Source organism: Trachypithecus francoisi, unplaced genomic scaffold (genome assembly GCF_009764315.1).
Source record: "Trachypithecus francoisi isolate TF-2019V2 unplaced genomic scaffold, Tfra_2.0 Lachesis_group3, whole genome shotgun sequence".
Classification (NCBI taxonomy): Eukaryota; Metazoa; Chordata; class Mammalia; order Primates; family Cercopithecidae; genus Trachypithecus; species Trachypithecus francoisi.
This window is the reverse complement of record NW_022681468.1, coordinates 1,669,450-1,739,449: the sequence shown is the minus strand read 5'-3', so window position 1 is coordinate 1,739,449 and position 70,000 is coordinate 1,669,450. Positions and strand designations below refer to the sequence as shown.

The following is a 70,000-nucleotide window of genomic DNA, read 5'->3' as shown; positions in this document are numbered from 1 at the left end:
GGAGGTCGCTTTGTCTCCTGAGTGGAGAATAAGGAGGTGGCAAGAGCAGGGGAGTCAGCGGGAGGCTGCCTGGGTCCAGCTCAAAACGCCAGGCCTGACCCGCCCCGCAGGGTCCGCGGGAAGGAAGGAAAAGGCGTTGGGGATGCGTAGGAGGCAGAGGCCTTGGTGGTCGATCTGGTGTGGAGTGGGGCAGGGGCTGCGAGGAGGGCGCCCAGGACTGGTCTCAGTGAACAGTGACAGTGGCAGGGCGGTGACCTCAGCACCAGCGCTGCGGCTGGGGTGCAGGGAGCACCTGAGCCGCGGAGAAAGGCCTGCGTGGGGCGGGCACAGGCTGGCGTTGAAGCCCTGGGGTGGACTCACGTCCAGGGGAGGGCGGTGCTTCTCACGCCCCAGGCACTGTCTTGTGTGGCCCCAAGTGCTGTCTGAACCCCTCCTGGGTCTTGGGCCCCAGCACCAACAGCCGCCGCCCTGATCACGCCCAGCCTCCGTTTAATTCTTTTGTCATTTCTTTTACTATATATGTTTTCGAATTTATTTTTTATTGAGGTAAAATTTACATACCATAAAATCTGGCCAGGCGCGGTGGCTCGCGCCTGTAATCCCAGCACTTTGGGAGGCCAAGGTGGGCTGATCACCTGAGGTCAGGAGTTCAAGACCAGCCTGGTCAACATGGCGAAACCCTATCCTTACTTAAAAATACAAAAAAAAAAAAAAAATTAGCCGGGCGTGGTGGCCAGCGCCTGTAATCCCAGCTACTTGGGAGATTGAGGCAGGGGGAACTGCTTGAACCCAGGAGGTGGAGGCTGCAGTGAGCCGAGATTGTGCCATTGCACTCCGGCCTGGGCCACAGAGGGAGACTCCGTCTCAAAACAAAACAAAAATTTCCCACTATAACCATTTTAAGTGTACAATTTAGTGGCATTAAGTACATAATCATCACCACTATTTCCAGAACATTTTCATCATCCCAAACTCTGTGCCCATTAAGCAATAACTCCCTCTCCCTCTCTCCCCCTAGGCCTGGTAATCTCTATTCTAGTTTCTGTCTCTATAAACTTGCCTGTTCCAGATGTGTCATATAAGTGGAATCATATAATATTGGAACTTTTATGTGTGACTTATTTCACTTAGAATGTTTTCCAGCTTCTTCCATATTGTAGCATGCATCAGAACGTCATTCCTTCTTATGGCTGAAGCATATTCCATTTATGTGTTTAGGCCACATTTTGTTTATTTGTTTATCTGTTGATGGACACTTGGCTTGTTTCCACATTTGGCTACTGTAAATAATGTTGTTATGAACATTGGTGCACAAGTGTCTGTGATTCCTCGTTTCCAGCTCTTTTCAGAATGTACGTAGAAGTGGAATTGCTGACTCACGTTGGTAATTCCATGTTTAACTTTTTGAGGGACTGCCAAACTGTTTTCTATGGTGGTTGTACAATTGTATATTCCCACCTGCAATGTGCAAGGGTTCTCATTTCTTAATATCCTTACCATTTGTTATTTTACTTCTTTTGAAAAAATTATAGCCATCCCAATGGGTGTGACATGGTAGCTCATTGTAGTTGTATTTTGCATCTCCCTAGTGATTGATGAGGTTGAACATCTTTTCTCGTGTGCTTATTGACCATTTATCTATCTTCTTCGGGGAAAGGTCCATTCAAGTCCTTTATTTGGAAATTGGGTTGTTTAGGGAGTTTTTGTTTCTGAGTTATAGCAGTTCTAATATGCTGCATATTAATACTCTATCAGATATAGGACTCACAAATATCTCATTTTGTGAGTTGCCATTCTACTTTTTTTTAAATTATTTTTATTGTTTTAAATTTTTTTATTTTTGTATTATACCTTAAGTTCTAGGGTACATGAACACAACGTGCAGGTTTGATACATAGGTATACATGTGCCATGTTGGTTTGCTGCACCCATCAACTTATCATTTACATCAGGTATTTCTCCTTTTTTTTTTTTTTTTGTATTTTTTTTTTTTGAGACAGAGTCTCGCTCTGTCACCCAGGCTGGAGTGCAGTGGCCGGATCTCAGCTCACTGCAAGCTCCGCCTCCCGAGTTTACGCCATTCTCCCGCCTCAGCCTCCCGAGTAGCTGGGACTACAGGCGCCCGCCACCTCGCCCGGCTAGTTTTTTGTATTTTTTAGTAGAGACGAGGTTTCACCGTGTTCGCCAGGATGGTCTCCATCTCCTGACCTCGTGATCCGCCCGTCTCGGCCTCCCAAAGTGCTGGGATTACAGGCTTGAGCCACCGCGCCTGGCCTACATCAGGTATTTCTCCTAATGCTATCCCTTCCCCAGCCCCCCAACCCCCGACAGTCCCGGTATGTGATGTTCCTCACCCTGTGTCCAAGTGATCTCATTGTTCAGTTACCACCTATGAGTCAGAACATGCGGTGTTTGGTGCTCTGTCCTTGTGATAGTTTACTGAGAGTGATGGTTTCCAGCATCATCCATATCCCTACAAGGACATGAACTCATCCTCTTTTATGGCTGCATAGTATTCCATGGTGTATATGTGCCACATTTTCTTTTCTTTTTTTTTTTTTTTTTGAGACGGAGTCTCGCTCTGTTGCCCAGGCTGGAGTGCAATGGCCGATCTCAGCTCACTGCAAGCTCCGCCTCCCGGGTTCACGCCATTCTCCTGCCTCAGCCTCCTGGGTAGCTGGGACTACAGGCGCCCGCCACCTCGCCCGGCTAGTTTTTTGTATTTTTTAGTAGAGACGAGGTTTCACCGTGTTCGCCAGGATGGTCTCCATCTCCTGACCTCGTGATCCGCCCGTCTCGGCCTCCCAAAGTGCTGGGATTACAGGCTTGAGCCACCGCGCCTGGCCTACATCAGGTATTTCTCCTAATGCTATCCCTTCCCCAGCCCCCCAACCCCCGACAGTCCCGGTATGTGATGTTCCTCACCCTGTGTCCAAGTGATCTCATTGTTCAGTTACCACCTATGAGTCAGAACATGCGGTGTTTGGTGCTCTGTCCTTGTGATAGTTTACTGAGAGTGATGGTTTCCAGCATCATCCATATCCCTACAAAGGACATGAACTCATCCTCTTTTATGGCTGCATAGTATTCCATGGTGTATATGTGCCACATTTTCTTTTTTTTTTTTTTTTTGAGACGGAGTCTCGCTCTGTTGCCCAGGCTGGAGTGCAATGGCCGGATCTCAGCTCACTGCAAGCTCCGCCTCCCGGGTTCACACCATTCTCCTGCCTCAGCCTCCTGGGTAGCTGGGACTACAGGCGCCCGCCACCTCGCCCGGCTAGTTTTTTGTATTTTTTAGTAGAGACGGGGTTTCACTGTGTTAGCCAGGATGGTCTCGATCTCCTGACCTTGTGATCCACCCGTCTCGGCCTCCCAAAGTGCTGGGATTACAGGCTTGAGCCACCGCGCCCGGCCGCCACATTTTCTTAATCCAGTCTATCATTGATAGACATTTGGGTTGGTTCCAAGTCTTTGCTATTGTAAATAGTGCCACAATAAACATACGTGTGTATGTGTCTTTATAGCAGCATGATTTATAATCCTTTGGGTATATACCCAGTAATGGGATGACTGGGTCAAATGGTATTTCTAGTTCTAGATCCTTGAGGAATCGCCACACTGTCTTCCACAATGGTTGAACTAATTTACACTCCCACCAAGAGTGTGAAAGCATTCCTATTTCTCCACATCCTCTCCAGCATCTGTTGTTTCCTGACTTTTTAATGATTGCCATTCTAACCAGCATGAGATAGTATCTCATTGTGGTTTTGATTTGCATTTCTCTGATGACCGGTGATGATGAGCATTTTTTCATGTGTCTGTTGGTGACATAGATGTCTTCTTTTGAGAAGTGTCTGTTCATATCCTTTGCCCACTTTTTGGTGGGGTTGTTTTTTTCTTGTAAATTTGTTTGAGTTCTTTGTAGATTCTGGATATTAGCACTTTGTCAGATGGGTAGCAAAAATTTTCTCCCATTCTGTAGGTTGCCTGTTTACTCTGATGGTAGTTTCTTTTGCTGTGCAGAAGCTCTTTAGTTTAATTAAATCCCATTTGTCAATTTTGGCTTTTGTTGCCATTGCTTTTGGTGTTTTAGTCGTGAAGTCCTTGCCCATGCCTATGTCCTGAATGGTATTGCCTAGGTTTTCTTCTAGGGTTTTTATGGTTTCAGGTCTAACATTTAAGTCTTTAATCCATTTTGAATTTATTTTTGTATAAGGTGTAAGGAAGGGATCCAGTTTCAGTTTTCTACATATGGCTAGTCAGTTTTCCCAGCACCATTTATTAAATAGGGAATCCTTTCCCCATTTCTTGTTTTTGTCAGGTTTGTCAAAGATCAGATGGTTGCAGATGTGTGGTGTTATTTCTGAGGCCTCTGTTCTGTTCCATTGGTCTATATATCTGTTTTGGTACCAGTACCATGCTGTTTTGGTTACTGTAGCCTTGTAGTATAGTTTGAAGTCAGGTAGCGTGATGCCTCCAGCTTTGTTCTTTTTGCTTAGGATTGTCTTGGCAATGCAGGCTCTTTTTTGGTCCCATATGAACTTTAAAGTAGTTTTTTCCAATTCTGTGAAGAAAGTCATTGGTAGCTTGATGGGGATGGCATTGAATCTATAAATTACTTTGGGCAATATGGCCATTTTCACGATATTGATTCTTCCTATTCATGAACATGGAATATCCTTCCATTTGTTTGTGTCCTCTTTTCATTTCATTGAGCAGTGGTTTGTAGTTCTCCTTGAAGAGGTCCTTCACATCCCTTTTAAGTTGGATTCCTAGGTATTTTATTCTCTTTTTACCAAATGTGAATGGGAGTTCACTCATGATTTGGCTCTCTGTTTGTCTGCTAATGGTGTATAGGAATGCTTGTGATTTTTGCACATTGATTTTGTATCCTGAGACTTTGCTGAATTTGCTTATCAGCTTAAGGAGATTTGGGGCTGAGACGATGGGGTTTTCTAAATACACAATCATGTCATCTGCAAACAGGGACAATTTGACTTCTTATTTTCCTAACTGAATACCCTTTATTTCTTTCTCTTGCCTGATTGCTCTGGCCAGAACTTCCAACATTATCTTGAATAGGAGTGGTGAGAGAGGGCATCCTTGTCTTGTGCCGGTTTTCAAAAGGAACACTTCCAGTTTTTGCTCATTCAGTATGATATTGGTTGTGGGTTTGTCATAAATAGCTCTTATTATTTTGAGATATGTTCCACCAATACCTAGTTTATTGAGAATTTTTAGAATGAAGGGCTGTTGAATTTTGTTGAAGGTCTTTTCTGCATCTATTGAGATAATCATGTGGTTTTTGTCATTGGTTCTATTTATTTGATGGATTACGTTTTTTTTTGTTGTTGTTTTTTGTTTTTTGTTTTTTTTTTTTTGAGACGGAGTCTCGCTCTGTCGCCCAGGCTGGAGTGCTGTGGCCGGATCTCAGCTCACTGCAAGCTCCGCCTCCCGGGTTTAGGCCATTCTCCTGCCTCAGCCTCCCAAGTAGCTGGGACTACAGGCGCCCGCCACCTCACCCGGCTAATTTTTTGTATTTTTAGTAGAGACGGGGTTTCACCGTGTTAGCCAGGATGGTCTCAATCTCCTGACCTCGTGATCTGCCCGTCTCGGCCTCCCAAAGTGCTGGGATTACAGGCTTGAGCCACCATGCCCGGCCGGATTACATTTGTTGATTTGCATGTGTTGAACCAGCCTTGCATCCCAGGGATGAAGCCCACTTGATCATGGTGGATAAGCTTTTTGATGTGCTGCTGGATTCGGGTATTTTATTGAGGATTTTTGCATCAATGTTCATCAGGGATATTGGTCTAAAATTCTCTTTTTTTGTTGTGTCTCTGCCAGGCTTTGGTATCAGGATGATGCTGGCCTCATAAAATAAGTTAAGGAGGATTCCCTCATTTTCTATTAATCGGAATAGTTTCAGAAGGAATGGTACCAGCTCCTCTGTGTACCTCTGGTAGAATTTGGCTGTGAATCTGTCTGGTCCTGGACTTTTTTTGGTTGTTAGACTATTAATTATTGCCTCAATTTCAGAGTCTGTTACTGGTCTATTCAGAGATTCAACTTCTTCCTGGTTTAGTCTTGGGAGGGTTTATGTGTCCAGATGGAGTCTCATTTTGTCGCCCAGGCTGGAGTGTAGTGGTGTGATCTCGGCTCACTGCAACCTCCACCTCCTGTGTTCAAGCCATTCTCCTGCCTCAGCCTCCCGTGTAGCTGGGATTACAGGCGCGTGCCACCACGCCAAGCTAATTTTTGTATTTTTAGTAGAGACAGAGTTTCACCATGTTGGTCAGGCTGGTCCCAAACTCCTGATCTCATGATCTGCCCGCCTCGGACTCCCAAAGTGCTAGGATTACAGGTGTGAGCCACTGCACTCGGCCGTATTCTACTCTAAAAAAAATATTTTTAGAGACAGGGTCTCATTCCATTGCCCAGGGTGGAATGCAGTGGTGCAATCTTGGCTCACTGCAACCTCTGCCTCCCGGGTTCAAGCCAATTCTCCTGCCTCAGCCTCCTGAGTAGCTGGGATTACAGGCACGTGCCACCACACCTGGCTAATTTTTGTATTTTTAGTAGAGACAGAGTTTCACAATGTTGGCCAGGCTGGTCTCGAACTCCTGACCTCAGGTGATCCACCTGCCCCAGCCTCCCAAAGTGCTGGGATTATGGGATTATAGGCGTGAGCCACTGTGCCCGGCCAAGTTTTATAGTTTTAGTTCTTAAGTTTAGGTTTTTTTTTTTTATCCATTTTTGAGTACATTTTTGTATATAGCATAAGGTTAGGATCCAACATCATTCTTCTGCATATGGATGTCCAGTTTTCCTAGCACCATTTGTTGGACAGACTGTCTTCTCTTATTTTTTTTTTTGAGGTGGAGTCTCGCTCTGTCGCCCGGACTGGAGTGCAGTGGCCGGATCTCAGCTCACTGCAAGCTCCGTCTCCCAGGTTTACGCCATTCTCCTGCCTCAGCCTCCTGAGTAGCTGGGACTACCGGCGCCCGCCACCTCGCCGGGCTAGTTTTTGTATTTTTAGTAGAGACGGGGTTTCACTGTGTTAGCCAGGATGGTCTCGATCTCCTGACCTCGTGATCCGCCCGTCTCGGCCTCCCAAAGTGCTGGGATTACAGGCTTGAGCCACCGCGCCCGGCCCTTCTCTTATTAAATGGTCTTGGCAACTTTGCCAAAAATCATTTAACCAAATATGTGAGGGCTTATTTCTAGATTCTCTAGTCTACTCAATTGGTCTGTATGTCATTCCTTATGCCAATACCACACTGTTTGAATTATTGTAGCTTTGTAGTAAGTTTTGAAGTGAAGACATGAGAGTCCTCCAACTTTATCTTTCTTTTTTACAAATGATTTTGACTGTTTGTGGTCTCTTGCAATTCCATATGAATTTGAGGAAAATTTCTATTTTTGAAAAAGTAAAAAAGGCTGTTCAAATTATTTTTTATTTTTTTGGAGATGGAGTTTCACTCTTGTACCCCAGGCTGGAGTGCAGTGGTGCCATCTCAGCTCACTGTAACCTCTGCCTCCCGGGTTCAAGCAATTCTCCTGCCTCAGCCTCCTGAGTAGCTGGAATTACAGGCACCTGCCACCGTGCCCAGCTAATTTTTGTATTTTTAGTAGAGATGGGGTTTCACGTTGGCCAGGCTGGTCTCGAACTTGTGACCTCAAGCGATCCGCCTGCCTTGGCCTCCCAAAGTGTTAGGATTAAAGGCATGAACCACCACATCCAGCCCAGGCTGTTGGAATTTTTATAGAGACTGAGGTGAATCTGTAGATCACTTTGGGTAGTAGTGACATCTTAACAATGTTTAGTCTCCCTACCCATGAATATGAAATATCTTTCCATTTACTTCTCTCTTCTTTAATTGTTTTCAGCAATGCTTTATAGTTTTCAGCATCTAAGTCTTTCACCTGCTTAGTTAGATTTATTCCTAAGTACTTAATTATCTTAGATGCTATTGCATGCAGATGGAGTTGTTTTCTTAATTTTCTTTTCTTTCCTAGATTTTTTTTTATGTTAGTACCTGCTACTACCTAACATTTTAAATATATTTATTTGTTTATTTCTGTCTCATTTACTGAATAAATCTTCCATAAGGGCTAAAGGTATTTTATTTGCTTATTGCCTTAGTCTGGGATCTTAAAACAGTGTCAGGCACATGGTCTAGTATGTATTTGTTGAGTGCACTAATGATGAAGGTACCATTAACTAATATTGGCATTTTCTTTATTTATGATTTTTTTTTTCTTTTGCCACTACAAAAAAATGCCTTAGGGATTGCTGGGTCAGTGTCCATTTGTCTTCTTAATTGTGTTTGCAGTTGAGAGACTGCTTCCCAAGGTGATTATTGTAATGATTCTCATTTCTGCCGTCAGCAAATGAGGGTCCCTGGGCCCTCACACCTCTGGGAGCACTAGGTGCTAGGCTGTCTTCTATGTCCGGCACCTGGGGGTAGATCCCTGTGTCAGCAGTGCTTTAGCTGACACTTCCCGGATGACTAGTGAATTAGAACCTCTTCAAATGTTTGTCAACCATTTCATTTTGCTCTTCTATGAGTTGCTTATTTATACCCTTTGCTCATTTTTCTATTTCCCTCCCTCCCTCCCTCCCTCCCTCCCTCCTTCCTTCTCTCTCTCTCTTTCTTTCTGACAGGGTCTTGCTCTGTCACCCAGGTTGGAGTGCAGTGGCACGATCATGGCTCACTGCAGCCTCAACCACCCAGGCTCTAGCAATCCTCCCATCTCAGACCCCCAAATAGCTGGGACTAAGGGTGTGCACCATCGCACATGACTCATTTTGGTATTTTTTGTAGAGACAGAGTTTTGCCATGTTGCCTAGGCTAGAACTAGTCTCAAACTCCTAGACTCAAGCGATCTGCCCACCTCAGCTTTCCAGAATGCTAGGATTACAGGCGTGAGCCACCACGCCTGGCCACACTTTGCTTTTTTGTTCTTTCCTTGGCTGTTCTTCAGCATTTATTCTTCTATATACACTTTAAGATAGTTTTAGTCATTGAAAAGATCTGGGGTTCTCCCTGGTATTGCTTTTCTTTTGTCCGGATATTGTTTCATATCATTTCATGTTTTCTTCCTGTAGGTTCTGTGCCTTCCTTAGTGATTTTCTTAAGCTTTTAATGTTTCTTTGTCACTCTTCTGGATGGAACAGATTTCCCATTGCCTTTGCCAGAAGCTCATTATTGGAATGGAAAGAAAGATTGATCATTGAACATACTTCTCTTGCCAGTTTACCGGATTATTTTATTAAGGCTAGTAGTTTCTACTTGAGTCTCTTCGATCGTTCAGGTATTCAAGCATATCATCATCAAGAAGGAGAGCTTGGCCGGGTGCCATGGCTCACGCATATAATCCCAGCAGTTTGGGCTGCGGATAGAGAAGGATCACTTGAGCCTAGGAGTTTGAGACCTGTCTGGGCAACATAGTGAAACCCCCATCTCTATAACAAAAAAAAAAAAAAAAAAAGTAAAAGTAAAAAAAGAAGGGAAAGCTCTGAAATCCTTCTTTTCCAATGTTTGTGCCAATTATTTCACCTTAATTATGTGCACAAGTGGGTGACCACGTTCTCCTTTTCTGTACCATCTATTATTGGGGGTTGGGGGCTCCTGCCTTTCCCTATGTTGTGGAATAAGTGCATTGGGTCAGACCTGTCTGTTGTCTGCAGGTAAGCAGAGCCCTGCTCCTCCTCCTCCTCACTGCCTTTGCTCATCGCCTGGCCGGGCCCTGCTGGAAACACCAGGTGCTTGCTCCAAGCAGAGGTTTGAACCTCTGTTCCTGCAACCTTGGGGGTTGGGGTCCTGGGAGATGAGGTACCAGGAGGCCCTTTGGGGGCGGCCCAGGCTCTTTGACTGATGGTCTGTGGGTGTGAGCCCCCAAGTTCTAGGCCTGGGGGGCGAGAGGAAGAATCTTTGAGAAAGAGTCAAGAGGACCACCTTGGGCACACGTGCTGTTACCCCGGGATGCCCGCCCAGCGCACCAAGCCCCCCACACTCACCTGTAAGTGCAGGCGGTGCTGGAGGCCAGGCCCGGGCCCTGCAGGGGCGGGCACACAGGTCGCCGCAGCGCCCCGGCAGCCTCCTCCTGGCCGCTGGCCCTCCCCTGCGGCTTCCTCATCCTAAAAAGCAAGTGAAGCCAAACGAAAACCCTGTCGCTCCCGCTGTCCCCTCCCTCCTGGCCTCCGTCCCCCGGGCTCGCCTGCCCTGCCGCCCAGCGGACCGGTCCCTTCCTGCTTTCCCTGGCGGGTGCTTTCGGCTGCTCTGCTACCAGGAGCCGGGACGCGCACGTATTCCCAGAATCCGCGCTCAGTGCGTTCCGTCCCCCGGGACACCTGTTCTCTGCACAGGCGCGTCTGGGCCCAGCGGGGGCAGGCACGCGTTCCCGGGCAGCCACTCCGGAACGCCCGAGGGAGTAAATCTGGCCCTCCCGGTTCAGCACAAAGCTCCCCTGGCCTCCTTTTAAAAACGACCGCCTCCCAACTCCCCGAGGGCACGAGTGGCGACTGCCTCCCCTCCCCTGGGGCCGCGCTCGCCTCCCGCAGGGTCTCAGTGCCTCCTGGGTGGGCGACAATTCCTGTCTCCACCGGTGCCCTGCACCCGCCGGGTCCCAGGAATAAGTTCTGGGTCCCGGGCTGGCTCCTTGGTGAGCAAAGGCGCATCGCTCCAATTCCAGAAACCCTTCTCGCCGAGCGCCTGCCTGGCTGCTGAAAGCCTGGAGACCGCGCTCTCGGTGGTGGATTCCGGAACTCAGGAGAGAAGAATGCGCCGCTGGTCCCCTGGGCTTCCTAGTCCCCCAGGGATGGGAGGGGGCTGTGTCTCAAAATAAGATTCTGCAACTCGACTCTTATAGGGGAAACCAGGCACGCATTTCAAAATCTTCTCATCCGTCCCCACCTCCTTGTGCCACTTTTCCGCGCCTCCTGTGCCACGGAAGCTGCTCTCTGCTCCTGCTGTTTCCAGCCCGGCAGCCCCCAGACAGGAACTGGCTTGGCCCAGCCGGGCCCCGCTTCCTCTCCCTGGGGTCCTCAGGCCACGCACGTGAGGAAACCCAGGCTCAGAGGGGCCACGTAACTCTCCCCAAATCACCAACAAGCCTGGTGCAGCCACGGTGGCGCGCATTCGCCCACTCGGAGACCGAGAGGCAGGATTTCTGCCTGCACAGCCTCCCACCCAACGGCCAGACCTGCTGGAGGCCCAGGCCCTGGAGATGGCTGTCTTCAGGGAGACTCTTTTTTTTTTTTTTTTTTTTTTTTTTTGAGACGGAGTCACGCACTGTCGCCCAGGCTGGAGTGCAGTGGCGCGATCTCACCTCACTGCAAGCTCTGCCTCCCGGGTTTACGCCATTCTCCTGCCTCAGCCTCCCGAGTAGCTGGGACTACAGGCGCCCGCCAACTCGCCTGGCTAGTTTTTTTTTTTTTTTTTTTGTATTTTTAGTAGAGACGGGGTTTCACCGTGTTAGCCAGGATGGTCTCGATCTCCTGACCTCCTGATCCACTCGCCTCGGCCTCCTAAAGTGCTAGGATTACAGGCGTGAGCCACCGCGCCCGGTGAGACTCCTTATTGCCAAACTCATTCACTCCCGAGCGCCTCTTTCTGGCAACGGATGTGTCGGGCGTTCAGGTCTCCTAACTTAAGGTCTCTGTTTTTCCAAGTTTGGAAATCAGCTCAGAGCAGAGCGCGCAAAGAGGGAGTTTCACTGGTGCTCAGAGCTCCCTGGCTGCCTACTGCTGGCTGGCTGACCCCTCCCCTGCAGATTCCCCCTCACCCAGCCCTACACAGGCAGAGGGCCTCACTAACCCGAACCATACGGTGTGACAAATGCACACTGAGGGGTTATGAAGGAAGAGCAGAGTTGGGGTCAGAAGGCATTTAGGCTGAGAAAAAAGGGCACATGGCACGCAACCCATGAAGGGACGGGAGAGGCACAGCATGTGCAAAAGCTCAGAGTCAAGAGTGGTGGCCTGGAGCTTAGTTAGAGTCAAAGGCGATGGCGGGAGTTGAGGGTCTGGTGCAGGTGGTTCTCCCAAGCTGGGCTGAGCTGTATGACTTGACCGAGGGGCATGCGGGCCAGGCTGTGTTTTGGGGGGAGGCAGGAGCCAGGACACAGATTGGGGGAAAGGGGTAAAGGAGCCTGGTCCCTGCTGCCACCTGCTTACCTAGGACCCCAGGACTTGGGGAATAAGTGGCCATCCTTTGGAATATTCTCAAGGGATCTCAGATAAGTGGAAGCAGTAAGAGCATTCTGGAGAAAGCAGGGCCCATCCTCCACCCCACAGCCCTCTCCCCATGTCCCTGGAGCTGCCTTCTCTCCCACAAGCCAGGCCTGTCCAGCCTCTTGTATGTCACCCTGCCAAAGAGCTGAGCAGTGGTAGGTCCACACCCTGTGCCCATCCCCCACCCCACCCCTCCCACAGTGAGGACCCCCCGGTGTTGGGGACACTCCAGGTCTGTGAGATTTCTCCAGAAGCAGACTCAGACAAGGATTGGAGCCCACACGGAGAAGTTAACAGTCTAAATGTGTGTGTCCCTCCCCAAGTTCACCTGTGATAGTGGTATTAGGGGGTAGGGCCTTTGGGAGGTGATTTGGTCATGGGAGCAGAGCCCTCAGGAATGGCAGTAGTACCTTTATAAAAATGGCCCAAGAGAGATCGCTCATCCCTCCCACCATTTGAGGACACTGTGAGAAGCCCCATCTATGGACCAGGAAGCAGCCCTCGCCAGATACTGCTGGGGCCTTGATCTTGGGCCGGTCTCCAGAACAATGAGAATAAATTTCTGTTGTTTATAAGTTGTGCAGTCTGTGGTTTTTTTGTCATAGCAATGCCAGAAGGTGGTGGATGAGTAAGATGGGGATGGAGAGGTAGCTATGGTAGACAACTGGAGTATAACCTCCAGGGGAATTTTGGGAAAAATGTAAAACATGCAGAGCTAGGAAGAAGGGAGCTGGGGTATTTATACACCAACTCCTTCCAGCCTGTGGTTGAGAACTCTCCAAGGTGCCAAATCCCCACCTCCAGTCCTGAGCAGATCCAGAGGGGCCTTTCCTTCCCAGGATTTAGCCTCTAGGTGATGAGATGTTGCTGCTGGTGGGTGACAGGCAGGACAGCTAAGGGAAGGGCCCCAGGAATCTGGCCACCAGCCAAGTCTGCTGTAGCGCATTTGTGCTCCGAAGTCCAACGCAGTCAACAGATGACTAATAACAGCCAAGTGAGAGATTTGCCCTTTATGGCCCAAAAATGTGATTGAGTTCTTTGTTATTCAGGGTTCTCCAGAAAGACAGGATATAAGGAAGGGGGTTTATTAGGGGAGCTGGCTCACAGGCTTACAGAGGTGAGGTCCTGTGACAGGTGGTCTGCAAGCCGGAGAACCAGAGCATGGATCAGTCCAACTTCCAGAGCCTCAGAACCAGTGAAGCCAGCCAGGTTCAGGGAAGCCAGCTTAGGTCCAAGAGCTCCCAAAAGGCCGCTAGCACATGTCCCAGAGTTCAAAAACAGAAGAGCCTGGAGTCCAATGTACAAAAGCAGGAGGAGAAAAAGCACTCCTCTCCGAAACGTAGAGAGGAAGAGCAGAGAGAGAGAATCCCCCTTCTTCTGCCCATTTGTTCCAGCTGGGCCTCCAGCTGATGGAATGGTATTCTGTCCACACTGAGGATGGGTCTTCCTCTCTCAGGCCACTGACTCACAAGTCCTCCCAGACACACCCAGATACAATGTTTCACCAGCCATCTAGGCATCCCTCAATCCAGCTCAGTTGACCCCTAAAATTAACCATCATAAGCTCCCTAGAGGGACAGGTTGGGGAAGGAGGACATTTCAGGGTCTAGGTCTATGCAGAAGTTTCCCAGACCATTTGAGAACACAACAGTTGGAAACCAAACATGAAAATCAGGGCTCTACTCCAGCCTGAGAAACAGAGCGAGGTTCTGTCTCTTAAGAAAAAAAGAAAAAGAAAAACCAGGGCCAGGAGCAGGGGCTCACACCTGTAATCTTAGCACTTTGGGAGGCCAAGGTGGGAGGATCACTTGAGGTCAGGAGTTCAAGACCAGCCTGGCCAACATGGCAAAAACCCATCTCTAACAAAAATACAAAAAATTAGCCAAGTGTGGTGGTGGGTTCCTGTAATTGCAGCTACTCAGGAGGCCGAGCCACAAGAATCTCTTGAACCCAGGAGACGGAGGTTGCAGTGAGCTGAGATCTCACCCCACTGCACTCCAGCCTGGGTGACAGAACAAGACAAGAAGAAGAAGAAGAAAGAAGAAGAAAGAAGAAAGAAGAAGAAGAAGAACCACCCAAGACTGACCGTGGTGGCCGGGCGCGGTGGCTCAAGCCTGTAATCCCAGCACTTTGGGAGGCCGAGACGGGCGGATCACGAGGTCAGGAGATCGAGACCATCCTGGCTAACACGGTGAAACCCCGTCTCTACTAAAAAATACAAAAAAAAAAAAAAACTAGCCCGGCGAGGTGGCGGGCGCCTGTAGTCCCAGCTACTCAGGAGGCTGAGGCAGGAGAATGGTGTAAACCCGGGAGGCGGAGCGTGTAGTGAGCTGAGATCCGGCCACTGCACTCCAGCCCGGGCCACAGAGCGAGACTCTGTCTCAAAAAAAAAAAAAAGTTTTTTTTTTTTTTGAGATGCAGTTTCGATCTTGTTGCCCGGGCTGGAGTGCAGTGGCCGGATCTCGGCTCACCGCAACCTCCGCCTCCCGGGTTCAAGCAATTCTCCTGTCTCAGCATCCCGAGTAGCTGGGATTACAGGCATGCGCCACCACACCCAGCTAATTTTGTATCTTTAGTAGAGACAGGCTTTCTCCATGTTGGCCAGGCTGGTCTTGAACTCCTGACCTCGGATGATCCGTCCGCCTCTGCCTCCCAAAATGCTGGGATTACAGGCATGAGCCACCACTCCTGGCTCATAGAAATATTTATTACCGGCCAGGCGTGGTGGCTCAAACCTGTAATCCCAGCACTTTGGGAGGCCGAGACAGGCGGATCATGAAGTCAGGAGATCGAGACCATCCTGGCTAACATGGTGAAACCCTGTCTCTACTAAAAAATACAAAAAACTAGCCGGGCGAGGTGGCGGGTGCCTGTAGTCCCAGCTACTTGGGAAGCTGAGGCAGGAGAATGTCGTAAACCCGGGAGGCGGAGCTTGCAGTGAGCTGAGATCCAGCCACTGCACTCCAGCCTGGGCGACAGAGCAAGACTCCGTCTCAAAAAAAAAAAAAAAGAAATATTTATCACCAATATTCCAAAGAACAGAACTTGGAGAAAGCATATCTAAGCCCATGTGCAGGGCGAGGTACAGTGGTTCACACCCGTAATCCCAGCACTTTGGGAGACTGAAGCAGGAGGATCGTTTGAGGCCAGGAATTCAATAACAGCCTGGGCAACATAGTGAGGCCCCATATTTACAAAAATTTTAAAAAATTAGCTGGCGTGGCAGAGTGCACCTGTAGCCACTTGGGAGGCTGAGGTGGGAGGATCACTTGTGGCCAGGATTTTGAGGCTGTGGTGAGCTGTGATTGCACCACTGCACTTCAGCCGGGGTGACAGAGCAAGAGCTTGTCTCTAAAATAAATAAATAATAAATAAATAAAAACCGCCTATGCTACATGGGTGATTCAGCTGTAATTAACAGAACATCCAACCCAAAGTAGCTTAAACAACATTGTTTAAGTTTGTTAGCTTGATCTGCTTCATAAGATTAAGAACTCTATGGTGCTGGGCCCAGTTCAGCTGTGGCAGGGATCTTGGTCAGCTTGTCTGCTCTGCTCCTGGTCTTCTCTTAGTTTCAAGATGGCTCTGCAGTCCCAAGAATCATGTCCTCACCCAGCAGAGGCAGTGAATGGAGGCAGAGAGTGTCGTACCCCACACCAACTCTTTAACAGAAGGACAGCATTCCTAGAAGCACTTTCCCGCACTCTCCCCTGCAACAGCACACGTCCTCTCATATCTCCTTGGCCCCAAATTGGTCATGTGCCCTTGCTCAGTCCTGGACCTGGCCCCTCTCCTGAGATCAAGAGAGCACCACAGATGGCTGAAAGCCCCTGGTTCTGTTGGAAGGAACAAGGAGGAAAGGCTTCGAGGCAGGTGGCCCACAGTGCCTGTCACACTGGAGAGCTGATCTGTAGAAGGCGTGCAAAAAAAAATTCCCTTTCCCCGAAGAACCACAGAGAAAGGATTCCCACTGAAGTAGGAAGGAGATGACAACCTCAGTTCTCCTCATCTTGTCCACCATGGGTCCTGCAGAGCTTAGGGGGTGTGTGGGTACTGGATGGCAAAGATCCAGGACCTGGGCAGAGATGGGATCCACCCTCAGCCCAGGGTTATGACAATACACTCGGAAATTCCACTCGATTGTTCTGCCTCCTCATCATTGTCCTACTCTGTGCCATGGGACACAGAGCACTGCTCCACAGGCGGCAGCCAGGAGCAGTGGAGGGACGAAGGGAGGGGGCAGCGGAAGGACAAAGGGAGGGGGCAGTGAAGGGATGAATGGAGTGAGGGAGTGGAGGGATGAATGGAGGAGGTAGGGGAGGGATGAATGGAGGAGGTAGGGGAGGGATGAATGGAGTGGGCAGGGGAGAGATGAATGGAGGGGGAGTGGGGGATAAATGTAGGGGGAGTGGAAGGATGAATGTAGGGGGAGTGGAGGGATGAATGGAGGGGGAGTGGAGGGATGAATGGAGGGGGAGTGGAGGGATGAATGTAGTGGGGAGTGGAGGGATGAATGTGGGGGGAGTGGAGGGATGAATGGAAGAGGGAGTGGAGGGATGAATGTGTGGGGAGTGGAGGATAAATGTAGGGGGAGTGGAGGGATAAATGTAGGGGGAGTGGAGGGATGAATGGGGGGGAGTGGAGGGATAAATGTAGGGGGAGTGGAGGGATGAATGTGTGGGGAGTGGAGGGATGAATGTAGGGGGGAGTGGAGGGATGAATGTAGTGGGGAGTGGAGGGATGAATGTGGGGGGAGTGGAGGATGAATGTGGGGGGAGTGGAGGGATAAATGTAGGGGGAGTGGAGGGATGAATGGAGGGGGTAGGGTAGGGATGAATGGAGGGTGGAGTGCAGGGATGAATGGAGGGGCGAGTAGAGAGAATGCAGGGGGCAGTGGTGGCTGGAATGCAGTGGGTGGGGGGCTGGTGTGTGTCTGGGAAGGCTACTGTGCTCTCTGCTCTTTGTAGCCCTGTGTCAGGGTGATTTCTAAGAAAGGTGCAGCAGACAATGTTTTCTTCAGCAGGGAAGCTCCAAGTGGGATGTAGGGAACACAGCCCCGGAGCCAGGAAGCACTGAGCTGCTCCCAGCCAGGCCCTGGAGGGGCTGTTGGCACCATTCTAGAGCCGAGGAGTGTCCCCCACCCCTCAGCTGCACTTGGGTCTCAGCTGGGATGAATAATTGGATGTGGACACAGTGCCGGGCAGGCGATTATCTTTATGGGCCTGGGCACTCCTGCTGTTGTGGATAATTATCTTGGCAGTAAGGCTGGGTCCAGTAGACCGGGTCTCAGAAGGGAAAGCAGGGAAGCCTGGGAGAGCAGCCAGGGAGAGAGGAGGCTTGAGGGGAGGGCCACTTTCCCTCTTTGAGTCCTGTTTCTGCCCCAGGTGCACAGGCTGGCAACGGGCAGAGAAAGACCAGTCCCACCAGGGCCTCTCCCTGGGGGTGACGGGGCCCAGGCTACAGATGACTTCTGTCGTCTCCTGGGCTGGACAGGACTGCACAGACCTGGGCCGCCATGCAGAGGACACTTGTAAAACGGGGGAGCCGGTCTGCTCCAGTGCCTGCTCCTGGAGGAAGTAGAGCTTGTCCTCACCTCCAGGAAGCCCCTGTTCCTAGCCACAGATGACCTCGGCTAACCTGTGGCTCCTGGTCACCTGCAAAGTTGTGAAAGGCCCAGACAGCAGAGGGCAGGAAGAGTGGGTGTCAGGGCCTGACTGTGGGGACCTGCACGTCTTTTGTGGCCTGTTGTGGTGTATCGCCAGCAGGAAGCCTCCTTTTCCAGTTAGAGCAAATGCTCCAGTTCTAGGACTCTGCGGGTGGCTTGACGCTTTCACTGCCTGAGACTAGCAGCTAAGCACAGAAACGCAAATGCAAAGGGACATCAGGGGTCCCACGGTCTTTGCTTGCTGTGGAAGGCGGGGGCAGGTGCTGATGCAGGCAAACTCCTGCCATCTTCACCAGAGCCCTGGACCAAATCCTGCAGAGCATGGGTTCAGCAGACAGGTGGGAACCTGAACCCACGTCCCTGAGGGTGGTCACAATCTCAGCCCCAGGTGGAGTCTGCTGAGTGCTGTGGCTGCAAAGCAGGGCTCTGGGTCTGGGGGTCAGCTGTTGGGGGGAGGGAGGCCTCTGACCCCCACTGCACCCGACTTTTTCCCTCCCTCCTCTCACCCCCTGGGCCTCACCCTTGTTCACAGAAGGGGGCACCTACACCTTCTGCCTCTAGCCCCAGGCACCCACTCTGGCCTGCCAGGCCCCAAAACCTTGGCATCCTTGTCCTGAAGCCCAAGGGGCCTGCTGGGCACTCCCTTGGCGCCACCACATTGCGCAGGCGGCCCCATGCCCCTCCTGACCCTCTCTCCTACAGAGTACTGTGCATTTTGTGATTGTTCGTACAGCTGGTGTCCTCATTTAAAACCTTCTAGCAGTACCAGGCTACAGTGGAAACGAAATCCCAACCCCCCACACCCCAAATTCACACACTCGCTGGGGTTGTGGGACGTGCCTGTCTCCCTGCTCCTCCCTCCCAGTCTCTCATGAAAACGTCTGACAGGTGAAAATACCATCTTCGGGGAGGGCCAATTTGCTCATCCCTGATTACAATGGAGGTTCAGCATCTCACAGTCAGCAGCCATTGGGGCCTCCTTTGTGCAGCCTGGCGGCCCGGACCTTTCCTCGTTGATTGATAGCAGCCCTTTGTTGGGAGAATCGGCCCTTTGTTAAACCCTGAGTTATCACGGGTTCTCCCCAGCTTGTTGCGCATCCTTCGATTTTAAATATGTGGTCTAGTCAAAATGTTGCCATTTGTAATTTAATTAAACTTTTCAACGATGTTCTCTGTGGCTTCTGCTTTTTTTGTCCTGCTCAGAAAAGCCTTCGGGATCCTGAGATTATTAAATAGTCTCCTGTGTTTTTTTCAAATGATTTCTATCGTTTTGGGTTTTTGCATTTATATTTCTGCTCCATAAGGAATTTATTTCCATGTGAAGAGTGGGATCAGGATTCAGTATCATGTTTTTCCAGACACCAATGCCGCCCAGTTGTTCCACCATCTATTATTATTATTATTATTTTGAGATGGAGTTTCGCTCGTTGCCCAGGCTGGAGTATAACGGCACAATCTCAGCTCACTGCAATCTCTGCCTCCCTGGTTCAAGCAATTCTCCTGCCTCAGCCTCCCAAGTAGCTGGGATTACAGGCACCTGCCACCACGCCCGGCTAATTTTGGACTTCTTTTTTTTTTTTTAGTAGAGACAGCGTTTCACCATGCTGGCCAGGCCAGTCTCGAACTCCTGACCTCAGGTCATCCACCTGCCTCGGCCTCCAAAGTGCTGGTTATAGGTGTGAGCCACCGTGCCCAGCCACACCACCCTTTTTAAAATGATGTCCTTTTCCTCATGGATTGATTGATTGATTGATTGACACAGTCTCACTTTGTTGCTCAGGCTGGAGTACAGTGGCATGATCTCGGCTCACTGCAACCTCCACCTTCCAGGTTCAAGTGATTCTCCCACCTCGGCCTCCCCAGTAGCTGGGATTACAGCCACCCACCACCATGCCCGGCTATTTTTTGTATTTTTAGTAGAGACAGGGTTTCACCATGTTGGTTAGGCTGGTCTTGAACTGCTGATCTCAGGTGATCCACCTGCTTTGGCCTCCCAAAGTGCTGGGATTATAGGCATGAGCCACTGTGTCCGGCCTTTGGTGGATTTTAAATACCCCATTAATGATATGCTAAACGATCACACAGACCTTCTTTGATGTGTGTGTCCAGTCAACTGCCCATAGCAAGATGTTCTATGATGGATTCTACTCTGGCAGGGCTAAAGCCCCCTTTTTTATTTTTCACAATTTTATAGGTTTTTCATTTTTTTATTGTAGTAAAATATATGTAACATAAAAACTACTATGTTAGCCATTTTTAAGTGAACAGTTGAGTGACATCAAGCGCATTCATCTTGTTATACAACCATCACCACTCTCCATTTCCACCGTCCATCTCCACTCTACATTACCACCATTTAATTCCACCCTCCATCACCACCCACCGTTTCCACCCTCCATCTCCACCGTCCATTACCACCATTCATCTCCGCTGTCAATCTCCGCCATCCATCACCACCCTCTATCACCACTCTCCGTTTCCACCTTCCTTCCACCCTTCATCTCCATCCTCCATCACCATCCACCATTTCCACCCTCCATCTCCACTATCCATCACTACCATTCATCTCCGCTGTCCATCTCCACCATCCATCACCACTCTCCATTTCCACTGTACATCTCCACTGTCCATTACTACCATTTATCTCCACTCTCCATCACCACCCACCATTTCCACCCTCCATCTCCACTGTCCATCACCACCATTCATCTCTGCCGTCCATCTCTACCCTCCATCCCCATCCTTCATCACCACCCACCATTTCCACCCTTCATCTCCACCCATTTCCACCCTCCATCTCCACCGTCCATCACCACCATTCATCTCCGCCGTCCGTCTCCACCGTCCATCACCACCCACCATCACCACCCTCCATCATCATCATTTATCTCCACCCTCCATCACCACCATTTATCTCCACTCTCCATCACCACCCACCATCTCCACCCTCCACCCTCCATCCACCCTCCATCTCCATCCTCCATCACCACCCACTATTTTCACCCTTCATCTCCACTGTCTATCACCACCATCTATCTCTGCCATCCATCTCCACCATCCATCATCACCCTCCATCTCTACCCTCCATCTCCACCATCCATCACCACCCTCTATCTCCACTGTCCATCACCACTCTCTATCTCCACTGTCCATGTCCACCATCCATCACCACCCTCTCTCTCTACTGTCCATCTCCACTGTCCATGTCCACCATCCATCATCACCCTCTATCTCCACTCTCTATCTCCATTGTCCATGTCCCCCATCCATCACCACCCTCTATCTCCACTGTCCATCACCACCCTCTGTCTCCACTGTTTAACTCCACTGTCCATGTCCACCATCCATCACCACCCTCTATCTCCACTGTCCATGTCCACCATCCATCACCACCCTCTGTCTCCACTGTCTATCTCCACTGTTCATGTCCACCATCCATCACCACCCTCTATCTCCACTGTTTATCTCCACTGTCCATGTCCACTGTCCATGTCCACCATCCATCACCACCCTCTGTCTCCACTGTTTATCTCCACTGTCCATGTCCGTCCATGTCCACCATCCATCACCACCCTCTATCTCCACTGTCTATCTCCACTGTCCATGTCCATCATCCATCACCACCCTCTATCTCCACTGTCCATGTCCGCTGTCCACATCCAACATCCATCACCACTGTCCATCTACACCATCCATCATCACCATCCATGTCCACTGCCCATCTCCAATGTCCGTTACCACCACCCATCACCACCATCCATCTACAGAATTTATACCTCTTTCCAAATTTCAAGTCTGTATTCATTAAACAGTCACTCCTCATGCTCTTCCTGTCAGCTACTATCTTTATGAAAGTGACTACTGTAGGGACCTCACATAAGTGAGATTGTATGGTACGTGTTCTTCTGTGACTGGCTTATTTCACTTAGCATAACGTCCTCAAGGTCCATCCATGTTGCAGCCAGTACTGGAATTTCTTTCCTTTTTAAGACTGAATACTATTCCATTTTGTGTGTTGTGTGTGTGTGTGTATGTGTATCTCAGTGCAGCAGGGCTCTGACACCCCCCATTCTCACCAAGACTCGTGTTGGTTTGCCAGGACTGCATCCGCCCAGTCCCAGCAGGTGGGAGGTGGGATCTCACTGTGGTTTTGCTTTGCGTTTCCTGGAGGATGCTGGACATCTTCCCATGTGCTTGCTGGCCAGTGTGTGTCTTCGATGGAGACCTGTCTATTCATTCTCCTGGCACCTTTAGTTTCCTAAGGGCTTTGGAATCATCATGTAGCTACTTTTACTGGGGATCATGAGATGTATGGATCAATTTGGAGGCATTGGGGCCTCACTCCTTCTTGGTTTTCCTTTCTTTGTCTCCTCTGTGGGTTCCTGGCTTAGTTTGAGTTGTCCTCTCTACCCCTCCAATTCCCTACCCCCACTCCGTGGCTCCAAGCATTGCCCATACTTGCCCCCTAGCTCTGTCCTGGGCTCCCAAATGCCATGGGAGGACTGGCCCGAGTGTGCTCAGGTCTCTCAGCCTCTCAGCTGCCGACCTCCACAGCTGCAGCTGCTCTCCTGGCCTAGCGTCCCAGCCTAGTGACAGCCACACGCACTGGCCAGTCCAGGCAGCACCAGCCCTGCCTCCCCCCCTCCCCATTGAGAAAGTCAAGGGTCCTGGAAGAAGAAAAGCACAAATAGAGAAAATGACTTGTGTGACGGGTAATTTACCAACGTGTGAACAACGAGCAGGCCAAGCCAAGAGGGTGGAGAAGCCCTGGGTAGGGTAGGAAAAGATGGGCAGGGCTGGGGCCTCAGAGGGGACAGGTCTGGCTCCAGCTGGGAGGAAGCCTGGGAAATTCCCAAGCTCACCTGGAAGCAGGTGGTGGGACTGGACGGGCAGACCCAGAACATCCAGTCCCTCCCTGCCACCTACCCACCCTTCCAATTGGGCAGCCAGTTCGTGCCCACTCTTCCTCCCAAATTTCCTTCTCTCTCCTTCCTCTGCTTCCACCTTCCCCAGCCCAGGACCTCTGGTCAGATGCCTGGTTGCTCCCTCCAGGCATGTTTTGCCGTCCGCTTACTTTGACACCGGGAGCTCTCTCTTTCAAACCCTCATCGGAGCAGATCTCAGCCAGCATCAACTCACATTATCCTTGGGAAGAAATCCAGGCACCAGATCACCTGGCTGCAGGTCCCTCCCCTGGCCTCCTCCTCAACCTAGCAATCCAAGCTCCCGCCGGAAGGTCTTTCCTGGGAGCCAGCTCGGAGTGCTCATTGCCCTGCCCTCTCCCCAGGCAAGTGAGTTTCCACCAGGTGCTTGGGCTGGGGCTCCTGCCATACTCAAGGGCGCGTCTGACCCCCTCTGAACTCACAATCCCGCCCCAGGGTCCGGCACAAGGGCTCTGCCGGGGCTGAGATCCGTGAAGGCAGATGCGGAGAGGCGCCGCCGGATTGCGAGCAGGCCCAGGTGCGGGGCCGGGTGGGCGCTGTCGCAGCCGGGAATGCCCAGCCGCTCCAGCTGCCCACAGGACAAAGCCCGGGGTTCCCCGGCCGGGCGCACGCCTTCCACATTCCCCCTCACCTCCACGCCTTCGCTCACTGCGTCCCCCAACACCTGGAAGGCAGGAATGCCCTGCGGGCCCGCAGCCCCGCCCCCACGTTGATCCCTTCCCCCCACTTGGCTCCTGGGACACCTGATACGCCTACTGTGGCGCCGGACAAGGAGCAAGCAGTCCGCGGGAACTTACCCCAGGAACCCCGGGTGCCTCCGGAGTTCCCAGCCCCAGCCCCACCCCTCGGTCAGGCCCACTGTGGGCGTCCAGGTAAGACGGCGTTGATGTCCACCACCCTCGCCCCTAGCTCAGCCCAGAGCGCCCGGGGTCGGAGGTGGAGCTGTCGGACACACGCCCAGTCTGGCCCAGGCTCGAGGGAAAATCCGGGTGCGGCCTCTGGGACTCACCCTGACTCCTTCACCGTCCGCTCCTCTTTTGGGCTACCGGGGCCAAAGGTTGGGGACTCGGGGCGCGGCTGGAGCCTACACCTCCCGGAGCGTAGTTAAGTGTTAACCCGCTGGCCCTGGGCCAGGGCGCACGGGCTGCTGTGGGCACCCGATTCCGCCAGTGGAGCTGGGGCCTGACCTGGAGGCGAAGCGGGGGGCGGGGCCGAGACGGGAAGGAATGGGGTCTGCGCCGGGTGCGAGATGAGCCGGGGAGGCCAGCGGGGCCTGGGCGGTGGGGGAAGGTGGGCCTGGGGCAGGGGCGGGGTGGGGGCCCGCCGAGCCTCTGCGGACCGGACCACGCGCCGGGCAGCCGGGACGCGCTCACCTGGCGACCGCGGACCCGCCCTAACCTGGTTTCAGGCGGGGCGGGGCGCGGCGCGGCGCGGCGGGGGCGGGGCGGGCGGGGGCGTGCCCGGGGCGGGGCGTTCCGGGGGCGGGGCTGGGCCTCCCGCAGACGTCAGGGACCCGCGCGCGAGGCCGCTGGCGGCCGCTCTGCCGTGGGCTCGGCCAGGGCTGCCGCGAGCGTGCGGGCCTCGCCGGGCATGTCCTAGGCGGCGGCCCCGCCCAGCGCTCGGCCGGGCGGGCCGGGACCGAGCCGGGCCGAGCCGGGGACCGAGCCGGGGACCGAGCTGGGGACTAAGCCGGGGACTAAGGCGAGCCGGAGACCGAGCCCGAACCGCAGGTAGGACGCGCCGGCCCAGCGCTGGCCGCGGCCCGGGCCTCCCATCACCCGCACCTGCACGCCAGTGGGGCCTCACGGGGCGCGGGATCCCGGCCGAGGCCGGACAAAGGCGCGGGGGTGGGGGCCGCCCGGCGCACCTGGTCACCGGCTCCCCGCCGCCGCGGAGGCGGCCCTGGTCTGCGCCAGGCCGGGAGGAGCCGCCCCACGCGCGTCTACGCGACCCGGCCGGGTACGTGTCTACGCGGCCTGCGGAGGAGCCGGCAAGCCTGGGCGCCCGGGTCCCCGCCCCGGCACCGGCTCGGCCATGGCCGCCCCCGGAGAGCGCTGATTCAGAAGGCGCGGCTCCCTCCCCCGCCGGGCCCGGCCGCCTCCCTCCTGGCCTGGTCTCTCCTCCCGCGGTCCCTCCCTCCGTCTTCCTCCTCCTCCCCTCTCTCCTCATTTCCCTTCGCCGCCGTCTCCCCGCTGTCCCTGCCTCTCCCGGCCTGTGCGCTCCTTCCACCGCTGGACTGCCCCGCCCGGCTCGCTGCCCTTCCCTGCCCCTGGGCCCAGCCGCCTTTCCCCGCCTCACCTCTGACTGTGGCCCTTCTGGCCGGGGCGGCTGAGGGGGCAAGTTTGGGGCGTTTATTATTCTTCCTCCTAGCAACGATGGCCAGCCCAGCCCCGAGGCAGCCAAAGGCCGTTTTGGAGCGTTGCGGGCTCCCAGGCCTTTTCAGGGTGGGCGGCCGGGGCAGTGGGTGGCCTGGCTCTGTTACAGAGGCACCACCAGGCTCTGGGGCTCGGCTTCACTTTGCCTTAAACAGGGACTGTGGACTCCTCAGGGCGGGCCGCGGCAGGTGATGTGATGGCAGAGCGTGAGGCCTAGGAGGGCTGGCTGGGGACCGGAGGTGCAGTGGTGGGGTGGTCCCTGCCGAATAGAGCACCCTGTGGTCCCCCAGCAGCCCTGGGGAGGGTGGGGCTGTACAGGCCTCCTGGGGGCTTCGCTGTCTGGGGCTGCAGGGGCATGGAAGTCCCACCCCCTTGGCCTCCAGTGCCTGCCTGTCTGGCCCGAGCCTGGGTGCCTGGCTTAGGAAGGGCAGGGCCCCCAGGGTGAGAGGGTCCTGGCTGCCGGGAGCTGCCTTCTCCTGGTGAGGATTTTTCTACATCTTCCCACCTCCCTGCCCAAGGTGAGGGTTTCCTATGGGGCACGTGGTCACTTGGACATTCACACTAGCTGGAGCCGGGTGTCGGTGTTCCCTGCTGCTCACTGAAGGGACCTGAGATCTGTGAAGAGCCTCAAAGCTGAAGACCTTGGGTGTGGGCACTGAGCAAAGTAGGGACAGGGAGCCACTCACTCCTCTGCGTGGCACCCTCACGTGGTGTGGCCCTGCCCTCAGGACGCACTCAGCCCGGCAGCCTCTGCTTCTCCTCTGCTCCACTGGGCCCCAGCTGCTGTCATCCCTGTCCTGGGTTATTGTCCTCACTTCTTGACTGGCCTCCTGAGTCAGAGTCCCGTGCCCACTCAGGAGCTCTGGGGCGGGCCTCACAGGTGTGTGACCTGGAGACCCACACTTGGCATCTTGCTCAGCTCTCCTTCTCAGGTTTTGAACAAGGGCACCACCTTTTCTTTTTGTGCTGGACCCTGCAGTGATGGAGTCAGTGCTGGGCTCTTTAGGGACTTCATCCGCTTGCAGGACTAGCCACAGGACTCCCAGGGGCGTGTGAGGCCCTCCATCCCTCTGCCCTGTCCCTCTGCCCTGGTGGCACTGGCTGTCCCTCTACCTGGAATGCAGTCCCGTAAGTGTTCATGCACTTACTTCCACCCCTGTCCTGCGGAGCCCCAGAGGCTGCCTCCTAGTGAGGCCCCCTCTGTGCCCTGCCTTTGTGTTCCCTGTATCCCTCTTTGCACCTTCTCGTAAGCCATTTCTGTCCTTTGTGCCTTCCCCCTGCTGAAGGGAGCCCCAGGATTCTGAGACTCTGGGTCTTGGTCACAGCTGGCTCACCCCAGGCCGCCTAGCCCATAGCAGCACTCAGGATGTGCTGGGCAGTGGGATGGAGTGTCCAGCCAATGTGTGCACGTTGGCTGGGTATAGGGCTGCCCAGGGTCATCAGTCCTGGCCATTCCTCAGGCTGTCCCCTGTTACCCACTAGGCTGCCATGGAGCTCCCTGCCTGCCTGCACCAGCCCCTGAGCACACCGGCCCCTCAGACCACCTCCTTTTTGTTGATGTCACTGGGACTATGGGCACCAAAGCCTCACTTCCCTCTTGGGCACGGAAGGGGCTGCTCGATGCTGTCCTTGCACCGTGGCCACCAAGGGACATTTGGCCTCCTCTCGGTGGTAGACATATTGATGACTCAGGGCCCGGTCTCCAGCTCTGTCCCTGCCGCCCCTCACCCCAGGCCCTGCTTGGGGCTCAGTCTCAGAACGTCCTGCTGAGGGGGTGGGTCCTCTGGTTCAGTGAGTGTCCTGGGCTGGGTCTGGTGTGTGGACCTGGCATCGTGGGGACCCTGGTGTCCATGCTGGGTCCTACCCACGAGCTGCTCCTGGTGGGTTACATGAATGTGGGGTCACTTACAGGCAGTGCCGCCCGTGTGCCCATGAACTTCAACCCCTGACACCTGGAAGATAGAAGAGATTAGGTGTGCTAGGGTCTGGAGGATAAGGGAGGACCAGGCAGCCTTTGCCGGGGATGGACGTGATGGGGAAGGCCGGTCAAGAGGGCAAAGGCCTGGCAGTGGGACTTGGGACCATACCCAGGAAGGTCGGGTGGCCTGGTGAGGCTGGAGTCCAGCTTCTCTGGAAGCTGCCAGCTTCCCTTAGAGGGACAGGATCTGGGCTGGGCCTTGGATGTGTCCAGGGGGCTAAGGCCCAGGCCAGGGAGCCCCACTCTAACAATCCCTTCTTCCCCAGGGCCAGACGGGCCCAGCCAGCACCAAGATGAGTGCCACGTCCTGGTTCCTGGTGAGCAGCAGCGGCGCCCGCCACCGGCTCCCTCGCGAGCTCATCTTCGTGGGGCGTGAGGAGTGTGAGCTCATGCTACAGGTTCGCAGGGGGCGCTTGGGGCCAGGAGGGTAGGGGGTGGGCAGTCCAGTCCCTCTGGGGGCCAGGAAGGTGCCCACCCCGCTTGCTGCAGACCACCCTGGCGAGGAGGCCGCCATGCAGCCCAGGCCTGGCCTCTTAACTTGGGTCCCGGATGCACCAAGGGCTCTGGGGCTCCCGTGGGCGCGTGCAGGGGTATGTGTGTGCTCACAGGCTCGGGTCCCTGCCCCGTACGTATCCCTGTCTCTGGCAGGAGGGGGCTTAGGCTTTTGTCAGCTTCTTTTGTCAACAATTTTGTTGGGGTCCCTGGAAGCGTGAGTTGGTGTCCTTGTGCAGAGAGGGATCTGAGGCCTGGCTTTGGAACGTCCTGAAAAGCCGGTCCTGGAAAGCCGGTCTGTCCATACTCTTGTTGTCTGGGGACCCCGCCTACACTGTGAGCGTTGCCTGAGCGGGGGTCCCAACATCTTGGTCCCAGCTGCACCCTGGTGAAGGCTCATGCCTTTTGGTGGTCCCCAGGCACGAGGGAGCTCTTCTCAGGGCGTGAGAGCCTGCCGAGCACCAGCACTGACTATCAGAAGTTTCTCTGACCCTGGTTTGAGGTCTGAGTTTGGCTTCATGGGGCTTACGATCTGGCTGTTTGAGAACAAAGAGTAGGGGTGGTGAGCTAACCCATAGGCCCATCCTGGCCTGATATCCTTCCTCTGTGAACGAGTTGGGCTCCCTACTCCTGGCTCACCCCCCAGCGTGGCACGTGGGCCCCTGAGCCGGGTGGATGGCACTGTCCAGTCTAGCCGAGGGGCCTGCAGGTGCAGGGAGCTGCCCTGCCCACTCGGACATTGCCTCCTGGATGCAACATGCTGCTGCCGCACATGCCCGGGCTGTGCCCGGCTCTGATGAGGTGGGCAGGCCTCAGGCTGTGGTGAGGGGTCCTGGCCATGTGCACATTCGCTGGGGCAGACAAACACTGTCCCAAGGCAGTCCCACCCGGTACTGCTCCATGTGTCCTGCTGTGGTGGGAATGTTTGTGTCCCCTGCAGTTCAGAGGTTGAAGCTTCATTTCCAGCGTGGTAGCTTCCAGAGATGGGGCCTTGGGGAGGTGTCCAGGGCGTGAGGCTTTGCCCTTGGGAATGGGATCAGGGACCTTAAAAAGAGGCCGGAGGAAGCTGGCTCACCCCTTCTGCTCAGTGAGGATGCAGCATTCAAGATACCATCCTTGAAGCAGAGACAGGGCCCTCTCCAGACACCAAATCGGCTGGCACCTAGATCTCGGGCTTCCAGCCTCCAGAACTGTGAGCAATACATTTCTGTCATTTCCATATTTTTCAGGAATTTTGTTACAGCAGCTGGAATGGACTAAATCCAGACATCCCAGCTTCTCCCCAGGCATCCTCTGATCCTCTTGAATCTGGACCCAGCAGGTCTCTCACCTTGTAGTTGGTTTTTCCAACTCTAAGTTCTTTATTTTTTTTTTTTTTTTTTTTTTTTTGAGGCGGAGTCTCGCTCTGTCGCCCGACTGGAGTGCAGTGGCCGGATCTCAGCTCACTGCAAGCTCCGCCTCCCGGGTTTACGCCATTCTCCTGCCTCAGCCTCCCGAGTAGCTGGGACTACAGGCGCCCGCCGCCTCGCCCGGCTAGTTTTAAAGTTCTTTAATCTGGAACATTCTCTCCCCTTTTTTCTTTTCTCCATGCCTCTGATAGCTGGAGAGAGTCAGTGGCTGGGGGCAGGAGTCGGCAAATGTTTTCTACAAAGGGCCTGGTAAAGATTCTAGGTTTTGCAGGCCATGAAGTATCCACTGCTGCCCAGCCCTGTGGCCGTGGCGAGGGGCAGCCAGGGAGCGAGCGTGGGTGGCCAAGGTGGGTGTGGCAGCACCTACACTTCATTTACGGATGTTGAAGTATCAATTTCCCATAATTTTCATGTGTCATGAAATAGCCTTTTGATGATTTTCTTTTTTTTTTTTTTTTTTGAGACGGAGTCTCGCTCTGTCGCCCAGGTTGGAGTGGCCCGATCTCAGCTCACTGCAAGCTCCGCCTCCCAGGTTCACGCCATTCTCCTGCCTCAGCTCCCGAGTAGCTGGGACTACAGGCGCCCGCCACCTCGCCTGGCTAGTTTTTTGTATTTTTTAGGAGAGACGGGGTTTCACCGGGTTAGCCAGGATGGTCTTGATCTCCTGACCTTGTGATCCGCCCATCTTGGCCTCCCAAAGTGCTGGGATTACAGGCGAGAGCCACAGCGCCCAGCCGATTTTCAATCATTTAAAAGTGTAAAGGTAATTCTTAGTTCTCAGGCCATCCAAAGACAGGCGGCAGGCTGTAGGCCACGCCCCACATACCCCACTGCCTCATAGGTGCCACTGCTGTATTTGGCGGGTTGCTCCCATGGTCCACCTGCAGGGGTGGCATCAGTGATAGCTGCGCTGCTTTACCTAGGGTGGCCAGGAGGGCTTCTCAGAGGCGGCGGCACTTTGGAGCCTCTGGAAGAAGCCAGAGCCAGCCTGCAGGCAGGGGACTGGTGTGGGTGCTCTTCCTGCCCAACCCCTGCACCACGCCTGCTCTGCCTGCTTCTCCCTGGGGTGGAGAAAGGGTGTTGGGGGCAGGGTGCTCAGGGTGAGTTTGGGGTCCGATTCCAAGTTTCTGCACCTCTCAGTGGAGCCCTGAGCAGGTCGGGAGCGTTGGGGGCTTCCCAGCTCTCCTCCGTGGCCGCCCCTGGCCTGGGTGGGGCATGAGGTGGGTGGCCCTTGCTGTTGTGGGTGGTGTGGCCATTGTAAGATATCTCCATGGGGAAACTGAGGCTTAGGGAGGCCTTGCAGGTGTGGCGAGTGTGGGAAGGCTGTCTGCCTCCCGGTGTCCCTGCAGCGGCCTCCAACCTGCCCAGCCCTGCCCCCTGCTGGCCTCTGCTACCCCTCACTCCCTGTGCAGCTGCGCTAGAGGCTTCTCACCCCCACCCTATAGCCCCATGTCCGGCCCCTTGGCCCCTCTGTTGCCCCCCACCTCAGGATGTTTGCACCTGCCGCCCCTCCCTGCAGCAACTTCCTTGGCACCTGCATCAGGACCCCCGCCCTCTCAGCTCATGCTCAGGGGCCTCAGGGGCCCTTTCTGAATGCTGCTGCTTCCGCGAGGCCCTGTCCACTTCTGCTCAGACGATCCACCCGCTGCCTGGAGCCTGCCCTGTCCTCAGCTTCCAGCCTCCTACTAGATATGGCTCCTGCTGCACTGGGGCCTCTCAGAGGCATCCCAAGCTCGGTGGCTGAACCAAACCTGTCACCCTCCGTCCCTTCCACCTGGGTCTCTGCCAGGGTCCCCTTCCCTCCATCCAGTGCCACCGCCACCCCACGCACAGACAGGAATGCAGGCCTCCACCAGACCCAGCCTCTCCCCACACCTGCCCTGGCTCTCCGGACCTGGCTCACACCCACCTTCCTGCCCTGGAACCTCCACACCCTGTCCCAGCTCCCCCTCTGCAGTCCTTGCTTTCAGCACCACATCTTTCCACTGGGCAGGGTGCCAAGCAGAGACCCTGCCCTCCCTTGGTGTCCACTGCAGGGGGGCCAGCAAGGTGTCCAGGGTCCAGTCCTGTGTAAAGAAGGTGGTGCTGGGAACTGAGTGGTCAGCAGACACCTGCCTACGTTGTGCTGGGGCTAGGGGGATGGGACGTGGAGGGGAGACAAACAGAGTGGTGGCCCCAAGGCCTGGGCTTTCACTAGGCAAGAGGGACGGTAGCTTGAACCACAGCGGGCAGACTGGTGGGGGAGTCATGTTCCGGGCAGCGCCGCCACCCACGTGCTGTCCCATGGACTACGCTTTCCAGGGCCCTGCCTTTGCTGCTCACAGCATCCTTGTGCCCAGTGCAAGCCTGGCACAGAGCTGGTTCCCAGCGAACAGGCGTTAAATGATGCAGGAACGTGGACCCAGGCAGGACTTCCTGCTGTGGCTATCGCTCCTGTGGTGGCCAAGGCTGTGGTACAGGATGTGCAGTGTGTGTGTGCCTGTGTAAGTGTACATGTGCGTGTCTGTAGGTGCACACGTCTGTGTGTGTGTTCTGTGCGTGTGTGTGCTGCATGTCTGTGGGGAGGTGTCCTCTGTGAGAGTGTGTGACAGCCAGGATTTGCACTCTTGCCTGCTGACCCAGAGACCACAGCCTAAGCAGGCCCTGGCCCTCTGAGCCCAGCACTTCGAGCCAGTTTGCTGTGGGTGCCTGTGGCTGCCAATGGGAAACTTGGGTGAGCTGGCAAGAGGGTGTGCCCAGAGCCCTGGCTGCTGCCACTGCCACTCAGCACAGCTTGGCCAGGCTGTTGCCACAGAGGGCGTCAGACGTGAGCTTTGGAAACATCTTTATTTTAAAGTGAGTACACATTATTAGACACTTTCCCCAAAATCCATATGTTTGGGGCGTCTTCCGGCCATGTCACACATCTGTGTTTGCCTGGCTGTTTCTGCACTGAGTTCCTTCCACAGGCCTCGGTTTCTGTTGTTTTAAGTCTTGAGCCCTGGGCCGGGGGTCACTTCTCATGGGTGGCCGCAGGCTTGGCCAAGTGAGGGGCTGCTTCTGGCTGAAGAGGGGAGTTTCTGGAAGGGGGTTCCCCATGTGTCTCCAGCGCTTCCTGCAGTCTGGGGAGGGGCTTGGCAGGAGCGGGTCTGGTGAGAAAGCCCTGGCCGGGGTGGAGGCTCAGCCCTGGGAGTGGGCGGAGCAGCTGGGCTGTGGGTGTTAATAGGACCCTGTGCTGAGTCAAAGGAGCCAGAAGCTGTCTCGAGGCTGGGTGGGGTGGGGAAGGTAGGTGCAGGGAGGGGAGGGGACCTGGACTGAAGGTGAGACCCAGGCCCGGGCAAGGATGTGATATGCCCACAGCTGGCAGAGTCATCTGCCTGAAGCCTGACTGTGGCCTGGGTGGGGTAAGGAAGGTTTGGAGAGGCCTTGGGGCCTGCAGGAAAAGGGGACTGTGGAGAAGGAGGCTGACTGAGGGCTGCCAAGAGGAAGACCTGCATTGCTGGAGCCTGTGGTGGAGAGGGGCTTAGTGGTGAGCCCTCCAGGGAAGGCCTGGGGCACGTGGGGCTCAGAGGGCCTGGAAGGTGTCCAGCAGGAGGCCTCGAGGCCCAGGGGGTCTGAGGCTAGGGGGGCAGCGGGGAGGTGTCCAGGCTGGAAACCCCTCCAGGGGGTCACTCCTCAGCAGAGATGACATCCAAGTCACCCGCCCCCAGCCACCTCAGCCCCTTCCAGAGGGGACAGGGGTGGTAGCTCCCTCCTTTATGCCCCTTCTGGACCCCGTCCCTTCGGGAGGTCTCAAGCTGGCAGGGAGGGGCTGAGCCCGGCCCCAGGCCTCAGTGCTTCCTTTCTCCAAGACAGCAGCAGGTCCCTCTGCACCGTGGAGTCCATGTGTTGGGCGGGCTGAGGTGGGACTGCTGCCCTGTGCACAGGACAGGGTTCAGGAGGAGGTGAGCCCGAATCCCCTGAGGGAGATCCAGGCTTCTAGCTTCCAGGCTGCACTCTCAGGCAGGAATCCTGGGGCCTGGCCCTCAGGGCTGCCGACGGGGCAGTTAGTGGCCTGAGGTGTCTCCAGCAGCCATCCTAGAGTTGGGGAGGGGGTCTCAGGACGGGCTTCTTGGAGGAGGTGAGTGCTGGGGATCGTCTGTGTCTGGAGGCCTTCGGTGACAGGTGGGAAGTCCAATGGAGGAGGTGATGTCTGGCATCACCCACCCCGGCCAGGATCCTCCCCCAGCCCCTCTGGCAGAGACTGCTGCTGGGGTGGCCAGGAGCCATGCAGCTGTGGGTGCCACCTTTGGAGGAGGGATTTGAACAGGGTGGACCTGGAGGTGGGTGGTGGCTGTCAAGGTCAGACCCACTCTACCAGAGACCTGTGGCTTTGGCTGGCAGGTGAGCTGGCACCAGGAGCCCCACCAGGATCCGCCTTCCCAGGGAGGGCATGTGGGGCAGGTGGTGCTGCTCACCTGGTTCCTGGGAAAAGAAGGTGGTGTGTAAAGAAGTGTGTGTAAATGTCCTGGGCTATGTCCAGGCAGGCAGCTCAGGAATGGCTGCACCCAGGACCCTAGTCTCCCCTTTAAACCCCCCTGGCATCCCTGCCCACTTCCTGGGGGGACCCAGGGTCCTGACAGGAGGTGTGGGTCCTGTCTACCCCACTCGCCACCCTCTACTGCAGTCCTCCACTCAGTCCTCCTCCACTGCAGTATGTCCTCAGTCCTCCACTGCAGTCCTCCCCCTGGTCCTCCACTGCCATCCCCCCCAACCCCACCCCCGGTCCTCCACTGCAGTCACTGTCCCTGGTCATCCACTGCAGTCTTCCCCTGGTCTTCCACTGTAGTCCTCCCCCGGTCCTCTACTGCAGTCCTCTGCCAGTCCTCCACTGCACTCCCCCCCAACCCCTCTGCACTCGGTCCTCCACTGCAGTCCCCCCCAACCCCTCCGCACCTGGTCCTCCACTGCAGTCTCCCCCAACTCCTCTGCACCTGGTCCTCCACTGCAGCGCCACCACTGTGGCTTGAGCCAGGCACCCAGGGCTTCTGAGTGCCCACTCCTGGGTGGCAGCGGCACTAGCGTGAGGCTGGCTCTCAGGCCTACTGGCCACCACCAGCCCCACCCTGCTGCAGCTTCCCTGCCCTGGCGCCTCTGTGGAGGCCGCAGTCAAGCTGGGCCATCAGAGCCCGTGCCCCCAGCTAGCCCCTGCTGTGCGATCTCCTCTCTGAGTGAGGAAGGAGGCCCTGCTCTGAGGGCTTCTAGCCCTTGCTGGGGGAGGCCGCACACCAGTGTTTCAGGACAGTGCCCGGTGGTGGGGCAGTGATGGCCAGCTGCCAGGGTGGCCTGCACATGGCAGACTGAGAGTGACCAACCTGAGGGGTGGGAGCACCAAGAGTGTGGACACTGGCTGAGAGTTGTGTGTGTCCCTGTGGGGCTGGGCCAGGAGTGGGGGAGGGCTCCCTGAGACAACCCCCCTCACTGCCAGCCTGGCTGCTGCCACCTGACCTTGGGAGGGAACAGTGTGTGCCAGATGACCAGAGGGCTCCCACCACTCCCACGGCCCAACAGGGAGCAGCACTGGGGAGGGCGGTCATGGGGGGAGGCCTGGGGTGGCAGCAGAGGGTGGGGGACATGGCCCTGGCATCTTGGTGAATCATGCTGTGGAGACAGGGTGGGCACCTCTGTGGTTGGAGGCCTGGGGGCCACTGCTGGTGTTGTGCTGGGGGCAGGGGCTGGGGCAGGGGCTGGGGCAGGGGATGGGACAGGGGATGGGGCAGGGGCTGGGGCAGGGGATGGGGCAGGGGATGGGACAGGGGCTGGGGCAGGGGCTGGGGCAGGGGCTGGGGCAGGGGCTGAGACAGGGGCTGGGGCAGGGGCTGGGGCAGGGGATGGGGCAGGGGCTGGGGCAGGGGCTGAGGCAGGGGCTGGGGCAGGGGATGGGACAGGGGATGGGGCAGGGGCTGGGGCAGGGGCTGAGACAGGGGCTGGGGCAGGGGCTGGGGCAGGGGTGCCTCTGCCTCTTGGGTGTCACTTCCTTGCCTGGAGCACCTGAGGGCCGACTGTGTGTCTCCCCAGTCCCGCAGTGTGGACAAGCAGCATGCCGTCATCAACTACGACCAGGACAGGGACGAGCACTGGGTGAAGGACCTGGGAAGCCTCAATGGGGTAAGTGAAAGGCCCTGACCTGGCCTTTTTTTTTTTTTGAGACGGAGTCTCGCTCTGTGGCCCAGGCTGGAGTGCAGTGGCCGGATCTCAGCTCACTGCAAGCTCCGCCTCCCGGGTTTACGCCATTCTCCTGCCTCAACCTCCCGAGTAGCTGGGACTACAGGCGCCCGCCACCTCGCCTGGCTAGTTTTTTTTTGTATTTTTTAGTAGAGACGGGGTTTCACTGTGTTAGCCAGGATGGTCTCGATCTCCTGACCTCGTAATCCGCCCGTCTCGGCCTCCCAAAGTGCTGGGATTACAGGCTTGAGCCACCGCGCCCGGCCAACCTGGCCTTTTAACAGCCCTACCCTTCAGCCCTGGCCCCTCCCTCTCAGCCCTGTCCCCTCTCTCCCTGCTCTGGCCCCTCCCCCAGCCCTGGCCCTTCTCCAAAATCTGGCCCCTCTCCCAGATCGGGCCCCACCCCCACCTGCAGAGGCCCCCAGGCCTCCCCAGAAGTTTCCCCTTAGCAGGGACTCAGGCCCCCCAAGGGTCAGGCTGCTCTCACAGGGAGAGTGGGCCCTGCAGATGGGGAGGGAAGCACTGGGCTGGGAAATGGGGCCCCTGAGATGGAAGGAGCTATGCTTGGGTACCCAGTCTGGGTATGGGTGGGGCCATGTGATCCTTTCTTCTGTAAGTTGGGGGTGGCAGGGGCAGGAAGGTAACCAGGAAGGAACCCCTGGCTGCAAGAGCAGGGTGGGGGTCAGGTGAAAGGAATGGGGTATGGGGTAGAAGTAGGCAGGAAGGATGGAGGCCCCTCTCTGTGGGGCGTGTGTCTGTCCCCAAAGTCCCTGTCTGGATGTCTCTGTCTGTTGCTGAGCTTGGCAGACTCCAACTTGTCCTGGGAGGTTTTTTTTAACTGCACTCTGCAGTCCTGAGCTGGGGGGCCCTAGCAGCCCCTCAGCAGCCCCTCAAGGAGCTCCGGCCAGGGGGTCTCAGGCTGCTGGGGTCTGTCCTGAGCTCCCTCCTCCCGCAGCATGCCTGTCTGATGAAGTGGCTGTCCCTGAATGGCTGCGCAGCAGTGGCCGCTCCTCTGCCTGTGTGGGCTGCGTCACCCACATGGGCTTTGAGAGGGTCCCTGGGGCTGTTGGCCCCGGTTGCATGGCACTGGCCCGGTCCGTGCTCCTGGGCCCTGCATGGCTGGCTACCTCTGAGGCCTGTGATGCCCACAGACCTGCCTCCCACCTGCCTGTGGGACTGGCGCATCAACACCCCTGCCGGCAGGCAGCCTGGGGGGGTGTCAGACCCTTGGCCAAGGGCCACCACAGGGCAGGCCTGCCTCTTCTGTTCCCAAGGGCATTATGGGGCCAAGGTGGGAGCTGGGGCCAGGCGAGGCTGTGTGGGAGGAAGCATCTCTTGGAGTCCACTTCACAAGACGCTCAAAGACTTCTGTTCTGGAGGGTTCCATCATGCTCTCTGCAGTGGTGGGTGGGCCCCAGTGCCTGGGTGCCCCGGCTGGTGGCTGTGGGATTTATGGTGGAGAAGGGGTTAGTGGTGAGCCCTCCAGGGAAGGCCTGGGGCACGTGGGGCTCAGAGGGCCTGGAAGGTGTCCAGCAGGAGGCCTCGAGGCCCAGGGGGTCTGAGGCTAGGGGAGCAGCGGGGAGGTGTCCAGGCTGGAAACCCCTCCAGGGAGTCACTCCTCAGCAGAGATGACATCCAAGTCACCGCCCCCAGCCACCTCAGCCCCTTCCAGAGGGGACAGGGGTGGTAGCTCCCTCCTTTATGCCCCTTCTGGACCCCGTCCCTTCGGGAGGTCTCAAGCTGGCAGGGAGGGGCTGAGCCCGGCCCCAGGCCTCAGTGCTTCCTTTCTCCAAGACAGCAGCAGGTCCCTCTGCACCGTGGAGTCCATGTGTTGGGCGGGCTGAGGTGGGACTGCTGCCCTGTGCACAGGACAGGGTTCAGGAGGAGGTGAGCCTGAACCCCCTGAGGGAGATCCAGGCTTCTAGCTTCCAGGCTGCACTCTCAGGCAGGAATCCTGGGGCCTGGCCCTCAGGGCTGCCGACGGGGCAGTTAGTGGCCTGAGGTGTCTGCAGCAGCCATCCTAGAGTTGGGGAGGGGGTCTCAGGACGGGCTTCTGCACAGGCCATCGCGTGCCCCTGCGGCCCTGCCCACAGCCACCCACCCACTCAGCCCCAGCACCCTGCCACCTGTTTTCCTGCAGACATTTGTGAATGACATGCGCATCCCGGACCAGAAGTACGTCACGCTGAAGCTCAATGACGTTATCCGCTTCGGCTACGATATCCTGCCCCCGAGTGCCCTCCTCCTGGGCTTCTGCTCAGTCCCCAGGGCCACGGTCGCTCTGTTACTCCAGAAGCAGGGCTGTCACCGCTCGGGCCACTGGGTTACAGAGCATGGAGGATGACCCTAGGGCTGGGCTCCCCCTGCTGACGGGGCACCCCAGGGAATACTAGTCCCTGCAGCCCGGCCCCCCGTGGACACCCTGGCCACGGGCACCTGCTGCTTGCTCACCCACCCAGCCTGAGGTCATGTGGGGCCTGGGGAACTGGTGACCACTCCCTGGGGCCCCGAATCCTGGCCCGACCTTGGGATTGTCTGAGCAAATGGGTGGGCATGGCTGTGCCTCCCCGGGAAGAAAGAGGCCCCTCCTCTGCCTGCCTCGATGGGCCCTTGAGCTGGCACACCTGTTGCTGGGCATGGACTTCAGCGCTGGGCTCCTGGCTCTTCTGCTGCGTGTTCGCCTTAACACGTGTCCACATTCCAACATGTATGTGCTGGAGCGTGTGCAGCACCGAGTCCCGGAGGAGGCGCTCAAGGTTAGTGCTGGCCAAGCCTGGGGGACTCAGCCACGAGGGCTCAGCCCCCCATCCTCCCTACCATGCTGCCACTGCCATCTCCCCAGCAAACACTCCCCAGGCCTTTGGGGCGCCCTGTTCAGGCTGTGGGTGCCATGAGTCAGGCCAGCCTGTCCTGCCCTGCCAGATGGCCCAGTCTGGCAGGTGGGAAGGTAGTCATTACCCCCAGCCTGCTGCAGTGACAGATGGCGGGGGGCACCAGGACGCAGGCGCCACTGTTGTGGACGCAGCAGGATCAGGGCTCTGGGAGGGGCCTGGGAGGATACGGGCTGCATGGTCAGCCTGCTGGAGCTGCTGGGCTTTGTGAGCTGCAGCGTTGGGTGCCGGCGGGTTTAGCTCTGGCTCACAGAACAAACGGCTCATCGGGTGAGCTGGGTGGCCAGAGCCCAGGAAGCTGCTGGGGTCACCCTGCAGGAGAGTACAGGGGGGCTGAGGCGAGGGCCAGGAGGGTATAGAGCCCCTGAGCCCCCCAGCATCTTTTTGGGAGTGTCTCTCAGGTTAAGGAGCTTTGGGGTCTCATAAGGGGCTTTGGATTCTCTGACGTTACAGTTATTTGGAGTCTTTGAAGCTGAAGGGATTAAGAGTCTCTATACAGTGTTTAGGGTCTGAGGCTGGGGAAATTTGGTCTGTCTGTGAGTGAGATATTTAGGGCTCCTTAGGCTCGGGAGATTTGAGGATCTACGTGTTAGAGGATTTGGCGTTCCTCTGGGTGAAGGGATTTGAGGTCTCTGAAGCTGAGGTGCTTTGGGGTCTTATGCCCAGGGGATTAAGTGCCCTCCAGGTTAGCGGATTTGAGTTCTTCAAGGTGGCAGGATTTGGGGTCACTTCAGGCTGAGAGGATTCATTGCTTCTCAGGGTGAGGGGATCTGAGGTCTCCCAGGCTGAAATCTGAAGGTCTTAGGCTGAGGGTTTGTAAGGGTTTTACGCTGCATGACCACGGCCCCCCAGTTCCTGTCAGTCTCTCCGATCTCCTCCCGCGCAGCCCATGCTGGCCGGGCGCCCTGTCGGAGCCCCTTGGGAGGTAAAAGCTGCCCCCAAGATATTGAGGAGGCCGCCATCGGGGGGTGGCCAGAGGCAGGAAGGAAGGGTGCTGGAGGCTGATGGTGGCAGCCTTCAAGGGTGGGCATCCTTGAGTGCCCTTTCCCCCATGTGCTGGGGACACACACGGCCAGGGCCCCTGTGGGGGCACGAGGGTCCTAGGTGGGGGGGCGTCTCCTCACCCTCACTTGTTCATGTGGGAGTTGTGGAGTACAGATTCAGGGCTGGGCTCAGAGCTCCCCAGGAGCCCTGTGGGGCCAGGGTGCTTATTCCCCTCCTCAGATGATCTCTGAGCAGCATGGGGTCCCCCAGCCTGCAAGGGGCAGGGCCTAAGGGAGCCAGGTTCTGTCTGATGGCACAAGCGGCCCTGCTGCCCACCTGATGGCCCCCACTCTGATGATTGCCGCCTGCTCTGCCCTGCCCCACCCAAGCAAGCCCCTGCTTCCCCTGGAAGCTGCCCCTCCCCAGGCTTGAGCTGGACCCAAGCTGTGTGACCTGGGCAGGCTGAGGCTCTGTCTGCTCTTTTAGGGAGCGTTAGGGAGAGCTTGTGACATGCAAAGTCATAGCTGGGCCCTGTGGATGGAGAAGAGAGGCTGGGTCCACCCCAGTGGGGTCCTCCTGAGGCTGGGCCCAGTACCTCACCCTGCCTGGCCTGCCCACAGCATGAGAAGTACACCAGCCAGCTGCAGGTAAGCGTGAAGGGCTTGGCACCCAAGAGGAGCGAGGCACTGCCGGAACACACACCGTACTGCGAGGCCTCGAACCCCAGGCCGGAGAAGGGGGACCGGAGACCAGGAACAGGTAGGCACAGGCAGTGTGGAGCAATTTTACGCGCACACAGGGCTACTGCCAGGCCCTCTGCCCTGCACCTGCCTCCCTGCACCCCTCACCCCTGTGCATGCATATGCTGTGCACACCCATACCCTCATCCGTTGCACACACATACCCCTGTACACACCCCTCACCCATTGTGCACACCTACCCTTGCACACCCACATTCCTTACCCATTGCACACACCTACCTGTGCATGCCTGCACCCCTCACTCCTGTACACACCCACCCCTGCACACCCACACCCCTCACTCATGTACACACCCACCCCTGCACACCCACACCCCTCACTCCTGTACACACCCACCCCTGCACACCCACACCCCTCCTGTACACACCCATCCCTGCACACCCACACCCCTCACCCATTGCATACCTACCTGTGCATGCCTGCACTGCTCACTCCTGTACACACCTACCCATGCACGCCTGCACCCCTCTTTGTTATACACACCCTACTCATGCACACCCACACCACTCACCCCGTGTATACCTACCCATATATGCCCATACCCCTCACTGCTGTATACAGATCTATCCATGCACACCCATACTGCTCACCCCTGTGCACTCACACCCCCACCCCTGTATACACATCTACCCATGCACAACCACATCCCTCACCTCTCACCCCACACACACAGCTACCCATGCACACCCACACTGCTCACCCCTGTGCACCTACCTGTGCATGCCTGCACCCCTTGGGCCCACAGTTCTTGTGGGGTTGGTGGGCCACCAGCTGGGCACCCTGTGTCCATAGTGGTGACAGGCAGGGGATGGGGGGGTGCGGCTATGCTCCCTAATATCAGGCATTTGGACTCGATTCTGCAGACCGAGCCAGCAGGGTTCAGGGGTTGGTGGTTTTTGACGAGACCTGATATGTGCCTTCGGCAGTCGGTGCAGCGGGTGGGCAGAAGTCTGGGAGGAAGGCAGCTGCACGAGGGTCCGGGTCTGCATCGGTCCGGTGGGCGCAAGAGGAGGGGAAGGACCTGAGAGTGAGAAAGTGCCTGGTCCTGTGTGGAGGGGTCGGGGTGGGGAATCCAAGCCTGAGGCCCCAGTGTATGACTTGAGTTCTGGTTAGACAGAGGTGTATTCGGGCGCCCTTTCCCCCGCTCCCACCTTGGTCCAGGAAGGGTCACCCTGCCGCCCCCAGCTTTGGCCCCACGTCTGCCGTGTTCCGCCGTCAGCCCACACATCTGTGTTGTACAGCCGCAGCTGCCGGCGTCTGGTTGGGATGCAGGCCCGCCCAGAATGGAAGACCGCTGGGGACTGGGAAGCTTTCCAGAAAGCCATCTGAGCTCCCCGGGCACCTGGTGTCCAGGCTGTGAAACACACAGCTGGTGGTGGCCGGTGCAGAGCCCTCCCGGAGGTTATGACAGGTGCAGCCAGCTGGGCAGCCTGGCTCCTTGGCTCCGTTAGAGCGAGGGCAGCACATTTTGGGGACCAAGGAGGGGTTCAGGGCCGGCAGCAGAGGGGAGACTGCCTGGTAGCAGATGCCCCTGCCTCAGCAGCCCCTGGGTGTGACCCTGGGTCAAGAGTGAGTTCCCAGGGAGGGATAAGGCATGTGTGACACCTCTCAGGGCCCTGCATCCCCAGCGCAGTGTGCACGTGGTTCCTGACAGGTCACCGGCCTCTGACTCTCTGTCCACCCAGCAGTGTAAGCAGCTGATGGTCATGATGCAGAGGCCCCCTGGGCTCCAGCAAGTATGGAAAGAGCTTGAGTGGAGGGCCCAGGAAGGAGACTGTGGGCGTGAGGGCCAGCGCCCTGACCTGAGGGCACTGGACGCTGCTTCTGTTCACTGCTGCCATTGGGAAGGGCTGGGCTGCCAGCTTCTCAGAGGGAGTCAGAAGTCAGATTCCATCTGAAATATACAATTTCACTCTGGTCATTAAGGCAAACAAACTAAAACGCCACAGGGACCATGTAGACTGCAGTGGCCGCCCACTCCCAGGGCCACCCATTTGTGGCCTGAACTACTTACCAAGCCTTGGAGGTGGCTGGACCCGGTGTGGGCTCCCCCTGGCCTCCTGCCCTCTGTTCAGTGGGCTCTGGGGTCGAAGACGGGGGCATAGTTGCAGGATGGTGTTGGAGGGGGCGCCCACCATGCCCCAGGGGATGAGCCTTTGAGCACATGGAGGGGAGGAGGGAGGGGCCAGGCAGGGAGGAGGGGCCAGGCAGGCAGGGAGCCTTTAAGCACTTGTGGGGGAGGGTGGGGCCAGGCAGGGAGGGGCCGGGGAGCCACCTCGGAACTCTAGGTAGTCAACATTGCCCACGGAGGTAGGGCGCTGGGCTGCCACAAGGCCAAGCTGGGAGGCGATGCTGCGGCCTGCCCCAGACTCCAGCCTATCCTGGGGTGCCAGTTCTCTGCTTTTCACACTGGGGGCCCCAGCAACACAGGGTCTGAACTCTTGCTCCCTCCACAGAGGCAGCCTCTTACCGCACGCCCCTGTATGGGCAGCCCTCCTGGTGGGGTGAGGACGATGGTAGCACGCTGCCTGACGCCCAGCGCCAGGGAGAGCCCTACCCAGGTTGGTCCTGGGGCCAGGCTGGTGAGACCCTGAGGGCTCCCAGAGGGTGGTGTGGGAAGGGGATGGCCTGGGTTTGAGGAGCCCACTCCAGGGGACATGGGGCTTCTCTCCCCCTCTTGGGTGGAGCTGATGGTCCTGGCTGAGGAGGGTGGTAGCAGGTGGTTGCCCCGAGGCCGGGTCTGAAGACATCTTCCCACACCAGAGCGTCCTAAGGGGCCAGTGCAGCAGGACGGGGAGCTCCACAGCTTCCGCGCCCCTGCTGAGCCTCAGAGCTGCTCGTTCCGGCGGGAGCCCAGCTACTTCGAGATTCCCACGAAGGAGACCCCGCTGCCATCGCAGCCCCCCGAGGTGTCGGCACACGAGATGCCCACGAAGGACGCAGAGGCAGGCGGGGTCGGAGCGGCCCCTGTGGTGCAGAGCCACGCGTCCTTCACCATCGAGTTTGATGACTGTAGCCCCGGCAAGATGAAGATCAAGGACCATATCACCAAGTTCTCCCTGCGCCAGCGGCGGCCCCCGGGCAAGGAGGCCACACCTGGCGAGATGGTGTCCGCTGAGACCAAGGTGGCCGACTGGCTGGTGCAGAACGACCCGAGCCTGCTGCACCGGGTTGGCCCTGGGGATGACCGCCACAGCACCAAGAGCGACCTGCCTGTCCACACCCGCACCCTGAAGGGTGAGTGCCCAGCTGGCGGCCGTGCCAGTCCCGGGACAGGCAGGGGACCAGGCGGTGGCTGTGTCTGCACCGTTGCCATGCAGAGGGGCCCATTCAGCTGGGTTGACTTCCTGTTTTTCAATTAATTGCCCAAGAGCCACCTGCCTGATCAGGGGTCCGGGCCTGTGTCTTCCCGTTGCACTTCTCTGCCCTGTGTGGGGGCGCCCTGAGGGCTAGGGTGCTCTGTCAACTCAGCTCAGGCGTGGGGTGATGGGGCTGCCTGAGATCCACCGCTGTTTCCTTTCTCTTGGCCTGACAAGGTGGGGTCCCCTGTCCCCCCCAGGCCACAAGCACGAGGATGGCACGCAGAGTGACTCAGAGGACCCCCTGGCCAAGGCGGCCTCAGCCACCGGGGTGCCCTTGGAGGCCAGCGGGGAGCAGGTGCGGCTGCAGAGGCAGATCAAGCGGGACCCCCAGGAGCTACTACATAACCAGCAGGCCTTTGTCATCGAGTTCTTTGACGAGGACACGCCCCGGAAGAAGCGCTCCCAATCCTTCACGCACACCCCGTCTGGGGACCCCAAGGCCGACAAGCGCCGTGGCCCGACGCCGGCTGATAGGGACCGCCCCAGTATCCCAGCCCCAGTCCAGGCGGGGGGCCGCAGCTCGGGGCCACAGAGGGCCGGCTCGCTCAAGCGGGAGAAGACAGAGGAACGGCTGGGCAGCCCCTCGCCTGCCTCCCGAACCCCTGCCCGCCCCTTCGGAAGTGTGGGGCGCCGTTCCCGCCTGGCCCAGGACTTCATGGCCCAGTGTCTGCGGGAGAGCTCCCCGGCCGCCAGGCCCAGCCCCGAGAAGGTTCCTCCCGTGCTGCCCGCTCCCCTGACACCCCGTGGGACCAGCCCTGTGGGCCCCCCGACCCCACCGCCCGCCCCCACCGACCCCCAGCTGACCAGGCACGGAAACAGGAGGAGGACGACAGCCTCAGTGACGCAGGGACATACACCATCGAGACCGAAGCACAGGACACGGAGGTGGAGGAGGCCCGAAAGATGATTGACCAGGTGTGGCCCGGCGGCGAGTGAGAGCCCTCGTGGGGAATGGGGTGGAGGTGGGTGGACGTTGTCCTGCTCCGACCCAGCCCTGGCTCCTGCCTCTGGCCCAGCTGGGCAGGAGGGAGCCTGGGGTGCTGCCCACAGCCCTGCCCTCACCTTCCCAGGGCTGGGTCTATATCCCATCCGCATGTCCCGCTGACAGCCAGGCTGTGTGTCCTGGCCACCAGCCACTCTGGCCAACCAGGTCCCTGCTCTCCCCATGGCCTGGGGGTGGCCGGTGTCCATGGAGGGTTGGGAAGTGGGCTTCTCTGGCCCTCAGTGCCTGGGACCATTTCCTCTTGGCAGGTCTTTGGGGTGTTGGAGTCCCCTGAACTCTCCAGGGCATCTTCGGCCACCTTTCGCCCAGTCATCAGAGGGGACAGAGATGAGTCTGGTGATGGGGGCGTGGCCCAGCGGATGGCGCTGCTGCAGGAGTTTGCCTCCCGGCCACTGGGTGCGGCCCCCCAGGTGGAGCACCAGGTACAAGCACAGATGGCCACCCCAAGGAGGGGCTCGGCAGGGAGAGGGCAGCGTCCAAGCCGGGCCTGGGGTCAGCAGACCTCTCATGGGGCGAGACTGGACTTTCCTCTGAGGGGCACACTCACCTGGAGGGTGGGCTGGGGCTTCCATGAGGAGGGATCAGCTGTCAGACCCAGTGTTGATTTGAGGTCCTGGGCAAAACGGGCTCCGAGGTCAGGACAGGGCCACGGCTGCTCTGCCAACCTGGAACTGAGTTCTGTGGGGCTGCCTGGGCCGGGCCAGCAGGGGTCATGTTGGAGCAAGTCCAGGCGAGGCAACTGGGACCCCTGGCTGCCTTTGCAGGGGCATGTGCTCGCTCGAGCGGCAGGCCCAGGGTGGCATGCATGTGTGGGGCTGGTGTTGGCTGCTCTGGATGCCCCTCTTGTTCCCTGGCACCCCCTGCTCCTCACCGTTGGGCTTGCACGTGGAAACACTCCCACGTTCCTCTCCACAGGGCCTCCCGGTGCCGGGCTCCCCTGGGGGTCAGAAGTGGGTGTCCCGCTGGGCCAGCCTGGCTGACAGCTACTCAGACCCGGGCCTCACAGGTAAGTGGCTCCAGTGCTGCAGGGGAGTCAGGGGCCAGGCCGGGGGCAGGGGGCTCAGGTCGCTGACCACGGACACAGGCTGCGTCTTCCTGTGCATGGAGGCTGTACATGGAGGCTATACGTGGAGGGCCTGCAGACTAGCAGCCCTGTAAGCAGCTGCCTTTGTGCTCCACAGAGGATGGCCTGGGACGTAGAGGCGGGGAGCTGGAGGCGTCCCTACCTGTGCGCACGCGGCGACGGCTCCCTCAGCTGCCCAGTGAGAGGGCCGACAGCCCTGCGGGCCCGGAGAGCAGCAGGAGGAGTGGGCCTGGGCCACCGGAGCTGGGCAGTGAGCAGCCCGGCCACCTTTTCGGCCAGGAGGAGTTGGACCCTGACAGCCTCAGCGATGCCAGTGGGTCGGACGGGGGCCGAGGCCCTGAGCCAGGGGTGGAGCCACAGGACAGCAGACGCAGGAGCCCCCAGGAGGGGCCCACATGGAGCAGGGGTCGGTGCTCACCAAGGGCCCCCGGGGAGCCAACTCCCACCTCTTTCTTCATTGGGGACCAGAATGGGGATGCTGTGTTACCTAGGAAACCACTTGCGGCTCCAGGGGATGGGGAGGGCCTAGGGCAGGCAGCCCAGCCCAGCCCCGCAGCACGGGATGGCATCTATGTCAGTGCCAATGGGAGAATGGTCATCCAGCTACGGCCTGGACGGTCCCCAGAACCTGACGGCCCTGCCCCACCCTTCCTCCGGCAAGAGAGCTTCACTAAGGAGCCAGCCAGTGGTCCCCCAGCGCCTGGCAAACCCCCCCACATCTCCAGCCACCCACTTCTACAGGACCTGGCTGCCACCAGGGCTGCACGCATGGACTTCCACTCCCAGGACACCCACCTGATCTTGAAGGAGACAGAGACGGCCCTGGCGGCCCTGGAGGCCCGACTGCTCTCCAATTCTGTGGACGCCGAGTGTGAGGGGGGCAGCACCCCAAGGCCACCAGAGGACGCCCTGTCTGGGGACTCGGACGTGGACACTGCCAGCACGGTCAGCATGCGCAGTGGCAAGAGCGGGCCCAGCCCCACAACCTCGCAGCCCCTGCGGGCACAGAAGGAGATGTCGCCATCCCCGCCAGCTGCACAGGACCCAGGAGGCACCGCTCTGAGCAGTGCCCGTGAGCAGCCCTCAGAGAGGCAGTGTCACCCACTTGGCCTGACGGACATGGGCCGTGGAGAGCCAGTACGGCGCTCAGCCATAAGGCGTGGCCACAGGCCCCGAGGGTCCCTGGACTGGCCCAGTGAGGAGCGTAGCCCTGTCCTAGCCCACCCACCCAGCTCAGAGGTGATGGCCTCCAACCATGAAACCCCTGAGGCCACTGGGGCAGGACGGCTAGGGTCTCGCCGGAAACCAGCGGCCCCACCGCCATCCCCCGCTGCCCGGGAGGAGCAGAGCCGTAGCTCAGCCAGCTCCCAGAAGGGGCCGCAGGCCTTGACCCGCTCCAACAGCCTGTCCACCCCTCGCCCCACACGGGCCTCCCGGCTGCGGCGGGCCCGGCTGGGGGACGCTTCAGACACTGAGGCCGCGGATGGCGAGCGGGGATCCCTGGGCAACCCGGAGCCTGTGGGCCGGCCAGCTGCTGAGCAGGCCAAGAAGCTGTCACGCTTGGACATCCTGGCCATGCCCCGGAAGCGGGCTGGCTCCTTCACAGGGACTAGTGACCCCGAGGCAGCCGCTGCCCGCACCAGCTTCTCTGGCCGCAGTGTGGAGTTGTGCTGTGCCAGCCGCAAGCCCACCATGGCCGAAGCACGGGCTGTCGCCAGGAAGGCTGCCACCACAGCCACCACCACGGGTCCCCGCCAGCCCTTCAGCAGGGCCCGCTCGGGCAGCGCTCGATACACCTCCAGTGAGTGCCAGGGCAGGTGGGAGGCCAGGGCCAAGGCAGAGCTGCCAGTGGGTCTGCAGCATCCTGGATGCCAGCTGAGTGTTGGCTGTGGGCCCCTGGTCCTGGCACGAGAGGAGCCTTTGTTCCCAAAGCTGGGGTAGATGTGTTGCTGGACTCACGTACACACACACGTGCATGGGCTGAGGGCAGGGCCTGCAGTGCTCTGATGTGGGTTGAACACCCTGACCATCTCTGGCGTGGTGGGGGCTTTGCATCCCCCAGGGTGGGCATTCCCCACTCTTCTGTACTCCTGGCTCAGGCCCCAGGTGCCTTGCGGTCCCCATGCTATCTGCCATGGGCCTGGGGCCCTAGGCCTGGAGAGGGCACTCCCGTGGATCTCTGCTGCAGTACTGTGGCCCAGTGAAGGGTGCCAGGTACACCTGTGCCCCCTGCTGGTAGCTGCTCTAACACCCTTCTGAGCCCGCAAGCCCCATGGCCAGGGAGGGAGGGAGGGCTGTGAGCAGAGCCCCGCCCCCCAGATGTCCATGGGCACAGCAAGCAGGGATGGTCCTCTGTGGCCACCAGAGCTGGCCTCCTACCTGGGGTGGCCAGACATCCACGTCTGCAGAGCAGGGCCCACCCCGCCCACCAAGGGAGCCGAGCTGTCCAGCGAGTGGATTGGTTTGAGGCCAAGGTGTTGCTGCTACTGCCTTCTGCCCTGTGCTCCCACCTACCCACCCATGATCCCAGTGGAGCCTCTTCCCCAACTCCCAGGGTCCTCCCACAGCCCCGCCCCAACTGCTGGCTGCACTGGGCAGGCCCTGCGCATGGCTGGAGGCTGAGGCAGGGTTCGCTGGAGGAAGGGGTGGGCTAGGGCCGAGGGTCACCCCTGCTTGGTGGAGCCTGCCATCCCTACCCCACGTGGTGCACTGGTAATGTTTGGTCCAAGCATGCGGCTGGCCATCATCCCCACCTACGGTGCAGGTGCGCAGCTGCTGCCGGGCTCTCAGAGCAGGGGCTGGTGAGGAGGCTAGGACTCCGCCCAGCAGGGGCGGAATCTGAAGCACTGGGTCTGACAGACTGAAGCAGGCAGCAGGGAGGGGCTGCAGTGGCCTTGCTCGGGCTCTGACTGGTCCTTGCCTGTCTGTCTGGTCCAGCCTGGGCTGCAGCAAGTCCTGCTGGGGAGGTTTACTCTGTTTTGGCGTCTGCCAGGCACTGCTTTCCCACCACCTGTAAGGGGGTTTCCCACCTAATCAGGTGCAGACTGCTCCCGGGTCGCAGCCACTGGCCTGGGAGCACCAGGCTGCCTTCCCCGCATGTGCCCCTGGGCTGGTGGGGGCCTTGTGGAGGCCTTGTGGAGCTCAGCAGCTGTTGATGTTTCAGTGAAGGGCTACTGGGTGGGGGCACCAGCCTCAACGCTGCCCAGCCCTGCAGCACTGAGCCCTCGCCCACAGGGACCCTGGGACTGCCACAGGGTGCTGAGTGCTGCTTTGTTCTGTTCTTGCTTCTGAAACCAATTCACTCACCAAGACACGCGGCGCCGGCAGCAGGGCTCGGATTACACGTCCACCTCTGAGGAGGAGTACGGCTCCCGCCACGGCTCCCCCAAACACACACGCTCCCACACCTCAACAGCCACTCAGACCCCGAGGGCTGGCAGCTCCAGTCGGGCTCGTTCCCGGGCCCCCGGTCCCCGGGACACGGACGACGATGAGGAGGAACCTGACCCTTATGGTTTCATCGTGCAGACGGCAGAGATTGTGGAGATCGCCAGGTGAGCAACCCATTCAGAGTATATCCCCTGGGTCAATCCACTGAGTGCTGGTGCCTTTTCTCGAGTGAGAGCACCCTGAGGGCAGGGACCAGGATGGGAGCTCCCTTCTTGAGTGGATAGATAGTACGGCAGATGGCTGGCTAGCTGGATGGATGGATGGATGGATGGATGGATGGATGGATGGATGGGAGGGTGAGTGGGTGGATGGATGGATGGGCAGGTGGATGGATGAATGGCGGGTGGGTGGGTAAATGGATAGGTTGCTGGATGGGTGGATGGCTGGGTGGGTAGGTGGGTGGATGGATGGATAGGATGGTGGGTGGGTGGATGGCTGGGTGGGTAAGTGGTTGGATGGATGGATGGACAGGTTGATAGCTGCATGGATGAATAAGTGGATGGATGAATGGATGGGTGGAGGTTGGATGGGTGGATGGAAGGATGGATGCAAAGGTTGGTGGGTGGCTGGGTGGGTTAATGGATGGGTAGATGGGTGGGTAGATGAATAGGTGGATAGATGGATGGATGGAAGAGGTTGGTGGGTGGGTGGGTGGATGGGTAGGTAGATAGATGTGTGGGTAGATGAATAGGTGGATGGATAGGAGAGGTTGGGGGTGGATGGATGGGTTGATGGGTGGATTGATAAATAGGTGGATGGATGGGAGAGGTTGGTGGGTGGATAGATGGAAGGATGAATGGATAGGAGGGTGGGTGGGTGGGTGGATGGATGGATGGGCGGGTGGGTGAGTAGATGGATAGATTGCTGGGTGGGTGGATGGGTGGGTAGGTGGATGGATGGATGGATGGATGAGTGAATGGGTGGATGGATAGATGAGTGAGTGGATGGATGGGTGGATGGATGAGTGAGTGGGTGGATGGATGAATGAGTGGGTAGATGGATGGATTAGTGAGTGGATGGATGGGTAGACGGATGAGTGAGTGGGTGGATGGATGGATGAATGAGTGGGTGCATGGATGGATGAGTGAGTGATGGATGGGTGGACGGATGAGTGAGTGGGTGGATGGATGGATAGATGAGTGAGTGGGTGGGTGGGTGGATGGATGGATGGATGGATGAGTGGGTGGATTGACGGATGTATGGATGAGTGAGTGGGTAGGTGGGTGGGTGGGTGGGTGGATGGATGGATGGATGGATGGATGGATGAGTGGGTGGGTGGATGGATGGATGAGTGAGTGGGTGGATGGATGGATGAGTGAGTGGATGGAAGAATGAGTGGGTGGATGGATGGATAAGTGAGTGGATGGATGGATGAGTGGGTGGATGGATGAATGAGTGGGTGGATGGATGGATGAGTGGGTGGATGGATGGATGAGTGAGTGGATGGATGGGTGGACAGATGAGTGAGTGGATGGATGGATGGATGAGTGGGTGGATGGATGGATGGATGAGTGAGTGGATGGATGGGTGGATGAATGAGTGAGTGGGTGGATGGATGGATGGATGAGTGAGTGGATGGATGGGTGGATGGATGAGTGAGTGGGTGGATGGATGGATGGATGAGTGGGTGGGTAGATGCAGATCTTCCCAGGAGGTGGAAGGCCTCCTCAATGGTTTTTATTAGAAATGAACTCCTTCATGTGGTCATTCAGTAACAGGGCCCTCTCCAGGCCAGGCGCTGGGGAGGATGGGGTAGGGAGTTGGGTGGGAGTGAGAGTGGTCTTTGCCAAGCAGTGGTCAGTACTGCAAAGGCAGGCCCTGAAAGGCTGTGGGGCAGGCAGGGGAGGTCCCAGGACCAGGGGGATGGCAAGTGTTTGTTGTAGAGGATGCTGAGCTTGACGCCCATGAGGCACCTGGAATAGGGTGGCCAGGAGCAGGCAGCCCTTAGAGAGTGACCCACACTGGGTTGGAGGCGCAGGCACCTGGGGCTGTGAGCAGCGTGAAGTTGGTGGGGAGGACCTGGGGGGCTTGGAAGGATGGGGACTGGGGACAGGGCTCTTGGGATGCTTGAGGTATTGGTAGGAGCATAGGGAAGAAGGCTGCCATCAGCTGAGGAAGTGGGCATAGGGTTGGGGCTCTGGACAGAGACACTGCACCTGGGTGAGAAGCAGGCCTGAGAGCAGAAAGGGACATGGGGGGCCCATGTGAGTTTCTGGAGTTCTCTGCCTTCCACAGTGGGTGAGCTGGAGCATGCGATGTGCCAGGGGCAGGAGGCCAGAGAGTGCTGGGCAGGGGCCCGAGGGCCAGGGTCACGTGCCAGTTGGTGTCACCCGGAGGTGGAGGGATAGCTTCCATGTTTTGTTTTGATGTGGAAGGGTGGAGCCAGTCCTGAGTGAGGCCAGGGCAGCCAGTGGACTGCGCGAGGCCATCTGGGCAGAGGGCGCCGGGGCTGTTTTTCTGGTCGTGCCAGCATCTGGCGAGGGGAGGGGGAGGAGGAGGGGGAGGGCCCTCAGGGTGGTCTGTTCCTTGGGTGACTGCCAGTGTGGGGGCCGAGGAGGCTTGGGGTGGGGCCTGTCCCCATGAGGATGGGTGGTTGACAGTGACAAGGGAGCCTGGGTCCCCAAGGCCTGGGCTGAAGGCCTAAGTGGGGCAGGACCTGCTGGTGGCCCAGGTGCTTAAGGGGCCGGCAGGACAGGTGACGAGGCTGTGTGCTCCAGCAGAGGGCTGGGAGCTGCTCACAGCCCCTGCAGGCCCCTGTCCTCGCTGGGAAGTGTCTGTTACCTTGGCAGGGTGGAGGCCTGTGCTCCCTTGGCATATCCTAGGGGGACTGAGCTGGCAAGGCTTGAGCAGGGGGCTAGGCTGAGCTGCCACTGGCCTCACTGACCTGCAAGGGGTCCCCTGCCTCTCTGGATCTGCCTGCCCCACCCTCTGCCCAGCCCCCACCCTCAGTGTGAGGAGTGCCAGGCTCTAGTTGCTGTGACCTCAGCCCACTCCCTTCTTTGCCTCAGTTTCTCTGCCTGCAGAGCTGGACGCCCGTGGCACCCACACGTTCTATGACTGAGTCCCATCCATCCCATTTGGGCCCCGCAGCTGTGATGCTGGCCCTGAGGGGCCAGAGAGGGAGGAGGTGTGGCCTGCCCCAGAACCAGCAGGGGTCTCTGTGCACCCTTCTTTTCAGGCTCTGTCCAAGCCCCCCACCATCCCTCCTTGTGGCTGTGGGGAGTTGGGCCTCCCTGTAGGGCCATGGCCAGTGCCTGTGTAACCAGTGGCTAGGCCAGTGTTTGGGGCCAGGCTGGGGAGCACCTCCCCCAGGCCCCACCTCTGGCCGGCAGCTGCCTGGGAGCTGGGAGGGACTTTGAGGCCTGTCTGGCCCCTGCTGCCCCGACTTCCTCTGCGCAGAACCTGCTGTCTTTCCTGCCGGCTGCAGGCTGAGCCAGACACTGGTGAAGGACGTGGCCATCCTAGCCCGGGAGATCCATGATGTGGCTGGGGACGGTGACACACTGGGCTCCTCGGGGCCTGCCCACAGTGCCTCCCTCAGCACCATGCCCAGCACCCCCGCCTCGACCATCTCTGCCCGGGAGGAGGTGAGCCCCAGGCTTTCTGAGGCCCCTGTGCCAGAGCCACCCTCGAGGAGGGTCAGGCCAGGTCCCCACAGCCCTTTGCATGCCTCGGCTGAGGCCCTGCTGCGCGTGCCCCTTTGGTGAGCTGGAGCGTGTCCCTCTGGGTCAGCACCCCACACGGCCACTGGGGAGCTCAAGGTCTGGGGCGCTCACGGTGCCTGAGTCAGGCTTGACTGTGGTCATCCCCAGCCCAGCTGCCTTCACGGCGGGGCAGGGACACAGGAAGGACCCTGCACAGATGGAAGGTGGGTGTGCTCTGTCCATCTGCCGGGCCGGAGCAGGGAGGTGCAGCTAGCCACAGCCTGTCAGGAGCCTCTGCCTGGGGCCCACGGTGCCGGCCCTCCCTTTTGCAGCTGGTGCAGCGCATCCCTGAGGCCAGCCTCAACTTCCAGAAGGTGCCTCCCGGCTCGCTGAACTCTCGGGACTTTGACCAGAACATGAACGACAGCTGTGAGGACGCCCTGGCCAACAAGACACGGCCTCGGAACCGAGAGGAGGCATGGTGCCCACTGCCGCCACGGAGCTGGGTGTCGGGGGGAGCAAGGGCGGGGCTCCTCGAGGGCAGGGCCATGCTGATACTGGGCTCTTGTAGGTGATCTTTGATAACCTGATGCTGAACCCGGTGTCCCAGCTGTCGCAGGCCATCCGTGAGAACACAGAGCACCTTGCCGAGAAGATGAAGTGAGTCACCTTCCCGGCTGAGGTGGATGCCCAGACACCAACACAGCTGCATGAGCTGGGACTCAGGCCTGGCTGCATCCCTCAAAGGCAGTGGTTTTCTGGGTACACTCGTGTGCACCCGTGCAGCCAGCCACGTGTATGCGGCTCCCAGCAGGCAGACCCTGAACTCAGAGGAGCCAGCGCCTCCAGAGTGGCCCTTCCTCCCCATCTCCCCTCGCCCTCATCCCGGGCCCAGCCCTCCCCACCTTCCAGTGCTAGACACACAGGTGGGAACTTGGTGCCCGTTAGCCCAGGTCACGCATCAGGCCTCAGTTTCCCCTTAGGCCCAGGTGGGGTGGGATGAACTTCCCCGTAGCAGAGGAGGTCTGGAGAATTGTCCCTCAGCTCTGGCATCCCTGTCCTTGTCCCCCCATTTCTGCCTCCCCTACCCCTACCTTGGACAGGATCCTCTTTCAGAACACAGGGAGAGCCTGGGAGGACCTGGAAGCCAGGATCAACGCCGAGAACGAGGTGCCCATCCTGAAGACGTCTAACAAGGTGAGCACCGGGACCCCGTGCCCCTGAGCCCGCCCCCAGCCAGCTTGGCTTTGCCTGGCTGGCCCCAAACCTTGTCCCAGCTCCTGCACCCAGAGCCCCGGGGCGGAGCTGCGGCCCCTCAGAAGTTGACTCCACCTCTCTCCCTGCCATGTTTCCAGGAAATCAGCTCCATCCTGAAGGAACTGAGGCGGGTGCAGAAGCAGCTGGAAGGTGAGTGTGGCCCAAGCCCAGGACAGTGAGGGAGGCTGGCAGGGCCTTGTGGGGAACCCTGACTCACAGGGTGGGAGCAGGTGAACTGGATCTGCAGCCTGACCCTCCCTCCCCACCTCCAGTTATCAACGCCATCGTGGACCCCAGTGGGAGCCTGGACCTGCTCACAGGAAACAGGAGCTTGGCCAGCTCTGCACAGCCGGGGCTGGGGAAGGGCCGCGTGGCTGCCCAGAGCCCACCCTCGCCCGCCTCAGCCGAGGCCCTGCTGCCAGCCCTGCCGCTGAGGAGTTTCCCACAGCGGGTCAGCTGTGGGCCTCCCAGCCTCCCGGACCCCACCTTCCTCCCTGATGCGGAGAGGTTCCTGATCTAGGCCCCGGACCTGGCCAGGCTGGCCTACCTGTGCGTGTGCGTCTCTGCCTCCCGTCCGCCGCACGCCCGCCTGCCTGGCAGCAAGTGGTTCTCCCTGAAGACCCCCACATGTGCCATATCCCCGTGGGCGGGGGCCTCCCACGCCCTTGCCCCCTCGTCAGCTCCCAGCCAGCACCCTACTCACCCTGTCCAGCCCTGTGGCCACCCCCACCCCCGCCCCGCCCCCTACAGGTCTCTGGCCCAGCTCCTGGCCAGGCTGCTGCCAAGGTCAAGCCCTCGAGGGCATTACCCCACCTCCTCTTCATCACTGTTATTTTTGTCTTTAGCTTTAAAGGAAAGAGTTGTTGGTGCCATTGCAGGTGCCCCCTCTAGGCCTGACTGGCTCCACCAGGCACTAACCTGCCATACCCCTTTGTACTGGCCTGCGGCCAGGCAGAGGAAGAGAGGTCGACTGTGGGGTCATTTGGTGCCAAACATGGAGCTGGGGCAGGCTCATCTGTCCTGGGACTATCTAAGATGGCAGGGCACTTGCCCTGGTGGCTCCCACCTGACCCCAGGCCTTTTATAGGCAGGAGCCCCACTGCTTCCAGCCTTTGGTGCCAACACAGTTGCCAAACCCATTGAGCTTAGGGCTGCCCCGTGAAGCCCTCCTGGGTGTGGACCGGGGGCTGGTTGAGAGCTGAGCCATGCACACAGGTGCAGATACCCTCCCCACTCCCATGCACTCGGCTAGTCCAGGCACCTCCATGCTGCACCGTGAGGAGTGTGGGGCATGTCCCCTTGAGGGGCTATGGGCCTCTGTACTTGGGCTTCCAAGGGCCTAGGCACAGCTAGGTGCATGGCAGCCCTTCAGGCGGGAGTGAGTGTACGACCAAAGTGACTGGAAGCCGGGTTTCCGGAAGCTCGCAGCTTGGCCTGCACCACACGCCCTCCCCTTTTGGCTTCACGCCATCAGGCCTCAGGTGGGCATGGGGGCAGGGACGGGCCCAGGAACTGTTGTTTTCTCAGGATTCTTTCAGCTGGGAACATGGCAGGTGAGCAGAGCTTGGCGCCTCTGCCGTGGCCCCTGCTGGGGCAGCCCGTGTTGCCAGAGCCTCTAAGCCAAAGAGCCCATTGGCCGTGGTTGGTGGGGATGGACGTGGGGGGTGTCCCTCCTGGACCAGACTGGCGTAGGTGAGCTCCACACCCCGCCTGGCATTGGTACGAGAGTCGGACCTGGACAGGGCCAGCTGCTGGGGGAGTGGCGCTGGGGGCTGGAGGCTGGAAGTGGGTGGTTTGTGTCCCCTGTTTACTTTTAGCTGATCTGGGGTTGGGTGTACGGGTTCTGTGCCTCTGAGCCCTGCGGCCCACCTGATGTTTACGTGTGGGGGGGCGGGGGGCCAGTGTCTCCCCCTGGTCCCCTCCCCAAGAGCCTGCTGTCTATATGGAGGAGGTGCTAGTCCGGCCCACCGGGCTGCTGCCCACCCCTGCATGCCTCAGTTACCCACCCTGCCTGCCCCTGGACATGAAGTGGTCACTCTTCATCCACGGCTGCTGCCCACCCCTCAGCAGTGGCAGTGCAATGTTTTGAATTCACAGGTTCCCGCCCCTCCCCACGCTGAGCTCCTTTGTTCCCCCCCCTCCAGCCTTGGCCTGGGAACGGTCCTTGTTTGCCCAGCTTCTCGGAGGGTTCACTGTACATTCGTTCTCAGGTGGTCTTGTGGCTGTCTTTCGGAAAATGGTTATTTTATATGATTTGTCATGGAATTTGTTCTAATAAATCATTCTTCTATCACATGGCAGCACGCTGGAGCCTGTCACCTCAGCCTTGCTTCTCTATCCATGGTGTTTGGGATGGGTGGGGCCCTGCACGTGGGACAGACTGGGGGAGGCTGCAATTCAGAGATGCCGCCACCAGGGGGCGGCCCGGGCTAGAAAGCAACATTTCCAGACGTTTACTCCTAAGAAACAGAAGAGTTAATTTATGAAAACTCTTCAGTGAGACAGCATCCCAGAGCACTGGTTTTTTGTTTTGTTTTGAGACAGAGTCTCACTGTCTCCCAGGCTAGAGTGCAGTGGCACGATCTCGGCTCACCGCAAGCTCCGCTTCCCAGGTCCATGCTGTTCTCCTGCCTCAGCCTCCTGAGTAGCTGGGACTACAGGCGCCGCCACCACGCCCGGCTAATTTTTTGTATTTTTTAATAGAGATGGGGTTTCACCGTGTTAGCCAGGATGGTCTCGATCTCCTGGCCGTGATCCGCCCACCTCGGCCCCCCAAAGTGCTGGGATTACAGGCGTGAGCCACCGCGCCCCGCCGAGAGCGCTGTTTAAAACTTCACTCATCCTACACAAAAATAGGTAGTGAGCAGACACACAGTCGCCGTGCGGTGAGCGCCACCTCCTGCCGCAGTTCCTTCTCCCTGCTAGGGCTTTGGAGGACACCCACTGCCCGTCATTACGTCACATCACTGGCACCCATCACACCTGGGTCACTGGAGGTGTCGGAGGTCACTGTCCACCTTCAGCCACAGGGCGGGCCCCACGGCACTGATGTGCTGTCGGGCTGCCAGGCTACCAGGCAGCGGCTCAGGTCCTCAGCGAGGCTGACCTTGAGACCCTGGCGGGAGTAGCAGGGCGGGCTTTTTACCTCCGCAGCCCAGCTGTCCGGCTGCTCCCAGCCCCTCGTCCTCCCACTCCCTGCGATGGCTATGGCTCGCCAGATGTTCCTGGGTGGACTGCCTTTATGATGCCACCCTCGCCTGTCCTTGGGGACGCATCTGAGTTTGCAAGGGGATGGTTGAGCCGAGCGGCCCACCAAGAACTTGAGGATGGGGCTCCACAGGCCTCATGCAGCCACTCGGGGCCTCCACGCCTTGCCTTGCCATCTGAACCATCTCAGTGCCACTCCCAGGGCCACACTTGAGGTGGTCACTGATGGCCCGGCCCCCTCCAGGGAGGACTGTGGGCGAGGCCAGGTAGTGAGACCTTAGGGGAGTAAGGGCACAGGGGCTGCAGGAGGAGGCAGTGGAGGGCAGACGGGCTGCGTGGAAAGGCTGGAACCTGAGGAGGCTGCGTCCCTGGTGGAGGGGCAGAGAGGGCCAAGGACATGCCCAGCTCCTGGCCCAAGTGGTCCAGACGTGGGGACAGTGGGTGAGCCGCTCAGGTGACAGTTGGAGAATGCAATCAGGGAACTGGAGCTGAGGAGAGAGATCCCTGTGGGACAGGGGGCGCTTGGTGGCTTAGGGCCTGCTTTGGGTCTTGGGTCATTTGCAGGAGTGAGTGAAGCACACAGGTGGTTTGTGTCCAGTTAATCTTGCTAGTGACAAATATAAGAAACCATTAGACAGAATGACGCCCACACCTTTTCCATGCAAAAATTAATGGTTTCTTTTTCAGATAAATTTTTCAGAAAAATTCAAAGAAATGATGGCCAAACATTCAAATTATGACCAGAAAAGATAGTAAACTGTTTTTACTCTCAAATATAAAATTCTGCTTAAAATAAAATTTTACTGAGAAGGTTGTCATGATTTAGCTTGAAGAAGAACTTAAAATCATGTCACAGGCCATTTCTGCTTTTGGCCGTGAGTAACAGGGGTACAGGATGGATTTGCCTTCTCACCTTGAACAGTGAGAAAATGACAAAATATGTGAAATGGCAGTTTTCAGACACTGGACAGCAGGCAGCACAGGACTGTGATGCCAAGAAAGGAAAGAAATGAGGTGAGCCCGACTGCCCTGCTTTCCCTCCTTCAGCAAAGCTCATGTCTGGTTTTCTCACTGGTCCAGGTGAGAAGGCAAACCCATCCTGTACTCCTGTCGCTCATGGCCAGAAGCAGGAGTGGCCTGTGGCATAATTTTAAGTTCTTCCTTAAGCTATCAATTATAAGGGAATTTCTTTCCTTTTTTCTTTGCTTTGCTTTTTTTTTTTTTTAGTAGAAACGGGGGTTTTGCCATGTTGGTCAGGCTGGTCTCGAACTCCTGACCTCAGGCGATCCACCTGCCTCAACCTCCCAAAGTGCTGGGATTACAGGCATAAGCCACCGCGCCCGGCTGGGAATTTCTAAGTAAATTGGGCTACCTGAAAACTAAGAACCTCTATTCATCCAAAGACACCTTGAAGAGAGTCAAAAGGACAAATAATCTGGACTCAAAATGTATAGTAACTATTACAAGTCAGAGAAAAAAGACAGGCAACGCCATAAAGAGCAGGGAGAGTGAACAGGCGCGTGCAGGAGGGGCCCCAGTGACCAAATGCCTTTGTGAAGTGAACAGGTGCGTGCAGGAGTCCCAGTAACTGAACGCCTTTCCAAAAATATGCCCAATATCATTTGTCAAAAAAAGAGACGTGTAAATTAAAACCATAATGAGATACAACCATACTCAGCAAGGTAGCTCAAACGAGAATCCTTGGTTTGGCGGGTGAGCGTGTAGTGGTTCAACAGTTTTGGAAAAAGTGGCAGAATTTACCAGCGCTATACAGATGCTTGCCTAGGACCCAGCAATTCTACTCCCAGCTTTATACCCAAGAGAAACAAGTGCCTTCAGCCCTTCAAAGGCATGTCCAAGACTGCTCATAGCAGCTGTATTGGTAAAATCACCACATGGAAAGCAACCTCATGGCCCTCGACAACAGAATGGGTAAATAACATCTAGTATGTTTGAGCCTTGGGCTAGGACATTGCAAGGGAAACAAAAAATGACTAAACTTCATAAAACATGGATGACTCTCCAGACATCACAATGAGCAAAAGCAGCCAGACACCAACGTCTACATGCCATAGGATTTCAAAAGTAGGTAAAAGCGATCTATGACAGCAGAAGTCACAATACTGGTTACCTCTTGCGGGGAAAGTATTAACTAAGATGTGCAAGGAAATGTCCTCCATCTGTCTCAAAAAAAAAAAGAAAACAAAGGCCAGGCATGTGGCCCCAGGCTTCCAGGTAGTAGATGGATTCAGGGATTTTCTGGTTGCCAGTTGATTGAAAGAGTTATCTAAAGACCTGGAATTGGGCCGGGCCTGGTGGCTCATGTCTGTAATCCCAGCACTTGGGGAGGCTGAGGTGGGTGAATCACCTGAGGTCAGGAGTTAGAGACGAGCCTAAACTGGTGGAACCCCGTTTCTACTAAAAATACAAAAAAATAGCCAGGTATGGTGGTATGCGCCTGTAGTCCCAGCTCCAATGAGGGCTGAGGCACCAGAATCGCTTGAACCTGGGAGGCAGAGGTTGCAGTGAGCAGAGATCGTGCCACTGCACTTCAGCCTGAGTGAGAGAGCAAGACTCTGTTTCCTAAAATAAAATAAATAAAATAAATAAATTTGGTCACTCTACATATGTATGTTTTTTTTGTTGTTTTTTTGTTTTTTTTTTTTGAGACAGAGTCTCGCTCTGTCGCCCAGGCTGGAGTGCAGTGGCCGGATCTCAGCTCACAGCAAGCTCCACCTCCCAGGTTTACGCCATTCTCCTGCCTCAGCCTCCCGAGTAGCTGGGACTACAGTCGCCGCCACCTCGCCCGGCTAGTTTTTTGTATTTTTTTTAGTAGAGACGGGGTTTCACCATGTTAGCCAGGATGGTCTCGATCTCCTGACCTCGTGATCCGCCCGTCTCGGCCTCCCAAAGTGCTGGGATTACAGGCTTGAGCCACGGCGCCCGACCTACATATGTATGTTATACTGCAATACAAATTTGAAAAAAATTAGAAAATATCTAATAGCATCAAATTGTTCCTAATATCCTCTTGTCTTTCTCGCCGCTGTTGGAGCCGCCGATGCTCTCATCTTCACGCCTGATGTTGGTGATGGTGCTTTTTCTCTCTCGTTTCAGTCTTGCTGTGGTTTGCCAGTTTCAATACTCTTTTCGTGAAACCACCTTTTTGGTTTTACATATTTTCTGTTACCTGTTTATTGTTTTCTCTTTCATTGATTTCTGCTGTTAGTTTTAATTTTATTTTTGTTTGTTAGCTTTTTTCTTTTCTTTCCTATCTGGGTGTTTCTTTCCTATTTCTTTCTTTCCTTCATGATATGGACAGTCACTGATTTTCCTGCGAATCTTCTTTTCTAATATACAGATTTAAAGCTATACATTTCCTTCTAAACATACCTCTAGCTGATCCCATAAGGTTTGATGTATTTTCATCACTGTTTAGGTAAAAGAATTTCTAGTGTTTTATGATTTCTTTCTTGGCCTATTAGTTATTCAGATGTGTATTGTTAAATTACCAAACACTTGAGAATTTTCTGGTTATTCTTTTGTTATTGACTTGTAGCCTCTTTTCACCATGGTCAGAATATCTACTTAAAATTATTTCAGTCACTTGAAATGTATAGAGAATGCCTTACGGCCCAGTATAGGGACGCTTTTGATAATTATTACATATGCCCTTGAAGAGAATATGTAAACTCCCAATTTTTTTTGGAGAGGTGTTATTTTTTGTCAATTTGACCAACTTCATGATTTACGTTCAAATAATCTATATACATATGAAGTTTCTTCCATCTGTTTATTTTACTAGTTACTGAAAGGACTGTGTTAAAGTGTCCGCCATAATAGCAGATCTCTCTATTTCTCTTTTCAGTTCTGTATGTTTTTATTTTATTTTATTTTTTGAGACGGAATCACGCTCTGTCACCCAGGTTGGAGTGCAGTGGTGTGATCTTGGCTCACTGCAACCTCTGCCTCCTGGGTTCAAACCATTCTCCTGTCTCAGCCTCCCAGTAGCTGGGATTACAGGCTCCCACCACCACACCTGGCTAATTTTTGTCTTTTTTAATAGAGATGGGGTTTCACCATGTTGGTCAGGCTGGTCTCGAACCCCTGACCTCAAGTGATCTGCTGCCTTGGCCTCCCAAAGTGCTGGGATTACAGATGTGAGCCACTGCACCCAGCCTTTAAGTTTTTCTTTATGTATTTCAAAGCTATGCTATTAGGGGCATGCAATTTAGAATTATTAACTTAGAATTATTAACTTAGAATTAATTATTAACTTAGAATTATTAACTTACCGGTCGATGAGCCCTTTTACCATTATGAAGTCTTCTATAGTTTTTTTTATCTGAAGTCCATTTTGTCTCATATTACTGTAGTTATGCCAGCTTTTATTCTAGTTAATATTATGATTTATCTTTTCCATCCTTTTATTTATTTATTTAAACCAACTCACTTCAAAGAATTTCTATCCTTTTAACAAAATTTCTTGTGGGGCTTGTTTTAAAGTATTCAGTCTGACAATATTTCTTTTAATTGGAGTATTTTTAGTATACACCTATTATATTTATCAATGTCCTTAGGATTAAATCTGCTGTATTACATCTGCTATTTGTTCGTTTTTCTCCCTTTTTTTCCTTTTTTTGGATTAATTAAAATTTTGTATTCTACATCCTGCAATTTGCTTGTTAGTCATACTTTTATTGTAGTAGTAGCAATTACTCAAACAATTATAAAATTAATCCTCCACTAGTTATGGTCTAATATAAATTGTTCTTTTCACTACTTTTTGGCAATTATACAATTACAATTATAAAATCATTTCCAATTATGAAATTCATCCTTCACTTATCAGGGCCTAATGTAAATGTGTGCTTTTATCACTTTCTGGACAATGTAAAGGCATTCTAACGCTTTATTTATTATTTATTTATTGAGACAGAGTCTTGCTCTGTCGCCCAGGCTGGAGGGCAGTGGTGCGAACTCGGCTCACTGGAACCTCTGCCTCCCGGGTTCAAGCGATTCTCCTGCCTCAGTCTCCCAAGGAGCTGGGAGTACAGGCATGTGCCACCATGCCCAGCTAATTTTTTTCATTTTTAGTAGAGACAGGGTTTCACCATGTTGGTCAGGCCAGTCTTGAATTCCTGACCTCAAAGGATCCACCCGCCTTTTGTGGCCTCCCAAAGTGCTGGGATTACTAGTGTGAGCCTCTGCGCTCTGCCCTCCTGATGCTTTAAATCCATCGGCCTCTCTCCCACTTTTTGTGCTGTCATTCGCAGGCATTTCAATTCGGCACATATGTTAAACCACACAATAAATCATCTTATCATTTTCTACAGCTGGCATGCATGGAAACGCACCAGCGCGTTTCTGCTCTGCTGCTCTTTCATTCTTTCCCTCCTACATTTCCATGTTTCCATCCAGGACCATTTTCCAAAGGCCTCCATTGTGATTTGTCTTGTTTATTAGTGCATGTTTGCTGTGAGGAATTCTCTCAATTCACTGGGGAGGGTGTCTGAAAATGTTTTTATTTTGCCTTTTCCTTTCGCTTGAAATAGCACCCCAAGTTGGCGTTATTTTCTCTTGGTGCTTAGAGAATGTTGTTCCATTGTCTTCCGGCCTTCAGTGCTTACGCGGAGAAGTCAAGAGCCTCACTGTTGCCTCTTTGAAGGTGGCATCTTGTTTTTTCCTGGCTGTTATTTGTTTAATTTATTTTTATTTTTCTAGAGACAAGGTCCTCCTGTCTCGGCGTCCCAAAGTGTTGGGATTACAGGTGTGAGCCACTGTGCCCTGCCTCCTGTTACTGCTTTTCTCCTAGTTACTGAGTTTTCAGTGGCTTTACTACAATGTGCTTAGGAGTATGTTTGTACTTCTCTATGGTGAAATGTGTGGTACTTCTTGCACATGCAGTTGGTATGTCTTTCATTGGTTTTGGAAACACATTCATTTTCTCTTCAGATATTGTTCTGCCCCATTTGCAGTCTCCCCTCTGGGATTCGAGTGACAGATGTGGTAGGCCTGTTGACTGCATCCTGTGTGTCTCTGATGCTATTTTCCATGCATTTTTCTCTGTGTGCTTCAGTCTTCTGTCGGCTGCTGACCTCAATTCCTGCTCGTTAATCCTCTTTTCAGTTCTGTCCACTAATAGTCTGTTAACCCATCTGTCACACTCTTTTTTCTTTTTTTGAGACGGAGTCTCGCTCTGTCGCCCAGGCTGGAGTGCAGTGGCCAGATCTCAGCTCACTGCAAGCTCCTCCTACCGGGTTTACACCATTCTCCTGCCTCAGCCTCCCGAGTGGCTGGGACTACAGGCGCCTGCCACCTCGCCTGGCTAGTTTTTTGTATTTTTCAGTAGAGATGGGGTTTCACTGGGTTAGCCAGGATGGTCTTGATCTCCCGACCTCGTGATCCGCCCGTCTCGGCCTCCCAAAGTGCTGGGATTACAGGCTTGAGCCACCGCGCCCGGCCTATATATTTTTTAATGTGTCTGGTGACTCGATTTAAAATGACACACTGTGACTAGGGAAAAATAGTACAATCTCTGGATGACATTGTGGCCATCAGAGAGGACCCGCCCTGTCCTCTGCCACAGAGCAGGGACAGATCACCAGTCAAGTCGGGACTGAGCTGTCTAGGACAGGCTGTAGACATGGTAAGACTTGTTCCACCTCGTTTGCCCTCTGTCTAGGACAGGCTGTAGACATGGTAAGGCTTGCTCCACCTCGTTTGCCCTCTGTCTAGGACAGGCTGTAGACATGGTAAGACTTGTTCCACCTCGTTTGCCCTCTGTCTAGGACAGGCTGTAGACATGGTAAGGCTTGTCCACCTCGTTTGTGTTTGGACGAACGGAGGCAAGATGGCGCACTTCCGGGTTCTTCATCCCCCCCAACTTTTCCCGCGCGCGCGAAAATGCAGCCGACGCCCGGGAAGGTGTGCAGACCAACTGGGCATGCGCCAGGTGACGTCAATCTGAAGAGACCAAGATTTACCTGGTCGCACCTGCGGAACGCCCCGGACACGCCCATGCCCCGCCTATCGCCCTCCCACTCCAGAAAAGCCGCTCCGGACCAGTGCCACGCGCGGACTTCCCAGCTTCCCCACTGCGGTCGGGACTGTCGGAACTCCGTCCGAGAGCAGCACGGAGAACTCTGCGGGCCTCAGTTGCCGGAGGCCAACAGACCTCTCCTTACCCACCTTCTTCCCCTGAAGCTAGGTGACCAAAATAAACTTGCAGTTTTGCTCCTACCCTTGCCTAGTCGCTGGTTCCTTACACCCGCTCTGGTGGTCTTAGAAAAACAAGTCAGTTGGTGCGAACCCGGGAGGAGACCCCTCCTCGGGGCCCCCAGGGTCTGGGGAGCCTCTCCTCCTCCCGCTCCACGCCGCAGACGGACCAGGACCTGAGACCTGCTTCCCTCACTCTCACGGCCTCTCTGGGTAAGTGCCCTTGTCTCCTCTTACCTCCCTCGGCCAGAAATCCTGCGCAGGTCCGGGGTCCATTTGGAGCCACCAAGTGGCTCGGGAGACCCGTTCAGGACGGAGACGTCCGCCTGAAGGTAATCTCCACTTAGGCTTCAAGAGCCTCTCGTCTGTCTCTGCTGGTTCCAAAGGACGCTTTGAAGCCAGGCAGGGATCCATTCCCATGTCCATTGGGTCCATTGTGTCGGTAAAGAGGAAACAAATGGGAAACCCCCAGTCCAAATTTCCAAAGAGCACCCCCCTGGGGTGCCTCCTAGCCAATTTAAAAACCTTACAGCTTGAACAAGACCTTAGGAGGAAGCGGTTAATTTTCCTTTCCACTGTGGCGTGATCGACCTCAGCAATTTCTGCCAGCGGTTAGGCAAGTGGTCTGAAATTACGTACATACAAGGCTTTTGGGCCTTACGCTCTCGTCCCGACCTGTGTAGCCGGTGCTCTTCGGCCCAAGTTATGCTAGCCAAGGACGCCGGCTCACAGGAACCCGAAAAAGAGGAGTCTTCATTCCTTTCTGTTCAGCCGGAGGATCTAGGGTTTCCCTCACTTCCGCCCTATACTCTCTCCCTCCGCCCGGACTCCTCCTTCCTCTTCCTTACCTACTAGTAATCCACTCAGTCCCGTGCTTCCTTCGGGGCACCCCACTGGCTGTCTTGAGTCTCCTGTCTCTGCACACACCCACTCTAAGTGCCCTGCTGATGCCTCCACTCCTGCCCCACACCCTCCTACAGTGTTAGCGCCTTTGCGAGAGGTGGCTGGGGCGGAGGGGGTAGTCAGAGTACATGTCCCTTTTTCATTGGCCGATCTTTCCAAATTGAAAAGCGTTCAGGGGATTTCTCAGCTAATCCCACCGTTTACATAAAGGAATTTAGATATCTTTGTCAGGCTTATGACTTAACTTGGCATGACCTCCAGGTTATCCTAACCTCCACCCTAAACCCTGAGGAGCAAGAGCGCATCCTAGCGGCCGCCAGGCAGCACGCCAACCAACTACATTTAACTGATGCCACCATCCCACTAGGGGAGCAAGCAGTCCCCTCGGCAGACCCAGACTGGAACTACCAAGCAAACCAGCCTGGGCACCGTAGGCGAGACATAATGGTTCAGTGTTTGTTGGCTGGTATGCAAACAGCCTCAAACAAAACTGTGAATTTTAACAAATTAAAAGAAATTATACAAAATCCAGAAGAAAATCCAGCCGCATTCTTAAATAGGCTGACTGAGGTTCTAACCCAATATACCCGGTTAAATCCGGCCTCCCCCACAGGGGCCACCATTTTGGCGTCTTATTTCATTTCTCAATCAGCTCCTGACATTCGTAAGAAACTTCAAAAGGTAGAGGATGGTCCTCAGGCACCAATACAAGATCTGGTTAAATTAGCCTTTAAGGTCTATAACTCCAGAGAGGAGACAGCTGAGGCAGTGCGACAGGCACGCCTCAAACAGAAGGCCAACTCCTAGCAGCGGCTTTACAGCCCAATTGTAACCCCAGACCAGAGAGTACACACTCCGCAGACTCCAAGGCTACAAAAGGAGCCTGCTATAAGTGCGGCAAGGTGGGACACTATGCCAATAGGTGTCCACAAGGTCCCCGAGCCCCAACGCAGCCTTGCTATAAGTGCAAGGCATCAGGACATTGGGCCAGTGAATGTCCTAAGCCTCGTCTACCAGCAACCCCCTGCCCTGCTTGCCAGCAGGGAGGACACTGGAAGTCTGATTGCCCCACCCTGAGAACAGGTGCTGCGTCTCCACGTGACCCCCTTTCCCAGGATCCTGGGAGCTCCTTCCAGCTCCTACATCTGGACGACAATGACAACTGAAGGTGCCGAGACTCGGGGACCCCCATCACCCTCGCCGAGCCGCGGTAACTCTCCTGGTAGCGGGTAAGACAATTATTTTTTAATCAACAGCGAGGCTACCTATTCTGTTTTGCCGTCCTTCTCTGGACCTAGCCTTCCATCCAATATCTCTATAGTAGGAGTAAGCGGAAAGCCATCCACCCCACGAAAAACTCCACTCCTCAGTTGCTGCCTGGCCAACAATTACTCTGCACACTCGTTCCTCATTCCCAGCTAAAGAGGGCCCCCACCGGGAACAATCAGTGGACATCAGTTCAACTTTCCCCCACTCGCCTCAAACTTACAAAACTTTCTTAACTAGTTCATGCTCTCTGACCCCTGGCGCTTAGCTCGCTTTCTCACCATCTTCTACATAAACCTATCAGACTTTCAATACATAACCCCAGACCCAGATCTACCTCCAGACAATAGTCCAGAGCAGTGGTTCTCCCATCTCCTAACTTCATTGAACATCTCCAGTGGCAAGGGACACTCCGTGACTACACGGAAAATGAAGTCTCATTTTATACTTATATTGCTGTTTCACTCATACACTCAGACCTTTGCTAGTCCGCCTACTGTATGGCAATTTTTTTCTCATCACTGAAACTTGGCCACAAGACAGCCGAACACACTCAGTAGTACATAGCTCTGCCAGTTGCCCTCCTTAAGGCTATCAAACTTCTCTCCACACAATAGAGACCCTTTCTCATGGCTCGCACTTATCTGCCAAAGGCTAGACTTAACCTACACTGTGAATATAACCAATCTCTCCCACTGCTTCCTCTGTGAGGCTTTAGAAGGCCCCCCCTAGTGGCAGCCCCCTGCCCATGGCCTTCAACACAACTGGTCAACATCCCACAATTCACTTACACTCCAGGCGCCACTATACCAGAAATCCAAACTGCCCAATCCTTCCTTTCCGTATTCAACTCCAAATTCATCCTGAGGTAATCATGCTCAGGCACCCAATGGAGGCCACACAGCCCCCATTGAAGGCTATTTCTCGTCCAAACTGCCCAATCCTTCCTTTCCATTATTCAACTCCAAATTCATCCTGAGGTAATCATGCTCAGGCACCCAATGGAGGCCACGCAGCCCCCATTGAAGGCTAATTCTCGTCCAAACTGCCCAATCCTTCCTTTCCGTTATTCAACTCCAAATTCATCCTGAGGTAATCATGCTCAGGCACCCAATGGAGGCCACACAGCCCCCATTGAAGGCTATTTCTCGTCCAAACTGCCCAATCCTTCCTTTCCGTTATTCAACTCCAAATTCATCCTGAGGTAATCATGCTCAGGCACCCAATGGAGGCCAAACAGCCCCCATTGAAGGCTATCTCTCGTGCAACTGATCTCTCTCTAAAACTCTTAACCATACAGCCATTAACTGATCCCTCTATGTCCCCGTGTCCTTGGTCCCCAGTCTAACTTTATACAGCCAGGCAGAAGTAGCAGAGCTTTTCCAGCAACTTTCCATGCCACTACGCCACCCCCGTAAAAAAAAAACGGGCTGTTTTCCTCCCTCTAGTTATTGGAATCAGCTGAAAGCCTGGCCTCCCTGCAGTGCTGAACTACCTCAATAGCCTAAGTAGCTGCCCAAAACAGGCGAGCCCTAGACTTGCTTACAGCTGAAAAAGGAGGCACTTGTCTCTTCCTTGGAGAAGAGTGCTGCTATTATGTTAGCAAGTCAGGCCTAGTAGACACTAACATTCAAACCCTCAATAAAATAAAAAACTGAGATACAAAACCTTAACACCCCAACCTTGCCGGGACCTTCCTTCTGGGTTTTGCCCATATTCCGACAAATGCTTCCATACCTCGTTCCTATACTAATACTGTGCCTTATTTTATTCTTCATCCGTACGTCCAAATGCCAACCATGGCCCCGACCTTAACGACGCCCCTTAACAGCAGGAAGTAGCCAGACAGACCACGGCGCCCCTTTATCACTATTACCAATAAAAGGTTGGACTGTTTGGACGAACGGAGGCAAGATGGCGCACTTCCGGGTTCTTCATCCCCCCCCAACTTTCCCGCGCGCGCGAAAATGCAGCCGACGCCCGGGAAGGTGCAGACCAACTGGGCATGCGCCAGGTGACGTCAATCTGAAGAGACCAAGATTTACCTGGTCGCACCTGCGGAACGCCCCCGGACACGCCCATGCCCCGCCTATCGCCCTCCCACTCCCAGAAAAGCCGCTCCGGACCAGTGCCAAGCGCGGACTTCCCAGCTTCCCCACTGCGGTGCAGTTGGGACTGTCGGAACTCCGCGAGAGCACCACGGAGAACTCTGCGGGCCTCATTCGCCGGAGGCCAACAGACCTCTCCTTACCCACCTTCTTCCCCTGAAGCTAGGTGACCAAAATAAACTTGCAGTTTTGCTCCTACCCTTGCCTAGTCGCTGGTTCCTTTACACCTGCTCTGGTGGTCTTAGAAAAACAAGTCAGTTTGCCCTCTGTCTAGGACAGGCTGTAGACATGGTAAGACTTGCTCCACCTCGTTTGCCCTCTGTCTAGGACAGGCTGTAGACATGGTAAGGCTTGCTCCACCTCGTTTGCCCTCTGTCTAGGACAGGCTGTAGACATGGTAGGGCTTGTTCCACCTCGTTTGCCCTCTGTCTAGGACAGGCTGTAGACATGGTAAGGCTTGTTCCACCTCGTTTGCCCTCTGTCTAGGACAGGCTGTAGACATGGTAAGACTTGCTCCACCTCGTTTGCCCTCTGTCTAGGACAGGCTGTAGACATGGTAAGGCTTGCTCCACCTCGTTTGCCCTCTTTCTAGTACAGGCTGTAGACATGGTAAGACTTGCTCCACCTCGTTTGCCCTCTGTCTAGGACAGGCTGTAGACATGGTAAGGCTTGCTCCACCTCGTTTGCCCTCTGTCTAGGACAGGCTGTAGACATGGTAGGGCTTGTTCCACCTCGTTTGCCCTCTGTCTAGGACAGGCTGTAGACATGGTAGGGCTTGTTCCCCTCGTTTGCCCTCTGTCTAGGACAGGCTGTAGACATGGTAAGACTTGCTCCACCTCGTTTGCCCTCTGTCTAGGACAGGCTGTAGACATGGTAAGGCTTGCTCCACCTCGTTTGCCCTCTGTCTAGGACAGGCTGTAGACATGTAAGGCTTGCTCCACCTCGTTTGCCCTGTCTAGGACAGGCTGTAGACATGGTAGGGCTTGCTCCACCTCGTTTACCCTCTGTCTAGGACAGGCTGTAGACATGGTAGGCTTGCTCCACCTCTTTGCCCTCTGTCTAGGACAGGCTGTAGACATGGTAAGGCTTGCTCCACCTCGTTTGCCCTCTGTCTAGGACAGGCTGTAGACATGGTAAGACTTGCTCCACCTCGTTTGCCCTCTGTCTAGGACAGGCTGTAGACATGGTAAGGCTTGTTCCACCTCGTTTGCCCTCTGTCTAGGACAGGCTGTAGACATGGTAAGGCTTGTTCCACCTCGTTTGCCCTCTGTCTAGGACAGGCTGTAGACATGGTAAGGCTTGTTCCACCTCGTTTGCCCTCTGTCTAGGACAGGCTGTAGACATGGTAGGGCTTGTTCCACCTCGTTTGCCCTCTGTCTAGGACAGGCTGTAGACATGGTAAGACTTGTTCCACCTCGTTTGCCCTCTGTCTAGGACAGGCTGTAGACATGGTAGGCTTGCTCCACCTCGTTTGCCCTCTGTCTAGGACAGGCTGTAGACATGGTAGGGCTTGCTCCACCTCGTTTGCCCTCTGTCTAGGACAGGCTGTAGACATGGTAAGGCTTGTTCCACCTCGTTT

General features: G+C 56.2%; 1 protein-coding gene across 1 annotated transcript; it reads left to right on the top strand.

Moving 5' to 3' along the window:
* Positions 1–24,336: 24,336 nt before the first annotated feature.
* On the top strand, positions 24,337–56,022 carry CEP170B (centrosomal protein 170B). Its single transcript, XM_033191080.1, is given in 21 exon segments — positions 24,337–24,576; positions 27,466–27,597; positions 35,137–35,226; positions 37,078–37,170; positions 37,424–37,502; positions 37,981–38,039; positions 39,779–39,917; positions 42,376–42,480; positions 42,683–43,156; positions 43,479–44,084; positions 44,087–44,196; positions 44,533–44,706; positions 45,200–45,290; positions 45,466–47,169; positions 48,679–48,922; positions 52,246–52,405; positions 52,795–52,938; positions 53,034–53,122; positions 53,566–53,659; positions 53,818–53,869; positions 53,992–56,022. Coding segments are annotated over 20 exon segments (4,860 nt in total). The 5' UTR covers positions 24,337–24,576; positions 27,466–27,492; the 3' UTR covers positions 54,240–56,022.
* The last annotated feature ends 13,978 nt before the right edge of the window (positions 56,023–70,000 follow it).